The following is a 60,948-nucleotide window of genomic DNA, read 5'->3' as shown; positions in this document are numbered from 1 at the left end:
GTCGATGTGCAAAGTCAATGTACAAAGCACGTAAGAACCATGCTCGCTCAAAAAATACTACCCGTTATGATTAACCTTTTTCTAGAGAACGTAAGATAGTTGAGAAAATTTCTTTAATCTTCTAGAGCTTAGCATCTTCATCATAGTATAATATTGTAATCAAGTCCATGCAAAATGACACCGATCTCTTCAGACTATTTGCACCTTCTACAGATTTGCCTTTTACACAAGCCTCCAGACATGTACCATAGGATGCCAAGATCATATATATATATATATATATATATATATATATATATATATATATATATATATATATATATATATTGAAAGATAGCTCTGAAAACATGATCAATAAAGACTAAATTTTTATTCATATGAATCTTATATTTGTTAAACATAATTACGGCGATCATCACAATTTATTATACATAATAAATTGGTAATACTTTAACCGCTGAACAATTGTTTGAGGGCGTATAAAAAAGTAACGGAAACAATTTAAATATTTAGTATATTTTTCTTACAGAAATATGCACGTCCAAGATTTTTCTCATAAAATAAACTCTGGGATTTCCATCCTGTTTTTTTTTTTTTTTTCTTACTTGACTATCTTCAGTCCTTCTTTTTTTTGCAATCGAAAAATAAAAAGGATTAATTCGAATTCAAACCGGATATGACCATAACCTAGTATCTTTGATCATTTTAGGTCCCCTATATGTACCCTGAATTTTTCTATACCAATTTAATTAATGAAATTTAAAAAAATTGAAATAGTGCTCAACAACCCAAATTAAATATTTACTCTTTGTAGAGTTACCTTTTGGTTGTTATTTTTTAAAGTGAAATTCCATATACGTTTCAATCATGTTAATAAATTGGAAGGAAGTGTAACTATGTTTTTTGGGGGGCGGTTATTGTGTAGCAAAGTTGAACAAGAAATTTGAATGCCTTTAGAATGTAAGCGAACGAACTCCGTACTCAAATTCCAAGGTTATTATTCTATTTCTATCCAGCTAGAGGGATTCAGACAAACCAAAAACAACAATATTTCATTCAGTAAAGTTGAAGGCCACTTCTCTTTATCTTCAGAGATTGCCTGGCAGTTGGGCCTGATCAGCTTGTGCTTTTGTAATCTTTGTCTTTTATTTTAAATTCTTTATCATTTTAAAAAATGGGTAAGCCAAGCTGGGAAGAAAAGAAAAGGGGTAAGTTGGAACAGGTCACCAACAAATTGTTTAAGAATAATTTATTATCATTATATGTTTGGAAAGAGAGAAAAAGAGAGGTAATTGCCAATTGGGACTACCTACACTACACTAACTACAGCCTGGGTTTTTATTTTAATTATATATTTTATTTGTATTTTATTTTTTAACTTTCCTCATTCTTATTCATTAATTAAATTTTTTGGTTTTTCAGAGTTTTTGTTTGGTCCATAAAGGCAAAGGGTAAGGTAAGCCGTTTGACGCTTAAAGGCCTTAAACGAAGGGCAACCTCAGATAACATAAGAAGCGCACTCGCAACAGGGGAAGCAGAGCACTGCAGCCTCATCATTTCAGGGCCAAACAAAAGAGAAAGCAAAAGAGAAAAAGAGGAAGCAAAGAGAGAGAGAGAGAGAGAGAGAGGGCATAACAAAGAGAGGAATTCAAGGAAGAAGAAGAAAAAGGTTGGAACACGATGCAGACTGAGCAGCAAACTCAGCAGAACAACCAGTTGGTAGTGCAGAATTCGGGGAGCCTAAGCTTCAGTAGTCACTTGTCTAAGGAAGATGAAGAGATGTCAAGGTCTGCTCTATCAACCTTCAGAGCCAAAGAGGAAGAGATTGAAAGGAAGAAGATGGAGGTGAGAGAGAAGGTTCAGCTCCAGTTGGGTCGAGTCGAAGAAGAAACCAAGCGTCTTGCTACCATTCGTGAGGTATGTCACCCATGTCACATGCTACCTTTTCCAGATTTAACTATGATTTTTCCTTCAATTTTCAGTTTCGCTTAACTGGGAAACTCTATTTTTTTTAAAAAAAATAAAAATAAAAGTAAAATAAAATTATAAAGTCTTTGTATGCAACCAAGTTTGCTATATCATTAGGATTCACCCCAAGAATAACTGATCTGGACCTCTCATCTCCATCTTCCTCTTCCCTTATCTTTTTTTTTTTTTTGCTCTTATGTTTTAATAAACTAAATTTACCAAACAAAAGTACAAAAAAATTAATTGAGGATTAAAATCAAGGAAGTATGTGTGGTCTTTTAATCGGGTGAAAAAGGATTTGTTACGGCCTTGCATGGAAAATAGATTTTTTTTTTTTTGTTGGCTTAAGAAAATCATGCTCCTTTTTAATGTGAAGAGATAAATTTTAGGGATTTTAACAAAGCTGTGTTGGTTTGTGAAGGCAAGAAATTCTTGATCATAGTAACTTTGGCCTTCTCAATGTATTTTTCTTCTTCTTTATAAATCGGGTTATCTTGTAACAAGGAGAACACTAGAGAGGTTTGCAGAACATCTACTGCACTTGGATATACCCGATCTGTGGTTTTGTTCTCGAGACAGTGTATTTTCAGCCCAAAAACATTATCTTTTTCTTTCCGTTGTGTTTTTTGAGGAAAAGAATTCAAAATTTGAACTTTCTTGTTCCCTTGGATGTGTTCTTCTTCTCAGAAAGTAGTATCAGGCTATGAACCAAATAATTTATTAATTTGCTTTCTAGAATTTCTTTGTCCCCCAATTTTATTTTATTTTTTTCTTTGATGTTGGTAGAGAGCAATATATCAAGTATCGTATGAGAGGATGGAATTTGGGCTTTTAAGTTCTTAAATATTTTTTTGAATAAACAACTGACCATTATTTATGCTGAAAGGTGTTTTATACATTTAGTGTGCGTGTGTTTGCAATTTTTGTTATTAATACCTGTATTGATATATAATTGAGTAATTCCATACTTTTTTCTATTTGAGGAATACCAGGAGCTTGAAGCCCTGGCAGATCCAATGAGGAAGGAGGTTGGACTTGTCCGAAAAAAGATTGATTCCGTAAACAAAGAATTAAAGCCACTAGGTCATACCTGCCAGAAGAAGGTGAGGTTAAATTGAAATTCGTAGCAACTTTTAATACACGATGTATGCTGCTATATTATACAGACCCAGACATTCTATTAGGGACCCCATTGAAATTGGGTTTTCGATATGTTACAGGAGAAAGAATACAAAGAAGCCCTTGAAGCTTTTAACGAAAAGAACAGGGAAAAAGTCCAGCTAATCACCAGGTTAATGGAGGTTAGTCTCACATTCCACATCGTGCTTGTGAATAATTTGAATACATAACTTTCCTTATTCTGATATATGTGGGATATTTTCTTTTGTTGATATTGTTTCTGCTGCGGCTTACCTCTGAATGGTTAATATGATCAGCTTGTGAGCGAAAGTGAAAGAATGAGGATGAAGAAGCTGGAGGAGCTGAGTAAGAACATAGATTCCTTGCAATGATTTAGCCAACTGCTAATGACTCTGATTAGGGCTTGTGTGGTATATTAAAGATGACATAGTATATTTATAAGTATGGGTGTCTTGTGCTTGTGTAATTTTGTGGTGTTAATGTTTGTTTTACTAGCATTTGATGGGACATTAGCTAATTTAGGAGGGTTATACCCTGCAAACAGGCTTGTAACTAAATACTTGCATTTTGTTGTCTTTTTTTTTTCACCCCTTCAATTCACTTTTCTCGGCTTTGTTCTCCTTATTTAATTTATTGATGTAATTTGAATTTTGTTCCCACGAAGGATGGTTCCAAGTTCCAACAAAGCCCTGGTGTGTTTTGTTAGCATTTCAATGATCTATCAGTATTAATTGAGTGTAATATTATACACTTCCCACAGTGCTGTAAACTGCAGTTCAGTAGCTCCAGGAGCTTTCTAACCGAACTGCAGATGCCATGCTTTATTGCTTTCTGAATTAGACCCAATTATCTGTGCGATTTCGCATGGGAAACGCTTATTTAGTAGGAGAGTTTTAATTTTTTGCCACATGGGATTTAAAGAAGACAATGTTTGGTAGGAGTTTATAAAATTTTTGCATAGGCTTCTCATTTGCATAGGAATCTGATATAATGTGTAAAATTGCAAAATAGTGGTATTCTGATTTTGCCTGGAAAACCAAAAAGTGGATATGAAATTTTTTTTAACTTTTACCAATTTTTTCAGTAATATTTTAATCTACCAAATAATTTTTTTTTAAATTTTGTTATCAAATTCACTTTCTCACTATATTTTCAGTAATTGAGTTTGCAAGTAATTTTTTTTTCCTCTTAGTCAATTACACTTGAAAGGTTGTTTTCTGTGATCCATAGTTTTTTTCATTTTGATTTTCTTTTAAACCGTGGACAGTTAGTGATGCAAGCTAAACGTAATGCGATTGGGACAATAACTCCCAATCTGGTGCCTATAATTTGGCGCCCACAATTTTTGCATATATTGCGCAGTCAAGAAGCCATAGGTGAAGGCTTTTATACATTTTCTTTTGCTTTGGGGGGTTGGACAATTATTTACAAAAAAACACGAACTTACTTTTCTATTCCATAAAACATGATTTGGCGGAGGAAAAATGGGTACTAAATAATATAATTCATTATTGTCACTGTGTTTGTGTTTTTGGGAGGTCAATTTTTTTTTTTGGGGACTTGGGAGGTCAATTTTTGATATTCATGACCGCTTCATTGGGCTCCGGTGATTGGCAAAACATGTCCAAATTATTTATTTATTTATTTTTTTTTTTATAACAAAATTATTTTGTTTTGCCACACGCGAAGAAACCACGCGCACTGTCGCACTTGTAATGTACCTGCGTGCTTTTTTGTCTGTAAAAAGCATCCTAAAGGAAGACGTGCGTTACGGGGTATGGGAATTCGTACGAATCAACTTTCTATCCGTATTCCTCGATTAAGTAGTTGCCGAGCCTGACAGTATCTTTGATTATGGTAAACTATTAAATAATGTAACCACACTCGAGGAAGAGATCATAAGTATATTTGTTAAAATTTTGATTTATCATTATAATTTTATCAATGTTTCAAATTTTTTATGTTTTTATGATTTTTTATAAATTTTTTTACATTTTGATTGTATGTTTTATGATTTTTTAATCTTCTTTCAATTTTATTTAAAATTTCAATTTTATTTAAAATTTCAATTTTAACAACGTTAATTATAAGTACTTAAGTAGCACTACGATGGCAATAAAAAAAAAAGTAGTACTATATGACAAAGCAACGCCTTAGCCAAAAGAATAAATTGTCAAATCAAGAGGAACGGCCCCAAAAGTAACTGCGCCAACAAAAAAACTATGACTGAAAAAAGACATTAATACTTCGATTTTTATAAGACATACACATTATTATAATTTGTAATATATTTCTATTTTTGTAAGTACGTACTGTTTACATTAAGAAAACTTGAAATACATTTTGTGATTGAAATTAAATCGTGACTGTTCCAAAAAGAAAAAGTAGAACGAGCCAGTATGGCCATCCCATTTGCTACCCAATCACTGCACGAGCAAGAGATGTGGATTGGATTTTGTATTGTAATTAATGCGTTATTACATTATTGATTTCGAAAACATCAAGAAAACGTGAAATACATTTTGTGTTTGAAATTAAATCTTGACTGTTCCAAAAAGAAAAGTAGAACGAGCCAGTATGGCCATCCCACTTGCTGCCCAATCACTGCACGAGCAAGAGATATGGATTGGAGGTTGTATTGTAATTAATGCGATGTTAAATTATTGATTTTGAAATAATTGTATCATTAATGCGAAATATATTCTCTCATATTAAATATAATATAGCATGATTATGTGAGAAAATTACAATTATCCTAAAATAAATTAATGGTGATGACTTTGTAACAACATATTTCAATATTTTTTATCTCTCTTTTTTATCATGATCCATCTTTATATAATTATTATTTCTCTGCACGATCGTGTCATAGTTTTATTTAACGTTACAGAATCCATTTTCATCACTAATGTCCCATTACTTTTGTTAAGGTGTCGTTCTTGTCATTTCTTTTGAGGTAGAAAGTCTACCGAACTGATATTAAAACCTGCGAAACGTCAACGATCTTCGTTTTAGGACGACGTTTCCTGTATCATTCTCTGTAGAAATCTTGAAGAATGAACGTATAACTCTTTACGGATTTATCAGTGGGGAATAAGGATGGCCAAGTAAAAATATTCACTTAAAAGTACATTAACTAAGTAACATTACCAGTCAAGGTATGGTTATCCTTGTTTTAGGCCTCTTCGGGTCTAAGCCTATTTACTTTATTAGTTATTTTTTTAAGTTTATTTAGCTAAAAATATTAGGGTCCAGGTTCAGGGTAAAATTCTTTTTAAAGTTAAGGGAATACATATTCAGTTAAATATAAATAATCTATTATTATTATTATTATTATTATTATTATTCCTATGCTAATGGGTCCAATTTTTATAAAAGGGAACATCTTACATCCTTTCACTCTCACAAAGAGGTGAGACCTATATCTTTAAAACTTTTTTCTCCCACTCTCTCCCATGATTTATTTATTTCTCTCACTTAAAATGACACAACTTTATGTCTCTTAAAAATGATACACATTTTTCCCTTTATAAAATGGTCTAAAACCTCGAGACTTTATAACTAAGAAGTCCTCAATTCCAATTTATGTCAAAACTTTCACCAAAGACTTACCCGGTAGTAAATGGAAAACCTCCCTTGTGATTTCATATTACTTACATGTCTTCATATAAGTCATGTTCGGGACAAATTGCAGTATGCATTTACGAGTATGAGATACAAAAAAGAGGAGGTCTTTTAATTTTAAAAGCCCTCACTCCATTGTTATATATTTTTCGGCCCATTCCTTTGGGGTATGGTATGGGCTTTGGCTCTAGTGTGGCATGGACCAGGATTTGACACCATCAAGGTTGAATTTTAACATGCTCTTAGACCTAAATTGTAAATTTGCAATAAATTTTTTTCTTACAAAAAATTGATATTGCATAAATGGCTTTAGATATATATTTTTTATTATAAAATAAATAATAAATACAAATGAGAACACTCAAATTGAATAGAAAAGTCTTTATTTATAGATAAATCAAAGTTAGTACCTTTTCTATTATAAAAAGTACTTAGAAAAGTCTTTCTTTTTTTGGTAGAAACTCCGGGCTGAAAGCCCAAAACAAAACTAGAAAATCCAAGAGATCAGTACGGTGACCGCAACGCCAACAACATCCTTTCTAAGAACAGAACCCACACAGGAAGAAGGATCCATCAGCGTTGTCGTACCAAATCCTGAAAGTGAGCCTATCTAGCATTCTAGCAAGACAATAGGCAGTTAAATAATGAAATTAATTAACTTCCGTCTTTGTATATGTACAGTAAAATGATATTGATATAAATTAATATCAACATATTATTAAAAAATTAAAATACGTAAATTTCTTAATTTATTACCATTTATTTCCTAGGAAACACAGGTAATATTAAAAATAAAATAAAAATTATTTTAATTGTTACATATAGAATTTCATGTTAGTATCCGAATGCCTTGTTATATTTTAAATAAATAATAATAATAATTTTATCATAAATGTTAAATTAATACGGATTTAAAGTTTGAACTTATTTATTTAAATAATAAAGAAATTAAATTATTTTATTAACATGTCATTTGTCAAATTTTTGGTAAGGCATAAAGGTCACAAAATAGATGGGAGACTTGTAAAAAATGAAGTTTACATTTTATGTCATGGGCATACATATTTGTTTTGCTTAAAAAAATGAAGTTAACAAGTTGACTGTGAAATATCTTGTATCTTGTATCCACTGAATACTTACTAAAAAAAGGGGGAAATCAAATTGGATAATAATTAAAGAAAAACAAAACAATAATCCTACCTTTAAAATATAATCGGGCCCACCGGTACCGTTTAAAGAAAAGAGGATAGGAGCATCACTAGGTTAGTCTAGTGGTGTGGGGTGTGTGTGTTAGGAGTGTGTGTATGTAATGTAAGGTGTTGTGTTCAATTCCTTGTAACCTCCAAAAAAAAAAAAGGATAGGAGTACTTTTTTGGAGTTACCCAACCCTAATTATCTCTTTGAGACGAGTTGGCTCCCTCCGGTATCCCCACGAGCTTCGACTCTTTGAGCCGGCTATGGGACTAATCCGGAGTGCGGGGGAACAGTGATGGCTAAAGGTTCAGCCCCCTCCCCAAGAATGCATTCAGCGGGAATCGAACACATATCCAACCCCACTAACTCAACGCCAAGTTACCAACTGAGCTGCATCTATTGGGTGAGGATAGGATTACTGATACAAATCCGTTCAGCCATTTCATTATAAACTGAATATCGAATCACAGTAAAAAAAAAGAAACAATTTCATAGGTTTTTTTTTATAATTTTATATTATATTTTTCTAACACATCACTTCATATAAGAGTATTTTGGAGCTAGAGTATTTTAGAGCTTGAAATATGAATATTGTACAATTTTTTTTATTTTATATTTACTTAATTCCACAATCACTCCCCGAATTACATAGAGGAATTGAAATTAATAATACGACAGCAACAATATTATAAATTGAATTTATTATTGTTGAGAAGGATATTGCAATTAGGATTCTCCACGACTTTACTACCAAGATTCGAAACACAAAGACGAACATCGGATTCGATCACACACCAAATTATATATTTATCTTTTTGTCCAGAAAAAAATTACAATAAGGTATAATCACTACGTGAAGCCAAGGACGGGTTTGTTTTGTTTTTTATGCTTCGCAAATACGAACCAGCGACGGTGTTGCCGTATATAGTCATAGTTATGCATCCAGTTGCAGTATGGAGGAACATTCCTAAGCGACATGTCTCATTATTGGTCCCAATCCCATCCGTTACTCCATATGCTCAAGCTAGCTATCTAACAAGACTCAGTACATACATTCTGAATCAAATCACATATCAAATTGCGAGTTAATTAATAAAATAAAGAGAATCTATGCACCCCATTTCCATATCTTATGTTTGATTCATGGAAAAAAAAAAACCACACCAATTCCATGGCTACATAAAGAGAACCTCTAATTTGAATGAGAGGAGAGATTGATGTTGGGCGTCGTTTTCCACATTTAAGTTTATAAGAAGGTTTTGTAGTGCATCTTCGGTCTTCGTAAGAGATTTTAAAAAAGGTTGAAAAGATTTTCATGTCTGCTCTGGAAGGGACCTATGTCAATATTATAATTCGACTGTCTCATGCATCTTTTGTACTATTCCGAGTCCAAATATATGTTTAATATAGAGTTGAATTTGACCAAACCCTGAGAAAAAAAATAAAAATAAATAATAGTCGTCTCACGTCACCTTCTCCCAGGTCTCTTGCACCTTGCATTAATATTTAAGAATAAGTAAGCAAAATTTTTTACAAGTCCAGCACCAATCTTACTGTAAAATTTATAAGAGTCTAAAACGATGTGAGGAAAGATAAAGAATATTGAAGTGTGATTAGCTTCATTCAAAAGTAAAAACAACAAAACCCATCCTTTTCCATTCTGAGACGCGTGGTGCGCAGGAAATTATAACGATCGAAATAGAGAAATTGAGTTTGGCGCTAGCAGCTTTTGCTAAACAGTAAACAGCATGTCTATCTTTTTTTTACACAATTTTTCGTGTTTCTTCATAATATGTCTAATCCTTATACTTTATCTCTCTTTTTTTCTTCTATATAATGATACCAAACAAAGCCTACCGATCAATTTGTAAACTTATTCTGTGACATTTTATTTTTATGGAGTTTAATTAAAAAATAATATATCATAAAAAACTTATGGAATCTTGAGCTGCCACGTCAGGGTTAGGGGGACAAATATCAGACCGGGTCTGACACGTGGATGTGGCCCATCCGTTGAAGAAGATTGGGAAAATGGACTATCCGGACTGGTTGGCAGCATTATGTACTGCAAAGTATGACGGTGAATTACACTATCCTCTCTGTTTTGTCATTTTCTCAAACCTTCGTGGTTGAGTGTGGTCGTTTCGGATTAATTTTAGACATTTTCAACAACAATGCCAATTCTATGAGAACTTGGGCGTTTGGTACAGGAGAAATTTTCATTTGTCCCGGAATCTCAATTTTTAAAAATATAATTTTTGCATTCAGTTTACGATAATATCTGAAAATTTAAAATTTAGAAAAATTCAATTTCCCGGGAATCCCTCAAAATCCCGCGTACCAAACGCCCCCATATGTTTATACATGTCGATATACTAATACAACAAACAAAAGACAAATTATTTCGTGACATTAGTAAATCATTGTTGCATTCAAATTATCAAATGAAACTAAGAGCTCTTTTAGTGGACAAGATAAGATAAAAGTAGGATATGATATGAGGCTGATGAGAGTAAGATATGATATGGGGCTGATAAGCCTTATATCATGTCCTGTGTTTGATGAGCACCTGATTAGCAATCTGATAAGATTATGTAGGAAGAGATATGAGAAAGAAAAAACAAAATAAAATGTAATAAATACAAATATATTGGATAGCGTGGGGATATATTGGGTATCCAATATTGTTATCCTATCATGTTGAATCCTAACTCAGCTTCCCTCATAGGATAAGAAATCATGTATTAGATAGGATAAAATAAGACAATAAGATAAGCTAATCATATCCTATTGACCCACCAAACAAGAGATAAAAGTAGGATATGATAAATTATCCTATCCTATCTTCTTTATCAGGTGCTCCAAACAGGCCCTAAAAGTTACAATATATGGATGATCATTACAGCCGTTCATGAAAGTAATTATGAATTTCTCATGTGTTGGGTTGATGCCAATTCTTAAATTCACTGCGGAAATATGGAATGATCATAATAGTTTTCATAATGACAATTATGTCCCTTTGCTTTATATTTTACTCATTTCTATCTTCCTTTCTTTGCACTATATTTTATTTTATCATTAGGACAATATTCTAAAATTATCACTCGAAGATCTTGCATCACTGCAAGTATAATATTTTATCGATATAAATGACGTCATGTTTAAGACAATATTTATGTATAAATAAATTTAATATCTGCAGTCTTACCAACTTCAATAATAGTTGATAATTCTTTTAATTCCAACTTTAAAAATTTATTTGCAAGTGTCTCTTATGAAGTTATTTTTCTTCCAATACTCAAATAATCATTTTTTGGAACCAATGAAAGCATAATTCTTTAATTTATTTTAAAAAAAGTCATATATATCCATCTGAAGTTAAATCCAAACAATAATCCATAAAATTAATAAGCTTATCTTGTTTTGTTAGCTACATGAAAGTTTTGGAATGTGGTTGTCATCAATGATTTATAATAAACAATACGAAGAAATATAGATTATAGATGATTGCTTCTTCTGTTAAAAGTGGGATCAGACAAGTCCTTGTTGAGGAATCATGAATGATTGAGTGAAAAAGTCTCATATTGGTTAAGAATAGACTGAGTGATCGTCGTATAAGTAGAATGACTTATGTATCTAATGCCTTAAGATTTGTTTACAAAAAAAAAAAAAAAATACCTTAAAATTTTGAGTTTGATTGTGATGTTCTAAGCTCACTTAATGTCGTTGTTTACTTGCACATAGTTACCTGTCATTCCTTGTCATAAACTCTCCCAAGCCCAAGACTCTTGTTAAACAATCGTAAAAAGAGAATAAAGCAAAGAAGTGGACGTAGAAAAGTTCGTATACGATGCCATGTACCTACCGAAGTAATAAGGAAAAATGGACATTGAGAATATCGGCATAGCTAGATCCGTGCATATCCACAAAATAACCAGCAGGATAGGAATATATAATTAGCATTTTGTCATTGTATATCCGATAAACACTAAACTATATATCTTGTCACCCTCCGGTTCTGCGTTTGGCCTTAACATCCTCATTAGTCATTAGCTCATAGAAGTAATTACTTGATATTAATAGACACATTTCCGATTATTACATATATTAAAATGCAAAACAAGAATAACAAAATTGTCGCTTGCCTTCAAAATATAATAATTGTTGCAGTGTACAATGGGAAAACCTGTACTCTATGACTACGCTTCTAAAAAACAAGAACATGTTCTTGAGTGCTTTGTTATTTATTTTGCTAACCGTTATTTATGAGATCAACATAGTGGATGAAATCGAATGTTGAAAATTGAGTCATCATAACCATATTTCTAAATTCAATCTTAAGCAATTATTCGACCACTTTCCAGCACGAAAGCAGTGGAATATGAAGGCAGACAAAAGGATTCTTCACCCTTTCAATCCGGCTGAGGAAAAAGAAACAATGAAATGAGAATATGAAGAGAATCAATAAGCCAAATGATTGGTTTGATAAAGTATTAAACCACTTTGGCATGCGTTCACAGGTGGATGGATTATATTAGCCATTAAGTAGCAAATCATATTAGGACAACAAAGACAGACAGATGGCCCAAGATTCCCACAATGACCCGTCACCTTTTGTTGCCACATTTAGTTTCAACATTAGTTGAGAGGATAACGAAACGTGCTCAGGAAAAACCAGACTAATTAATCAATGTTAGTATTGTTGTAATTATACGTGCTGCGTGGATGGATTATTAAAATTGTGTTATACCCGACATATGGAAGTGAGTGTGAATTAAAGTAACAGGTCATAGAAAGACAATATGGGGTAGATTTGCATATCAGTGAAACAAACTAAGGATTAACTCGAACTCTGTAATTTTATATTTTTTTATTTGGGTTTATGAGCTTCTTCTGTCTTTTCAGTATTTTGGAGCCATGACCGAAAAATGGGCGTGCATAAGATTTGTTATTTCTTGGTTAATCTATGCCTTTGTATCTTTTGCTGGAACCTGCTCGTTTTGCTGCACGTTCGGGTTTATATTAAGATTAAAAATTTTCAGGAAAAAAATTGATTTAAAAAAAAAAAACTTACGTACTCGAAATCAAACATCCACATGCTGTCCAAAGGAAAAATAATACATTGTAATTATACGGGGTATTATAATTAAATATAGTAAAATGAAATAAAAAGGAGTAACATTATGATAATTTTTTTGAATTAATCTGTATTTTTTAATAAGGGCTTTATGAATCTGCAGCCACTACAGAGATAAATTTTCGACCACTTATCTATCGTTTTGAGTGCTATTTTTTTTTTTTTAAATATATGGATCTCATCTGATTTTTTTGTATCACTGGTGGTACATAATGACTCTGCCGTAATTGTAGAGTCATTTTTCCCTTCTAATAAATATAAAAATAAGTGTAACTATATATCATTTTACACATACATTGCCCCCATATGTATGTGCAATGCAGATGACAATCTACTTTTCATTAATCTTTATAAGCTGAGATATATATACTAGCAGCAGATAAATAACAATTTAATTCAGTTAATCAAAAAACAAGAACTTCATACAAGTGAGTCATGTTGAAACTAATGGTCAATTAATGTTAATTGATCACATGGCTACATCAATAGGTAATTTTGTTTTGTACTATTTGGATTTTGAATGGTCACACAGACGTACGTGCCATTTGTTTCCCTCCTTATTGTCCTCAACCTTCCCTTTCCTTCTTGCGATGAGAAAAAGAAATAAAAAGCTATGAAGAGAGACACCGATATAGTTACATACACATACTGCTGATATCTGCTGACTACTAATGCTGGACCCATATTTTGTGTGAAGCGTAATTTGACTTTGTTTGGATTTAGTGCAAGCGTGCGGTGAGACTCGTACGTCAAAACTCAAACACCCACCAGTGAGTTGTCTCTCAAAAAACAAAAGTGGAGTTTGAAAATGGAACTCTATACACTTTACACAAAAAGTGAGTAAAAAACCTGAAACCATCTAATCGAGTGGGTCACGCGTCACTCCACCCTAGGCGAGACATCCCCTTTGTAATTTTTTTTTTTTTTAAACAGTGCAAAAACATAGATATAAAAATGTGGTACACTTGACAAATCTAAGAAGTTCGGAGAATTTACCAACACTTGTGTATAATTATACCAACTGGGATATGTATTTTTGAAATTTAAATTAAAGGTGAAGTGAGTGGAAATGGAAAGGACCGGACGGGCTCAATTGAAAAAGGAAATAAGATAGTGCAAGGACTGCAGTACACTCTCAAAAGTTAACATCCAGGTCCAACCGTAGCGCGAGATCCGCTGCACACCCTCAAAGTTAACGATCCTGGTCTAGTTATGTTTAACGTAGAAGCTAATAAAAAGATTACGATATCAAATGTGGAAATATAGTATGAAAGAAAAAAAAAAAAAGGTGTACTCTGTCTGTGACTCTGAGAGTCAAGATCCGGTTCTTCGATCTGTAGAACTGTGTGTATGTGACTCAAAATACCACATGCACTTCCCTGGAGAAAAATTAAAAAATTACAATTTAAATAAAAAAAAAAAATACGAATTCAAAGCTATATATAAAATATTTACAAAATTAATACAATCTATTACGCATCAGTTTAGACACAACTGATTGCACATTAATTTAGGCACAATAGCAATATTAACTGTAATTCATCGGAATATGTCACATGATACTAAAAATACCTTAACAACTTTTAGTGTCACTTGATAAGTTCCGGTCAATTGCATTCAAATTGATACATATAACCGGTTGTAGCCAAAATATTACATTAGTATCAGTTTCATAAATACTTTAATAGCGCTTTAAATTTATATTTTTTTATTTAAACTATAATTTTTTTTTTTTTTTGGTGCACGTCCCTTCCCTCCATTTAGGGGTGTTCATCAACCGATTCAAATCGCGGTGACCGAACCGAAAAATCGAAAACCGATTAAAAATCGCAAATTTTAATTGGATTGGATCGGTTTTTGGATAAGTTGATAAAAACCGATCCAATCCAAACCGATCCAATATATTAATTTTCCTCTACCTACTTGGGTATTTCCCTAATCATAGCCTAAAAATTTTTAAACCCAAGACTCATTAACCCATCAACTGAACCCAAGAAAAAATCTAGTCATATCTCATCAACAAAATTTTATCTTTGTAGAGCTTCATATCTAATTGCCAAAATTAAAAAAATTATATTATAGTTTACTAATGCTTTTGTATTTCAATTTTTTTTTTACAAAGCCAATATATACAAAAGATGTTATTTGCACAATAATCATGAAATAAATTTAAGGATTTTCAAAAAATCGAAAACCGATCCAATTCAAACCGAAAAAAATTGGATTGGATCGAATCAGATTTGAAAAAAAATCAAAACCGAATATATGATTATATGATCAAACCGAAGGAATTGAATCGAGTGATTTTTACTTTCAAAACCGATCCAATCCAGACCGTGAACCCCCTCTCTCCATCCTCAACCCCTGTTTTTGTTGTTTTCTTCTGTGAATGTGTTTGAGCTCTACACACGTTGTCTCGTCTCCCAATTAATGTCTCATGTTGCGATATTTAATTACCACATAATAAATTGGGAAAAGTCTTGTGAGCTTTAAATTAGTGATTTTGCTATGTTTAGAAATAAAAAATAAAATAAAAATTAAACTTATTCCTTTTAATTTAAAATAATAATTTATTATTAATTTAAATTCCTTTTTAAGTATTTGCCAAAACAATTTAAATTATTTTGTAGCGTTGCTTAGCTATCTATCTCCATATTGATTCCACAGTCACATTATTGCGTGCCATTATGGCAGTTCAACTCGGAGGTCTTTATGCAGGAAAAAGGTAATCCGATAATTGGGTTAATCACGATTTCGGTTATTGGCAGCTTTATCGGTCAGAAGATATTCAATTATGTTGTGTTTTTCACAAGGGAAATTAATGTGATTACCGCTCTGAGTATGTTATGAAGATTTGAAATTGATTCTAAATCCTTTTAAAATATTCAGACTTCTGATGGATGAGACAATAATTTCATACCCACATTTTATTTTAGGATCTAATGTTTTTTATGTTTTCCCATACATATAAAATTATATGAAATTTGTATTTTCTTTCTTTCTCTTCTCTTAATATGAATCTCACATATTTTTATGTGTGAGTATAGAAAATGAATTTATCTCTTATAACATGAGAATTATTAAACCCTTTATTTTAATCTTAAAATTAAGTGGAAAAAAACTTTATCTTAAAACTAATTTCGGATTCTAATTTTGAAATGAATTAGAAATGTAAATTTTTTAATTATGTAATAAGAAACTTATAAACATTTTCCATGAATAAAATGTAAATGAAGATTAACGATATATTATATTTGAATCGTTTGTAATAATTATAAACTAAAAATCTGAATTTTGTAGTAGAAGTTCAACCTAACTCAGCTAAAGTCAAAAAAATTTTAACTGATGTCAAACAGTAAGACATGTAAGATTATTTAGCTACATTTAAAACATGACTAGTTTTTAAAAATAAGTTGGAGCCAAGGCACTCCCTCCACCCAAAGTTCTATAAATATTGAAAATTTGAATTGTTTGTTATAATGAAAATTTAGACTTTAGTAATTACAATAATTCATTTTGCAATACAAATGCTACAAAAAAAATATTATATTTGATAAAATTTTGGTGATCCAATAATTTAACAAATTAAAGTTACTGCGTGACAATTTTTTTTTCATTTATATATTTTATTGATTGTATTGACTTAGTGATTTTGGACTCCAAAAGTAATGTTGGATGTAACTTTTATTTATTTATTTTGTGTTGAGTTTATAACTTTACATATTATGGAATTCTTCGATAGATAATTTGAATAAAGTATTTTTAAATATAAAATGTAATTAAAAAACACATTTTACTCTATTAATAATGGAGATAAATTATTGCCAGGTAGCTCTCTTTGGTTCAAAAATTATATAATATTTCTTGTAAATTTTATTTGAAATTGAAAGTGGATTTGATAAAAATAAAATAAAATGGATAACATTTTAAAATATTTCATTAGTCATATGCATTAATTAAATGGTTCATTTTTTCTGCAGTTAATGCAGATAAGTTATCTGCATTTACTCCTAAAACGACGTTGTTTTGGGGCAGAAATCATGATAATTTTATAATTTTAATTTATTTCAGGGTTATTATAGTTTTTATAATTATAATTTTACAATGTTTCAACCCAAAACGATGTCGTTTTGAGAGTAAATGCAGATAAGTAACTATAAATATTTTTCTGTTAGTTAAATTGCCATAAAGTTTGTAAATTGTAAGTATGAGAAGCTATATATGAACCAGAATTTAAAATGAAGCCTTTTTTCTCACAATTTTACTCGGATAAAGAATACCTTTTGCAGTGAAGTAGACATAAATATTATATGCATGTAGCTGAAATATCTTGTTCTAATAGAGCGCGACGTCGATGCGTGAGTTTCATCATATATAGAGGGGATGGTTAGTAGGGGGAAAAGGGTAATAAGCTATGAAATTTTGTTTGAAAATAAGAGAAAATGAAAACAAAAATATTAATATAGACACCGCACATGTGTTCTGCAGTTAAGTTGTCACCACCAGTCAAATATGCAATGCTGATTAAACGCATAGACATACCAAAAATATCATAGCAATAACTATAGTAACATTTTGAACATGGTTGTAGTAAGCGCTTTCGGCTCAAATATCAGGAAATGGAAAACGAATCTGAGATGAATATTTATTTACCGAAAAATGACAATTGTTGGTCAGTTCAAACTTCAACCTAGGTAATTTATAATTACAAGGTCGAAATAAAAAAAGTAGCCAGTTGCAGTTTTCTCAATTATATATCGGGAAAGAAGTGTGAGAGCTATACGTGGAAACCTGCTGTTTGGTTTAGAGTTGGGACAAAAGATGCGGCACCAGGTCTCACTCAAGTACTGTGACTCAGACCCCATCCTGTTTCCCATAGCCATATCGTAATAATAAGTAACCACAGCTGTAACAAAAACAAAGAAGACTGTTATAAATATAATATTCGCATTGTGCATACGATCCACCAGTATTAGTATATTGTTACTATTGTACGTGTTGAGTGTATTGTGTACGTTGTGGTTGGGACGTGTCCTATAGTCCTACTGTGAGAGTCTCAGACTAGGACACAATACACCTACAATTTGCAGCCAAATTTTATTTCGATTTTTTATTTTATTTTGTTTCTCATTATTTAACAATAATTTGTTTATAACCATACCAGTTCACTCTCTTGCCTCGGTATTTTAACCCATCTAGATTTGAATCAGGAAGTCTCCTTATTCCTTCTCCTCTCTCTCTATTTCTTAGAATCCAAAGTCTCACACTTGAACAGAGTTGAAACCTCTTCAACCTGAGACATATCGAACACTCTAGTTTGTTTGGTTCTTCATCATAACATTTTTTCTTTCTTTTTTGGTTTTATACTCGTGATGATGGCTCAGAAGCACTTACACGAGCTACTGAAGGAGGATCAAGAACCATTCCTTTTAAACAAGTACATTTCTGATAGGCGTAGCCAAATGAAGAAAAATCCTTCCCCAAAGACAAGTTTGCAAGCGATGAAACGAAAACCAATCAATCAAAACTCAAACTTTTCAATGAATCTCTGCAAAAACGCTTGCCTTTTCTCCTTCCCAGAAACCCCAGACCTCAGAAAGTCTCCACTATTGGAATTCACATCACCAGCAAAAAGCCCCTGCAAGTCACCCAACGCCATTTTCCTTCATATCCCATCTCGAACAGCAACTCTTCTCCTCGAAGCCGCACTTAGGATCCATAAACAGTCATCAACCAGTTCCAAAACCAAAACCAAAGGATTTGGGCTATTCGGGTCCTTATTCAAGAGACTAACGCAAAGAAACCAGAACCGAAGAAGGGAAATAGAGGATGGTGGCGTGAAGGTTTCTGTGAAGGATATCTTAAAGTGGGATTCGTCTCTTGGGCGTAGAAAACTCTCCAATGACAAAGAGCAAGAAAAGATGACTTCTCAGAAAGTCAACAGCATGGTCAATGCAAATGCAAATGCGTGTGAGGTGGGGTTTCCATGTACTTACAATGGAAGGCCTAGCAGTGCTGTGTGGTCGGAGAGCAACGAAGATAAATCTCTGGACATGGAAACCTCGAGTAGTAGCCACTCTGCTGAAGGGAATCACTTTGTAATTAATCACAAAAATTGTTCTTGCTGCCACCATGCCTTCTGCGAAAGCCCTTTTCGTTTTGTTCTTCAAACGAGTCCTTCCTCCGACGGCCGCAAGACGCCGGAGCTACCGTCGCCAAGTCGTCACAGAACAGAGGTTTGTCATTTTCGTTAAAAAAATTTATTTTTATTTTTATTTTAATCTCCGAATTTCAGCTGTTAATTATGTTTTCAATTTTCAACCCGGTTCAACTCACTCCATGGACTGAGTTTATGAAGAAGAAGAAGAAAAGAAAAAAAACTCGGTCCTCAAGATGATAATGAACTGGGGATACACTGAGTCAACTCGCGAGTTAACCTGTTCGTTCGATGGTCTTTTTCTTTTAAATTTGTAGGAGATAGGATCTGGGTCTGCAAATTTGGCTGGAATGTTGATTTAGTTTTTTTATTATCAGAGCGTGACCCGTGAAATTTTTTAAGCATATAGCACCCTATCTTTCCGAAAATTGTTTTAAGTCTGTGAGGATCACATATGTCAATTTCATGGTTTTTGTTTACCCGAATTTCCATAATTGTACTTTTCGATCGTGTTTCTGCCATGCAAATCTTCTCTCTCTTACTCTTGTTTTTTATCAATTCTAGTGGATTGTTTGGTAAATTAATTTCTTAAAAGATGACAAATTATGCTTTTGTCTGTTCTCTTGTTTGCAGTCCTTAGATCCCCACATTGGATTCACTAGAAATTAGTTTTTCATTTGTATTTTTGTTTGAATTACTGAGAGGGTCCCGTAACAAAATCCCCAAGCAAAAAAAGGTGTCAAAAACAAAACCAATTATGATCACGTTGTTAAGTCTAACTCCATATTGCAATGAACGTTTTGTGGATTTTAATAGGACAAAGAAAGTAATGGAGCTGAGAGTGTCAACAAATTCGAGTCAGGGGAAGAAGAGAAGGAACAGTGCAGTCCAGTGTCTGTTTTAGACCCACCCTTCGAGGACGATGTCGAAGTGCATGGAAACGACGGTGAGGAGAATGGTTTTGATTTGGAGTGCAGCTATGCCATTGTACAGAGTATGTCACAATTTTATTTATTTATTTATTTTTGTACCATTCTTTGTTTGTTGTATGGTCGTTTTCTATTAACGCAGCGTCGTACACGCTTCTTCAAATTTGCTTGTCTGTTACAATTCACAGTAAGAGGGGCTAATTGCTGATGTGATTGTGCCGATATTAAACCGTGCTATCTGTGTGGGTTCCATCTAAAGATTACAGTTGCTCAACATCCCAATTGCATTTCCCATTGAATGTGGACTTGGCCTACTCTTCGTTTAGCACTAGATATAGCTCATTTTGTTATAAATTTGAACGTGACCCACAATTATTTTTCTGTGTGTGTGTGTGTGTGTGTGTTAGGAGATCTGTCTTAATTGGGACCCTTCCATTTATTATGTTGGATAACATGTGAGCAATCAAACTCGTATCAAGTTTAATAAAAAAAATTGTGGTACTTTTTAGTTGTTGAGAAAGCTTCATTACCAACAATGCTAGTCCCACACTTTCACATATATACATAATTTTACACTTGGTACAACTACTACACGATCAATTTAAGATATGCCACTAATAGCTTCTGTGACGTTTCATTCATCTTGTACTTATTGTCTTTAAAACGCTGTGATATTTGCAGTGTTTGAGTAACAATTATTAAACTCATCAAAACAAGAAATGTATTATTGGTTTTTATTTTATTTTATTCTGTATTAATTTTACAGGAGCTAAGCAGCAGCTATTGTACAAGCTTCGTAGATTTGAGAAACTAGCAGAGTTAGATCCAGTAGAACTTGAGAAAAGAATGCTGGATCAAGAAGAGAACGAGGATGAAGATGAAACATTTATGGAAGAGGATGAGGATAGCGAAGCATCATATAAAGAAAATGACTTTATAAAAGAACTAGTTTTCGAATCTCTCTGTCAGGCAAGGGTCCACGACAGACAGCATATCCCGGAAGAGTTAAAAAATTTGGTGTCTGATCTCATTGTTGAAGAAGAGAGAGAACTAAAGTCCTTAGAAGATAGGGACTTGGTGATAAGACGGATATGTAAGAGGCTGGAATTGTGGAAAGAAGTGGAGTCTAACACAATTGATATGATGGTAGAAGAGGACTTTTCAAGAGAGGATGGTGAGTGGAAGAAAAATGTAGAGCAGATGACAAAGATGGCTGGGGAGCTTGAGGTTGCTATTTTTGGCGTTCTGGTGGAGGAATTTTCAGAGGAACTAGTATGTTGTTAATGTGGGTAAATTTTGAAGCAGCTGAGGAACATAGTATGAATGGTTATCTTTTTTCTTTTTCTTTAAAAGAGTACAGTCTGACTTGCAACGTATTGGGATAGGCTAGTTAGAAAGAAAAAAAAAGGTAACCCAAGAAGATAATCTGGGTATGTACATGACTCGTCTTTGTAGCTGGCTGTGGGGATGCTGTAAAAGTCACCTTTCTTGATTAAATACTATAATTTTTTAACTTCTTGGTCCCATTCTTACAATGATATCTTCTAAATTTTAGTGTCGTAATGAAGTGGGGATGGGGAAGGGGAAGGGGAAGCAAATATAAAATCAAAGCATCCAATGTTTAGTCTCTTCTAATATTCACAACCATGTTATTAGATGATAAACGACCACATTTTTTCTTTTCTTTTCACTATCAATATTAGGATATGCTAGACTTCTCTTACTGAAGAAGTATTTATGTTTAGAAGAATACCAATCTGGTAGTTTATTCAATGTATGTTTCTCATACTATGAGAGTTAGGGCCAGTGGGGTTAAAAGGAGGAATTGCAGCTGTCGGCAGAGAGAATCATATAGCTTGAGGACCTTGTAAAGGAAGGAGCAATTTGACAACGACTAATCGGTCTAATCTCATGTTCTTTTCTTTTCCAAGGCCCTTTTAATATTTAATGGAAAACTACTTGTCAAATTCGCATCTTGGATTCCGGGTTTCCCTTTTTCCTTTTCCAATTTCTGTTAATCACTCTAGGTAGCTTCCCTGATTATGCTTTTTAGCTAGCAGTGATCCATCACTATCGTTTGCCACCCTTGAATTCGTTCTCCTGGACCAATTTTTCTTCTGGGAACGCTAGTTATATAGAATTGGGCCAATATCGATCAAGAATGATATAATGTAAATAGTTACAAACAAATTAAAAAAGGGTGAATATATTAACCGTAATTATACATACTTCCCTTGTTTATTGCATGATTTGTTACACTAACATTTATTTTTAATTAAAAAATTACACATAGGTTTTCTATTTTATATAGCAATTTTACGCCGTTACCTCTTGAAAATAATAATATAGAAAAATAGATGTAATATCCTTAAAAAGAAAAAAATATTAAACGAATCAATATTGATTCAGTGCCTGTTTGGATCCTCTCTTTTTTAAGTTAGAAGCTACTTATAAGCATAAGTTAGGCCAAACAGGTTTTGAGAAAAGTTCTTATAATGAAAAGTTCTTTTTTTTTATAATGAAGGAAAAAGCTGAAAACTAAAAGCTCCTCCTAAGCTCCTAGGAGGAGTTTTTTTTAAGTTCTTATATATTTTTCTTGAATTGTGTGTTCTTTTTTTAAATGAAGAGTGATAAAAGATAGAGAGAGATAATTTTCTTGAAATATGTGCTTTTAAGTAATTTTTAAGCTAAAACTTTAATGTAATTTCTAAACAGCTGTTAGCTTCTTTTTTTTAAGCTCTTTTTTTAGCTTTAGCTTATAAGTAGCTTCTAGCTTAAAAATAAGAGGATCCAAATAGGCTCTCAATTGATAAGAAATTTGTTCCTTTTAACCGAGTCTGGATTCAAGCATTGGGAATGAAAAAAAAATAGTCCTGCAAGAACCCCCTGTATGAGTTCGGTAAAATTTAAACCGAATTAATAGTATAGTTAATGAATATATAAAAAAAATTGTTAGTATGATTAGCACTCATTAAGAAAAGTCGATATGATATGATTACCCAATTACAACACACAGCCAAATTTGAATACATTCTTCCCTCATGAGATACACTTTTTGGGCTACCCAGTACAATTAAGGGTAAAAAAACAATTCAACATGGACCATTCTGCTTTGGGTCCACGGCTTGAACTAATAGAAGCCCATTGAAATATTATGAATGTCCTGCTGATTAATTGACCAGTACGAATAAGGACAAGCATAATGGCAGCGCCTTCCTTGCACCTACCAAGTTAAAGACCCTTGATGGTCCTAGAAAAATAGCTGTTGATTTGCCTTACAATTACGTCAATGACAATAATCAATTAACCGACTATTTGGTCAGTGGGTAAAAGCTTGATAAATTATTGATGATATATTTAGACTGTGCAAAAAATAAAGTAAAATTGTGAGGTACCTAGAAAAAAAATGTGGGTATGCAACTTTAATCGCCAATTGAATGTCCTCTCCGTCGTCCCTCACCCACCATGGCCATGGGACTAGATCTCATGAGCAGAGTGTAACCCGATCTTGAATCATTTTAGGGGTTGTAAGTCCAAGCAAACGGCGCAGCCAATTTTTCCATGAAGGCCTCGCACCATCACACAGGGAAAGACCAATTTTTTTTCTTATCCTCTTTTGACACATAAACTAATTGCCCGTAGCCGTAGGACCGAAGAAGTTGAAATTTCAAACATGCCGACTACTCTGGACGAAGATATGACTAAATTGACGGATGCCACATTGCCAGGTGCAGGTGGTTATGAAGAGGTGTTAAGTTTATTAACGTGGTTTGTCCCTTAGTTGATAGATACTGTTTGCGCACTAAAATTTTCATATTCTTTATACCTTAAGATTTAATGAATGGAAAAACTTTTAACATTTTAAACTATATAATTTTATATTATTTTGCCTAAAATGATACAAAGTTATGTCTTTAAAACCACAAATCCTTTTCCCTTTTAATGAATATTGTATAACTAATTTATATATCATTGGCCTTGGCCACATAAAAATGGAGGGAAAATTGTGTTACAAATTAGTCATTTTCCATTGAGAAAAATATCTAAATGTACGCTGAAGTCAGAGACGTTGGAAGGGAGAAGAAGGCACCTCTCCCATCTATTCAATTAATACACCCTGCCTCTCCTAATTCTTTTCCCTATCCTCTAATCAGCAAGAGGCACCACATACACGAACACAACCACCCTCTCTAAAGTCCACAGAATTCGAGAAATAAACAAGTTTTAAGATGGGAAGCAATAGCAGAGAGGAAGAAGACAATCACCATGTAATAGATATCTGGAAGGTAGACAGCGAGAGGTTGGCTTCCATGCAGCTCAAGATTTCCGAGAACCCAAAATTGCTAAGCAAAGTTGCTGGCAAGAGATCTTGTTGCATCTTCAGGGTGCCACAGAGCCTAATTGAGGTCAATGGAAAAGCCTACCAACCTCGTATTGTATCCATAGGGCCTTACCACCGTGGTCAACCTCGTCTCAACATGATTGAGGAGCATAAGTGGCGTTATCTTGGTTCCCTTCTCTCTAGAACAACACAGACCAAAGGGTTGGGCTTGGAGGACTTGTTGAAAGCCATTGCCATGTTAGAATCGGAAGCCAGAGAGTGTTACTCCGAAACCATCCAGCTTGACTCTCACGAATTCATTGAGATGATGGTCCTTGATGGGTGTTTCATCGTTGAGTTGTTTCGAAAAGTTTCCAAATTGGTACCCTTCGAAGTCGATGATCCACTTGTCACCATGTCCTGGATATTACCATTCTTTTACAGAGATTTTCTCAAGCTTGAAAATCAGATCCCTTTCTTCATTCTCCAGCGCTTATTTGAACTGTCAAAACTTCCATCAGAAAAGTCAACGCCGACTTTGTCAACTCTTGCCTTGGAATTCTTCAACAACTCGATGCTAAGGCCAGACGAAGTCATAGCCAAGCAGAGTGACATGAAAGGGAAGCATTTGCTTGACTTGGTTCGTTCAAGCTTTATTCCAAGCGATCAAGAAACAGAGCCCAAAAGGGTCATCACACCAACACACGTGATCCACTGTGTCTCTAAGCTTCGCCGCGCTGGGATTAAGATCACTCCGGCCAAGGACAGCGAGAGCTTCTTGCACTTGACGTTCAGGCACGGCGTGATAGAAATGCCAACCATCACAGTGGACGATTTTATGAGCTCTTTCTTGCTCAACTGCGTTGCATTTGAGCAATGCTACAGCGGTTGTTCTATGCAGTTCACAACCTACGTGACCCTATTGGACTGTCTCATAAACACATATAGGGATGTTGAGTACCTATGTGACCGAAACATAATTGAGAACCACTTTGGGAAAGAGGGGGAAGTTGCCCAATTCATCAACAACGCAGGAAAAGATGTCGCAGTTGATTTGGATACGAGTTATTTGTCTGAGTTGTTCAACCAGGTTCACCAATATTACCACAGTAGTTGGCATGTGCAGTGGGCTAGCTTCAAGTACACATACTTTGATACGCCATGGTCCTTTATCTCTGCTCTGGCTGCATTCATATTGTTGGTTCTAACTGTAGGACAGACCTATTTTGCCGCTTACCAGTATTTTGATTCCCTGAAATCTTGATCAAGAGTCATAGGCTTGAGTAGCACTGGTGCAAAAATAGTTTTGTATCATGCAACCAGAATTGTTTGTGCAGAGATTAAATTCCGTTGTCAGGATGAGTGCGCTTTTTTTTCAGTAATTCAAATTCAGTTTTTGACATCTTTTTTCTATTGATCAGTCATGGCACGAGTCTTACCACTGAGAAGTGAGAACTGATATGGATTGGGAGTTCTTGATTTGATATTGTCTATACAAATTTTTATTGATTGACAAATATGATTCCGGTTATCAATATGGTAAGAAATTTTCTTCCTTTAGAAATCCTAATGTAACTTGACCATGTGTTCAAATCAAATGGTTCAGTGTTAATGAAAAATTAACAGAAATGTAAATTGAAGTTCAAATGCTAGAAATAATAAAAAAGTTTATGCTGAAATCAGATTTTATGGCAAAGTAAGCATAGAGTAATCATGTTTGAATTCTGTTTTCAAAAATAATTTTTTTATTTTCAGAAAAAAAAAAATTATTTGTTAAGGACTATTTTATAAAAATAGTTTTAAAAATTATAATTACTTTTTAGTTCTTAGAATCAAATTTAGAGAACATATCTCATTTGTTTTTTGTTTTTTTTTTTTACTTTTTACTTTTTACTTTTAAAATAAAAAAATAACACAGAAAATACCTATTTTGTTAACTATTATTTTTTTAAAAAAATAAACACAATCAAATAAGACCTTAATTGCTTGAAATGTGAAATAAGAAAATAGCAAACGAAAGCAAAAATGGCAACAAATAAATGATAAAGAATGGTAAATTGCACAGATGACAATAAAAGGTAAATTGCACGAAGTAAATTGACAGTCAAAAATAAATTCTAAAGTTGATGAGGACCTATTAATAATATTTTAAAACTTCGCCCCACCCTAGGGTTGACTTATTAGGTCATTGACTCCCTCTCTGAGAATTTGGATTAGTAGTTAGACCCTACTTGTACGTTGACCCCTTTAATCCCAATACTCCTCGGTTGAATCCGTGACTCCCGGGTCAGAGAGGTCACTACATTTTCTAAAAAAAAAAAATTATACAAGAAAAGACGTCGTTTGATGTGTAAAAAAAATAAACAAAACAAAAATTTGTTGCTGCTTAGAGAACTAGATCTGAAATCTGAATCGTTATTTTTCTTTTCTTCCAAACTTCTCTCCCAGACTCAGTCTCCTTGTTCTGGTGATCTCCTCCACCATGCTGGTTCTTCTCTCTCCACCGTTAATTTGTCATGTTGCCACCTCTCCTTCGCTATTCTCTATTGGGTAAAGGATTTCTTTATACATACTGTTGTAGGTGCATGAGAAGGACAAAAAGGGCATAAGTTTGATGATATAAATTTTCATTAACTTTATTGGAATATGTGTTTTATACTTTGATTAGCTTATGAATATTGACTTGTGGATATAATTGATTGAATTATGTTAAGTATATTTTGAATCTTTAATGATTGGTGGTTTGAATTTTTCATATAGAGTATATCTTTATATTTTTTTAATGTATAAATTTGGGTCAGCGAAGTAACCCCGTGACCCATCGGTTGAACCCGTGACCCCATAACCCCTGACCTTGGCTGAGTTGATGGTCGGGCCAGATTTTTAAACACTGTATTATACATTGGTTAGAGGCCCGATAAAGCCCAATTCACTCTAGCGAAATAACCTGTAAAGGGTATTGTATCTCGTCTATGTAATTAACTTGTAAGGAATCATCATTACTAGGACCAGTAGTTCAGCCAATTTGGCCACCATCAGAGAGAGACTAGTGAAAGGAGGGCAGCTCTTACTTGCTGATATGACTACCAAAACTACTCTGAACATAGACTTACCATTACGGAATAGTCTGAGAGAGGCCACCCCTCTCCACCAATCAATAAGAAAACCGTCTCATAAAGGACGGTAGTAAACACGACTAAGGCACTACAAATATAAAGGTCATTGGAGCAAATATGATCTCGCTTTTAATATTTGAATCTCCTTGCATACAAAAATTGACTTGAGCGTCAGAATGTCATTGTAGGTACCCCTGTCTCTCTAAACCCAAAGAGGCTAAAATACTGCTCATACATCACGCAACACACTACCCACCATCTCGCCAAGACCACCAGCATCCCGACAAACAACATAATATCTTTAGATTTCTTCATCAACATTATCTACCTTCAACCGTGTGTGGTTATGTCCAACCCAACTGGTGTTGATTTGATCAATCGTTTTCATATGAAGTAGAGGTTTTCATCAACCGATTCAAACCATAGTGACCGAACCGAAAAATCGATAATCGAATTAACCGAAAATCCAAAAAAAAACCCATATATTTTAATTAGATTGAATCGGTTTTGGATTTTGTTCTGTCCTTGGGACAGAGATGTCTAGCCCAGTTAGGCTAGTACGTTGGTATCGGATCTGATATCCTCTCCAAGGTATCTATGAGAGAGATACCCTTGAGTCAGGAAGATCACTGTGCACAAGATACAATGAGGGCGTTTAGCCAATAGGGTGTGTGTGTGCACAGTGACAGCATAACCATTAGAGAGAGAGAATGTGTGTACCTTTTAGGGTTTGCCCTGGTATTTATAGAGGTTACCTGTAGATAGTAGATAGCTATGCTGACACATCAAGTGGGTTGCTATGCTGGCACATCAAGTAGATAGTTGTGCTGACTCATCAGCTCTTTGGATTGCCCCTTGTTGGGCTTGTTACTTAATGGGCCCATTGTATGGGTCCATAACAGATTTGGTTGGTGTAGAGGTGTTCATCGGCAGATCCAAACCGATTCAAACCGCGGTGACCGAACCGAAAAATCGATAACCAAAAATAAAAAATCGAAAAACCAAAAAAAAAAAAAGTGCATATTTTTATTGGATTAGATTAGTTTTCGGTTTGATTGTTCAAAACTGATTCAATCCAAACTGATCCAATGTATTACATATTTATTATTTTTAAATGATGGTCACTTGAAATCTTGTTGTTTTGTAGAATTGGAATCTTGAATATTATTGATAGCAAACTATCTTATTTTAGTTTTTATTGTCTATTAATCTATTATAACTCTTTATGAGTTTTAAGACTTATTTACTTTGGGGACTTGAATTTTCCGGTGGTTTATAGTGATTTGTGTGACTGAAATTTTAGAGTCTTCAAACAATCAAAAATCGATTCAATCAAAACAGAATAAAATTGGATTGGATCAGATTTAAAATAAAATTCAAATTGAATGGATGATTAAATAATCAAACTAAAGGGATTGGATCAGATGATTTTTTGTTTCAAAATCAATCCATTCCAGACCGCGAACACCCCTAGGTTGGTGAAAACCGATCCAAGGTATTATGTATTTATTATTTTCGAAAGATGATGACTTGAAATCTTATTTTTTCGTAGACTTGGATTCTGGGATGTTATTGTTGGGTTTACTCTTTTACTAAAGCCCAAATGGGTTATTAGTATGAGAAGAGCCCAAGGAACCTAGAGCCCAATGAGTTAGGGTTTCTTGGAACCCATATAAATAGTACCTCTTAAGTCATCAGCCTCCAAGGTCCTTTTTGTGAGAAAGAGGCAAGCTCAGAATCTAATCAGTGCCCACACACTTCCCCTTCCTCCTCGAGAGATAGTTTGGAAGATCTACCACAGTCCAGCTTCAAGGAGGTTGTTCGTGCTGCGGCGCTGAGGTGAGCTGGTCGTGAAGAGGAATCCTACAAGGGAAGATTCTACACGAGACCTGCGCACCGAGAGGTAATTGTGAAACAAGGATGATTCGGTAAGCATACCAATGTACTAGGTCCTAAACCGCTTCCGCATAAATCTAAGATTTTCTACAATTGGTATCAGAGCCTTGGCTGTACATTGGTATGTGAATCTAGTTTCACTATTCATGTAATTAGTTTTGCTTCTTGAAATGTGGCATCTAGGGTTCTAGGATTATAGTATGAATCTAGCATGTGTATTTTATAATTCATTTTCATAAAAGTTTAAATTTTAATCGGTAAAAATGCTTTAATCCATGGTTAGGGTCTCTCGTGTATTTCTCGATTTGTAACAAGGAGTCTAATCCCATATGATTAGGTTTACTCCTTGCTGTTTTTGTTTATTTTTAGAATTTCTGTGTATTTTTTCAATATTTTGTAAAAGTTCAAGATCGAGAAATCGCGAGGAAGATGCGCAGTCAGCACTGTCGGAGACTTTTCGAGAACTTACCGATCTCGGAATGGGGCGATATATATATGGTTGGAAAGAGGACAGAAAGACTAACGCAAAGGTGGGTGGATCGCCGCCATAGGAGCCTCCATGCTCCTCCACGCGCCTCCACAAGTGGCGGCGAGTGGCCGCCACTCTCCGGCAAAGAATGGGAGAGTGAGGGAGCGTCCGGCCACCTTTTTGGGTGGTTCCGGCGGCGGTGCACTCGTCTCTATCTGGCGGTCCTTCCCCTGGAGTTTCGGCCTGAGTTGAGTTCGGGTGACGGCGCGGCAGACCTGACGGCTAGGGTTCCTCTTTCGCGTCCTAGGGTTTCTCGCCAAAGGATTGGGTCTTTGGGCTTTTGGGCCCATGGAAACCCTAAAGGGGCTTGAGACAGATACTATGGGCTAGGCGAAAGTCGGATTCCAAAGTTGTATTATTTAATTTAATTTAATTTAATTTTCTTTAAAATAGGAAGGCCATGGATTAAAGTAATTATGATTTATTATTTAATTCTTTTATTGATTGGTATAAATTATATGATTGATAACATGCTTTATTGCGATAACATGCCATATAGAATAAGTGGTGCCATATTGTTGCATAACTTGTATGATTGCATGAGCATAATAGCTATTATGTCTTCAGCGACTAGTATGATAGTTATTATGGGATTATTTTGATTTTAAATTATCCTAAGAAATTAATTAATAATTATTATGATTTTTATTAAAAATCTAGATTAATAATTGAATTAATTAATTTTGGATAATTAACATCAAGACAAATAATCGTTATGGAAATTATTTTGATTTCAAATTATCCTTATAAATGATAATTATTATGATTGTTGCAATCTAGATTAATAATTAAGTCAGCTATTTGGATGATTTAAATCTAGAAAAATAATTAGAGAAAATTTTCTAAGAGAATTCTTTTCTTTTGCGAGTAATTTGTGGGTTTTTCTGAAATGGTCATGGAATAACACACGCTGCATACAACATTCATGTATCATGATTGTTTGGAGCACACGCTGACGTAAAGGGACCGGATTTCAGGACCTTAATGCTTTCAAAATTATGTTAAGCTTAGTGCACGTTTATCGGCACTCTTACTTATATAGCTTTTGAAATCGAACAAAGGATACTCTCAATTAAATAATTCTTGGAAATTAGAAAATGTTGCTTATGTTGAATGGAAGGAGATTTAAATTAAGAGATTAATTTAATCTTCAAGCGCATTATAGGACCATTAATAAAATAATCATGTGAAGTCCCATCGAATAAGCATGATTGGATTTTATTAGATTGGACTTAAATATCTATGGGAGGAGATTTAAATGAAGAAATTAATTTAACCTCCAGGCGCATTGTGGGCCTATCAATAAAATAATCATGTGAGGCCCCAACGGATAAGCATGATTGGATTTTATTGGGCCTTAATAATTTCAAAATTTTAATAAAGTATTGTACGGCCCATCGTCGATAATACTAAGTTATTAAAGATAATTTTGAAATTAAACAATGAATTCGACAGGGCTTATGAAAATTCTCAAACAAAAATGTTGAATGGGTGAAGGTTTTAAAAAATTAAATAATTTTAAAACCTGCGGGCTCCATTTGTGGGTTTATTAGTGAAATGGTTATTGCTGAAGCCCCATCGGATAAGGATAATCAGATTTCACTAGATTAAATCTTAATAATTTCAAAATTTTAGTAAAGTATTGTACGGCCCATCGTCGGCAATCTTTAGACACTAAGGATAATTTTGAAATTAAACAATGGTTAATTACATTCAACTTTGGTAAAATTGTTAACCCTCCCATCGAGGCTCTGGCAATGGCACTGAAGGCCCAAATAACAATTTTGGTTTTTACAAGTGACTTGCCCATCGTAAGCCTTGTAAAGAGTAGTTATGAGGATCTACTTGCACTTCGTTTGTTTATTGCATTATTTGTTTGTAATTGTGTGCTTTATATGTTTTTCAGAAAATATCTTAGAAATGATTTTGAGTCGAAAACCTCTAGATGGTACCAACTATGAATAAGTGAAAAGCAAATTTTTTGATATTGTTCTAAAACATGGAAGCTAAAATTTGTCCTGACAATGCGAGGGCCATAGCAACCTGCAGAGGATGCGTCTAAGGAAACTAAGATGCATTTCTCAGATTAGGAAATGGCAAATATGGTAGTTCGCTGCTATATTATTGTCAGTCTTTCCAAATACTTGCAGAAGCAAGTGTACATGATTAAGAGTGGAGTAGAAATGCTTCAGACTCTTAATGACATGTTTGCTACGTCTAGCAGCTCTGCTAGACAGAATGCAGTCGGTGCAGGTTTTGCTAAGAGTCTTGTTAAATCCAAAGGGAAACCCAATGGTCGTAACAAGAACAAAATGACTTGGCTATCAGTTGTCAAACCAGTTGCTATGAAGAAGCCGCAAGGCAAGTTCTTCAAGTGCAGACTAAAGGGACACTGAAAGAAAAATTGCCCAGAGGTGATGAAAAGAACCAGACATGGGCATATCAAGGCCTGATCAATGAATGAATTATTGATTCAGGAATCACTGATTATGTTTGTTACTCTTTGTAGTAGTTCAAACATGGCATACCTGTCAGCAATGGACATAGATATTTTAAGCTTGAAAATGGAAACTTGTGTCTGCATTTGCAGTAAGACAAGTTATTTATACGACTATGGTTTTGAGTGACTGTTTATTTGTTCCGGATTTCAAGAGGAATTCAATTTTTGTTAGTTGTTTTGGTTAAAACATGGTTTGACAATGCAATTGATTCCTCAGTTACATTTCGAAGTTCATCTTCGTCTTGTTTTGTTCTGGTACATTGTTTAAATAGTCTTTATTACCTATGTCCTATACCCTTTTTAAATTTGTTATGTTGAATGGAAAGGATGATGAACAAGAACGTTCACCAAAGAAATAAAAGTTTCAAATGAAACATAACTTTGGCCTTTGTGATTGAGTCACATTATCTCAAGTAGAGAATATGTTTTAGTTAAAAGAGAGACTGAAAGTTCAAGAATCTTTTAACTAACAGCTACATGTTAGTTTTATTTGGAAGGTAAAGTGGCCAAGCAATCCTACAAGGGCCAAAAAGGTTTGCGCAACTATTCAACTGGAACTGGTACATACTAATGTATGTGGACCAATTAGCGTTCAGACCAGAAGAGGTGATGAGTACTTCATTATATGAATGTTTACTCTGGATTTGGACAGATGAACCAAGTGCGCCATAAGTCTAAAGCTTTTGGAAATTCCAAGAGGTTTATTCTGAGGCAGAAAAGCATGTAGGTGTTCAAATCAAAAACACTTTGGTCTGACTAAAGTGTTGGCTACCTGTCTGGTAAGTTCAGGTCTTACCTGATTTAAGAGGGGATAGTTTTTGTAACTGTCAACTCTAAGAACGCGTTAGTTGAATGAAGTTGCAGTATGCAAAAATCAAACATTTCTAGACTTGGTGCAGATCATGTTCAGCTATTCATCTTTGTCAATGTTGTTCAAGGGAGATGCCTAAGAGAAGGAAATGTACCTTCTTAACTTGATTCCGTCAAAGTTTGTTGTAAAGACACCTAGAGAATTATGGAAAGGGTGCAAGCCCAGATCAAACCATATTCGGATTTAGGGTGCTACAGCACACGTCCTACAACAGCAGTCACATGAGATGGAATCTTTATGGAAGAGTGCATATCTTTTGGCTACCCTAAGAGAACTAGGGATGATTTCTTATTTAGTCTTAAGGACAAGATAATCTAAGTGAGCACTCACATGATTTTCTTAAAGGAGGACTAGATAAGAAATTATAAGCTCTTAAGTTAGGTTATTCTTGATGAGATTTATCTCAGATCAAGAATTTCCAGAATCTCTAGAAGCTTCATCCATTGTTCCCTTGATTGTTCAAGAGGGGATAGATATATCTCTAAGTGAACAAACAAGAGAACCATGATTGGAAATTCAACATGATAATATATAAGTGAAACTAGTAGAAATATTAGTATCACATGTAAAGGAACAATATCAAGGATAAGCGGATCCTCAAGAAATTGAAGATCCATCATTTGACCCACTCTTTGTTTTACTTATAAATACACAAGGTCTAGTGCAGTACATTCGTAGTGGGAGAGAACCTTGTTAACTCTCAAGTTGTTTCTTGTTGAGTGACATTGATCCTACTAGTTACGATAATGCACTAGAAGATGTTGTTGATCAAGTGTTGCTCAGGCTATGAACAATAAGATGAAATACTTGTATTTCAACTCCGTTCGGTCCTAGTAAAGACACCAAGAGGGGTAAAACCCACAAGGTGCATGTGGACATAAAAGGCAAAGAGAGGGTGGACAGAAAGGTGAAAACCTTCAAAGCTAGCTTGGAGGCATTTTTTGCCAGACGCCATGCTTGAGTCTATCCAGATTCTCTTAGTTGCTATAAGTCTCAATTATGAGATTTCATTTTGGGAGTTGGATGTCAGGATATCTACATACAACAACCAAAAGGGTTTATAGCAAATGAGTAGGAACACACGGTATGCAAGTTGTGAAAGTCTATTTCATAGACTTAAGCAAGCATCCAGGTATTGAAACATCAGTTTTGATCAGGTTATCAAAATTTTGATTTTGAGAGAACCTTGATGAATGATGTGTATTTGTATGTAAAGGATACAACAGAAGACAGTAGCTTTTCTGGTACTTTATGTAGATGATATGCTCCTTATTAGAAACAATGTGGAGGTAATATCAAGCATAAAGAGTTGGCTAAGTTTGTGTTTTGGTATGGAAGTACCGGGGAAGCCAATTATATTCTTGGTATAAAACTCTTATGAGACCGGAAGAATAAGTTGTTGGCATCACCTCAGGCTACTTACATTGACAAAACCCAAAATTCAACATGAGAATTCTAAGAAAAGAATTATAATTCTCAGATGTGGAATTCATCTTCCTAAGGAGTGACCAAAGACTTCTAAGAAGGATGAATGCATGAGCAAGATATCTTATGCTTTGGCAAAGGTAGACTCACGCATATCATGTTGGGCGTTAAACCAGACATCTGTCACGTAGTGGGAGTAGTGAGATAGTACCATTTTGAACCTAGAGGAATACTATATTATTCTTAAGCATGTACTCAAGTATCTTTGGAGAACGAGAGATATTATATGCTGGTATATTCTAGTGGGAGTCTTGAAAAGCTGAGTTTTCAAATATTCAGTTATTTCAAGTCAATATTGACTCAAGAAAATCAACCTCGAGCTATGAGTTTTTCACTAAACTCAGATAGCATTAGAGGTGGATCTTGCAGACCCAGTTACTAAGAGTTTTCCTGAACTTGTGTTCGAGAGGCATGTTACTTCTTTGGGTCTTAGGAGGATCCCAGACTTGCATTAAGCAAGTGGGAGTTATTGGTTTTATTGTGCTCTTGGAATAAGACGATGAAACAATAAAATTATTTTCTGAATTTCATAAATAAGGTTTTATTTATTTATTTTGCGCACAATTTACAAACATAAAGGTCCGGATCAAATTGTGAAGTATATGATCATATGGATACGTCCATGGAGGACATGATCATAGGTTCTCACAATTGATGAATGGAGTCACGGCCGTTAAATAAAGTTGGGCACTTTATTCAGGCTGCAATATTTTATGAAATGATTTTGTCCGAATCATTGTAAAATATTGGTGTGAATTAACATTCACATTGAAAGGATCAAGGAGAGATTTGATTAAGGTTGTTTTTCTGTCATAAGGTATCAAATCTCTAGTTAACTATAGTTATGTGATTGCTCTTAATCCTGAGTTTATTATAAATAGGTAATCAAATAGTTTTCATTCTTTGATTTACCAACGGGTGAGGTTCGATCTATTGACGGCCAATAACTCGGTATTTTGGGAGTGAGATTATTTGATTATCGGTATTTATGAGATAAACAACATGGAATTTGTAGGATATGTCCCCTTGATATGTTTCGGTACTTGGATATTAAAGACACTGGCCAGTGCATGTAATCCATTAAAGAAACTATTATAGTCAAGGGAATAAATAATTGATTGAGTTACAGAAAACTTGTCAATCAATTATAGACATTCTACAAAGGGGCGATGCATATTCATGTTATAAGTGTTGTTAATCTTGGAGTTCAAGTTCGGGCTTTTAGTGGAGTAGCACCGAATTAGATAATTATTCGTTGATTATCAGGAGCCTTGATTAATAACAGATGGTAGATCCCCAAGCTAGCTTGAGACAAGGGATGAGGTATTTTTCAGATAGATGATGACTTATGGGTTACATGATCTTGGATTTTACGACTCAAGTTTGTATCCAAAAGAGCAAGTGGGAGATTGTTGGGTTTACTCTTTTACTAAAGCCCAAATGGGTTATTAGTATGAGAAGAGCCCAAGGAACCTAGAGCCCAATGAGTTAGGGTTTCTTGGAACCCATATAAATAGTACCTCTTAAGTCATCAGCCTCCAAGGTCCTTTTTGTGAGAAAGAGGCAAGCTCAGAATCTAATCAGTGCCCACACACTTCCCCTTCCTCCTCGAGAGATAGTTTGGAAGATCTACCACAGTCCAGCTTCAAGGAGGTTGTTCGTGCTGCGGCGCTGAGGTGAGCTGTTCGTGAAGAGGATTCCTACAAGGGAAGATTCTACACGAGACCTGCGCACCGAGAGGTAATTGTGAAACAAGGATGATTCGGCAAGCATACCAATGTACTAGGTCCTAAACCGCTTCCGCATAAATCTAAGATTTTCTACAGTTATTGATAGAAAACTATTTTGTTTTAGCTTTTTATCGTCTATTAATCTATTTTAACTCTTCGTGAGTTTTAAGACTTGTTTTAGTTTGAAAACTTGAATTTTTCAGTGGTTTATAACTTTGAATGTCTTTATTTTGGTATAGCTAATGATTTGTATGACTGAAATTTTAGGCTTTTTGAAAAATCAAAAATCGATCTTATCCAAACTGAATAAAATTGGATCGGATTAGATCGAATTTTAAAAAAAAATTAAAACCGAATAGTTGATTAATTGATCAAACCAAAGGAGTTGGATCCAATCCGGATCGCAAAAAACCTTACTATTGAGAAATCCAATCGGGCCAAGAATGGTGACAGCAGCCTAAAATCCAGACAATGAGAAAAGTAAAATTGCCTAATGATTTGAATAGTTCTTGATATATAGTGAAATTCAACACGCGCACACTCATCCCAGCCGCAGGGGAAAACTTTCCATTTGAATGAACTGACAAATTTTGCATCATTTTATACTGATAATTTTTTAATAACATATTAATAACAAATAAAAATAATAATCATATCAATCCTCAAAAAAAATTAAATTTATCAATGTTTCACTTCTTATAATATGTTTATCAATTTTTTTGTCATCCCATGCGCTGCGCAGATGATAATCTAGTTAATTAGGTAAAGAAAGGAAAAACTTTCATTACTCTGCCGTGTGGTGTTTGAGTTTGAGGATTCAAACTCGAACCATCGATGATCTGAGTCGTGTCAAATACTCGTTATTGAGTTTAACAAGTTTTTGAGAATCTCCCTTATCATCAACATCCATCTTATTGGCCTAAATGTCATCTCTGCAAGACGTGGTCCACCCTGACTGTTTGACCATTAACTTTGACATTTGAATTGTCAAGTAATTAGCGACATTCCTAGAAAGTCGGAGAATCCAAAACTCTCTTATATATACATTGGAAGACCAATGCAAAAGTGTTAATTAACTTGCCTCATCGTCCATAACAGAACCAACCAAATTAACAGGTTTCCCTAGTTTGATCCTGTCTCAGACATCCCCTTTGCTACAAGGTATACAAAGTTCCACAATGCCCATGACTGTGGCAAGTGAAAACATGGTCGTAAATCAACTTCCTCAACCCACTAGACCCCCGAACAGTTATGACATGAGCTTTGAAACACCCTCCACAGCTTATCCACGGGATCTTCAGAACTCAAAACCTTCAAATGTTCCACAAAGTAAAGAAAATATTATTGGACATTCGCAGCAATCGATTGATCAACGTTACACCCATGTGGTGCCACCAACAATGACAAAAGAAGAGGGAGGAGAAAGGAAGGTTGTGCTTGTTGATAAGCTCGTTAATCGCGTTTTGAACGAGTATGAGAAACTTTCGGCGTGTTTAGGAGATCAAATAAATCAGGAAGAAGTGTTGGCAAAAGAAAGAAACAAACAAGTTAAAACCCAAAGTACCACATCGCGTGGTCTTCAGCGGCCAGGTGAGGTAGGGCTACCAGAGAAGCTTGAGCGCTTCAAGATTCGAACTGTTGTTGCGGAAGAGGTCGTTAAAGAGGACGAGAAGAAATGAGACTTGATTTCACTTTGTTGTACTCATTGAAATTTGACATGTATATTATTTTTACGAGAAAATAAATACAATTCTTTAATTATGTTCAAAAAAAACCATTGTGAATATTCTCTACCTTGCTTTATTGTCATCCGAAACTTTTTGTTAAGGGCGACTCATATGGTTTATAGCTCATGACCCACCAATTGGGCCTTTTATGTAACCCCATCTCATCTGCCCCTTAGAATATATATAGGAATTTTTTATCCTATTTCCCAAATCTAAAAAGATTATACGGATTAGAGCTGAGCCCAATCATGGATCAGTCCATTATCAAATTTATCAACTCCAATTTTGTTTTCTCTTCCTATACAAATGCACTCACCAGCAATATTTTTCTTTCTTTTTTACTACTTTTTCTCGGGCAACCAAACACTTGAACACGTTCTACTGAGAACAGATAGTTTTCGATGTCTCCACTCTCCAATGCAATTCTGATGTGTAGCACGCTTCAAAGGTTGTAGCAAAATCTCGATTGTTAAAAAAAAGATTAAAAATAAAATAGCTAGCAGGCACTAGTGTTATTGTTTGGATATTTATTCAGCAACAGCAAAGCTTCTATATCTATTGGGCATGATATGGATTGTGACTAGGCAAGTGGGGATCCGCTACTCAGAAGTGTTCATGGAAAACAATCGTTTGGGATAAGGTAACAAGGCTACCCTTTTTATTGTGGAATCTGATGATGATCGATGTAAATTTGCCACAGTTGAGAAAGATTTATGTGGCTCTATATTTTGCCTGGATTATTTCGTTGGCACTTCGCACTAGTTATTGTGATAGGTACCGAGCAAATCTTTGTTGAAATGTCTGACAGATTTTCCTATTAACGACAGTGACAATCCTAATGATGTGAATTTTGAAAATATCATCTATGGGCATTAAAAATCTGTTGAGGATATATATTTGCAAGCAATATAATATTTAGATAAAAAAACTAGTGACTGCAATTATTTTTAGGACCAGCAATTATTTTTATTAGCCTTTAACTAATAAAAAATTACCATCTTGTTCTCGTGTATAAATTATTTTAAAAATTTAATATTCTCAATAAACATAACACTAATTTATTTTTATTTGACTATTGACCACCCTGTTACCTGGGTAGACCACCCGGTTACCTGGGTAGAAAATTATTTATCTGATTATCCTGGTACATATCTTTATTTATCCTGGTACACACCCGATTATCCTGGTACATATCCTTATTTTCCAAGCCCAACCGTGAATCCAACTCAAAAGATAAACAATAAACTATAAAGTAATAATAGGAACCTAGTAGAACCAAAAGAAAAAAAACATGTAAAACATTTAATGTACAATCCAGGCCATCTCACGTAACCAAATTACAAAAAAAGCTGTGTTAACCCCATCACTTTAAAAATTTTAAAAATTATATTTTATATTTTAACCAGTTAATATCAAAGCTTTTAATTGTCATAAAAATTTCATCTTACTTCACATTAATTTTGAAATATATACATAATTTCACTCTTATTCACAAAAAATTATGGATATGCAGTAATGTCTATAAGTCTTTATGTCTTATAGACGAGGGACTCAATGTACATACCTCACTAACACTCGCTCTAGCTAAATGGGATGTTTTCTTGACAAATTTTCCATACAAATTACAAACACATTTAACCACATTTTCCTCATTGATGGATTTGAGTTGGATTCACGGTTGGGGTTGAAAAATAAGGATATGTATCAGAGTAACTGGGTGTGTACCAGGATAAATAAAGATATGTACCAGGGTAATCGAGAGTGTACCAGCGTAATCGGGTATGTACCAGGCTAAATAAGAATATGTACTAGGGTAACCGGGTGTGTACTCGGATAAATAATTTTCTACCCGGGTAACTGGGTGGTTACCGGTCAAACAGAGATAGATTGACATTATGTTTGTTGAGAAGGTTAAATTTTTAAAATAGTTTATAAACGAGGGCAAGATGGTAATTTTTTATTAGTTAAATGCTACAATGGTCAAAAAGCCAGCAATTAAGAGTTATATGCAATGTTATTTTATTGAGTCGGTTGAGGTATTGAGTCATTGAATCACTGGTTCAATCAATGGGTCATTGGTTCAACTGCTTGATCCAGTAAGTATATGCAAATCTATAATTTATATTATAAAAACTATAAATATACTTAAATAACTATAAAAAAATAATACCAATTTCAAATATTTTAATATGGAAAATAATAAATTACATATCATTGTCCAATAAAAGATCAATCAAACATATATTACTTATGATACTGGTGTTTCAGGTTCAGTAGACAATATCTCTAACTATAAATCAAATCAAAATTTCTTGCATTTTACATAATCAATATAACATTAATATTGTAGGTACATAATCTATGTAAATTAATAAGCTATAAATTACTCAAATATTTCAAAAGAAAACAAATCATTTGTGTGTCAGAGTGAAAAAAGAAAAGTATCAATTGATGAGAACAAATCATATTTTTTTTTATGAACCAGGCTGAGTCATCGGTTTTTATAAAATTTGATCTAGTCGCACCGGGTGACACCGATTCTAATATGCAAACCGAACAAATTACATCACCGATCCATTGACTTCCGGGCCAATCCAATTTTTATAACATTGGTTATATGTGCAGAAAATTTTTATTAATGGACCTTTACCGAAAAAATATATTAATGATCAATAATATTTGTTCAAGTTTCAACATCTATATTCAAACAACTACTCAAATTTCAAAGCATGCATGACATGTGTACTGAAAATATTACTGTATACGATTCATAGAAGCTGTAAAAGGCCTATCTTAGTCAAATAAATCAATTTATAATATTTTTTATACCGATTCTAATTACTTCTTAGAGATGAATTGATTCTCAAGTATTTTTATAAGTTTCGATTCTTTGAACTAGCTATGGATCTAATCTCGAGTCGAGACTCAGTCACAATTAGGGGTGTTAAATGAACCAGGGACCTTTGACCCGGCTCGTGAAGGCATGGACTTACATGTGTAAAATTGGTTGTTGAAATTAGACTTGGTCTTATATAAAAGCTCATTTAATAAAAAGGCCTTAAGCTCCAATTCAAAAGCTCAGCCTTAGATCCTCTCAGGCTGGTCTAATATACTAACTTTCATTTTCATTTTATATCTTTTATATTACTTATAAGAGCATTCTCTCTCCCCTCGACCTATTTCATCCCATTTTATTGGTTAAACAGATCTTTTATATTTTTGTTGTCTTATTATTTTTTAACAAGCTAACATGCTAAACCAGTAGTTTTTTATTTTTGTAAAGATAGGTCACAAGCTGATAATTATATTAATAACAGGTAACAGGCTAGGTCATCCTGATATATTTAAACACAGGTTTAACTTTTTAAGATCAAAGTCTACCTCGGCTCGGCCCGTTAACTCTCCTAATCACGGTTAAAGCTTTTTATCTCTCTCCAAATATATATTTAATAGGAATCAAATCCAATAATTTTTATCACCTACCCAACTTGTATTATCAAGTGAGCTACACCTATTAGATCCTATGCATACATATATCCTCCTAAGTCAGTTATATTATATGTTTGGCAGCAAGAAAGAGTCACGCAAAATGTTGAAGCCTAATCAGTTACATGTAGCATTGTTGAACCCGTCCTTGCAAAATGTTGAAGCAAAATGTAGGAAATCACGACTGCACGCATAGATCTGCAAAGTTTTCAAAGTCCACATCGAATTGTTGCCTAATTAAATTAAGACCAAGTCAAGTAAACAACGTCAAAGGGCGTTTTTACCAGTCAAACGCTTGATTAATTCGTTATCTTTGATTTGGTTGGTCAAACTATAACCGTGCTATATATATATAGCACGGCAACGCACAAACCATCTCATCAACACTCAACAACTCCATTGGCTTCAGCAGTACCAGCAACAACTCCAACTCCAACTTCAACTCCATCTGCTTAATTTTCATTCCGTAACCAAGGCATCGATCACTACCAACTACCAAGGTTTGGTTTAACACAATTTTCAATCTTGAGAACATGAAGACATTGCAAAGTGATAGCAGAGCAACTGAATTAAACATGGGACAGCTCCCTGATCAACCAGCAGCATCTTCTTCAACTTCTTACAGTGTCAGCTCCAATATTCCTTATTTGTCTGAACGTTATAGCGCACCATATCCGACCACAAAGAAACGGGTGCTTAGACTTAAAAGAGTTTATACGACCAGAACTCGTGGTCGTTCTGGTGCCCTACAGTCGCTGGCTCGGAAACTTGGTCGATTCAAGGTCCGATTAGTAGTTGTAGAAGAAACTGCAAGCGAGGAACACAATCAAAGAGGATGATTTCTTTTTTTCTTTTCTTTTTTCTTTTTTTTGGCTGACAAGAGGATGATTTCTTTATTATTTTAACATCATCCTTTTCATTCATGAACATATAACTTGTGGCGAAATTTCTTTGAAATCTACTGTGTTTATATCTAAAGTTGTAGTTTGCAATAACGAAGACCTGATAACATTAAAGAGTTAATAAGCCTTTATCGTTTCATTACTCAGCCTCAATTGAATTACACTGGTGCAAATTATACTTTTAATATTAGGAGTTGATCACTTTCGTAGAATTGTTCATGACTTGTAAACTAGAGTTGTTAGTTTCAATCAGAACCAATAATTAATAAAATTGACCGTAAAATTTGTTATTTTTACACCATCATAAGTTGATCTACCCCAAGTAAAGGGGAGGATTATCTTAACCCGATAAAATTACACTTTCAATCTTAGTAGTGATCAATTTTACTTGCATCTAATAATTCACATGATTATTAAATTAGAGTTATTAGATGCAAATAGAAATAACAGTTAAAATTTGGTACAAAATTTGTTATTCTTCCACTTATGTAAATTGATCATATGTCAGTCAAGTGAAAGTTACAATTTCAATCTTAGTCATTGATCCAACTTACATCTAACCATTCACGTGACAATTAAATTAGAGTTGTCGATGCAATTGAAATCATGGTTAAAATTAAGTGTAAAACTTATTAATTTTACGTTATGTTACAATTTATTGTTTATTGTATCATCTACTTTCTCTTTTTAAATAAAAATTTTATTTTGCAACAAGTCACTCGATAACATTTGGTTGAGAGTAAAAGCTATAAAAAGTAACATTACATTAACGAATTTCACTCTCAAATTATTTACATAATTTAATTTTTTTTGTAGTGCATTTATTCTTCCTATCATTTCTTAATACCTTTAGAATGACCTCATTTTTTTATTAAAATATTTAAACTTCATAAAGGTAGAAAACTACATTGTCTTTTTTTTTTTTGTGAATATGCCAATTCATCATTGAAATGAATACAATGTCTCTGAATTATTTATCTGGGATAAATATATAATTTGATCTTCAAAATATATCATTTATGATATTTGATCATTTAAAAATTTCTGTTTACATAAATTAATTTCTAAAATCATTAACGGCTAATAAAATATAAATAGGATCAATGAATGTTAATTTTTTTTATACTTATGCTAATATTATGTTGATCCTTCCTCAATTTTTTTAATCAACTCTAATCACAATGTTAGGTTTCAGATCATAATAGGATAAAAAAGTTTAACTCAACAATCTCCTATTAAGACCTTCAATTATAAGGTCCTCGTTATACACTGTACCAAACTCAACCTCAAACCCATGAAATCTAATGGTATATATTAACCAACAATTGCATCTCAACTAATATGGGGGGAAAGTTTGCGTGTATCTAGGAACACTCACATAATACAAATGTTAAACTAGCCCATCTTCTCACAGCCCAATGATAGAAACACGGACATTACATCTTCTCACAGCCTAATTTCAAAGACAAGTGGGGATCACTTGGTTGTATACCCCAAAGAGAATTAAAATACTTGTACTAAAACCATGACTTCAAACCTCGAAACTGAAAAAAATAATACTGGAACGATTATACTTATCATCAAGTAAACTTATCATCTTTACAACCAATTTTCTAATCGTTAGATTAGAATTAAATCTAACGGTCCACAATTATTCCTTATAATCCTAATTTTTTCTCTCTCATCCCCTCTCTGTCTCTCTCTAGGTTTGAAAATCAACTTTCTCATCCTCTCTTTATCATCCTATTTCTTTTATATGATCTTTAGATAGACATATCTTTTCACCAGAGCAGATGCATGATTCACAGAGCTGTGAATCAACGTACATATATTATTAAATTGTTTATATATAATGAATTGCTATAAAGGAATGAATTTTTAATAATGAATGAATTATTAAAGTAATGAAAGAATTCCATGGCTGTATACGGTGTTGATTTGTGTTGATTTAATGGAATATGTGATTAGAAAACTAATAAAGGAGGATGATAGCGAGTTTCTGAAGCCTATCGCAATCGCGCATCCATGGCTGTTTACAGTATCTCAAATTCGAACAGAATGAATCAACTAGCATATAAAGATTGTGACCGATTTAGTTTACAATCTAAATCAATAGGAGGAAAAACATGAAATGAAAAAACCAGGATGAGAGAGTTGATTCCCAAATCTAAAGAGAGAGAGGTGTGCAGATCCCAAACTAGAGAGAGACATAGAGGGGATCAGAGAGAAAAAAATTAGGATTATAAGGAGTAATTATGCGCCGTTAGATTTAATTCTAATCTAATGATTAAGAGATTTGTTGTAAGGGTGATAAATTTATCTAGTGGTAAGTATAACCGTCCCCTATTAATAATAATTAGTTATTTTCCTTTATATAACTTATATAAGAAAACTAATAACCGTTGACGATTCATGATCTTTGCCACGAGTATAAAATCAGCTGGAACATGTGAAAAGAGAAATGTTATTTCACATTCAATTAATATTTCATTTAACTGGTTGGATGTTTGAAAAGAAAAAATTATTTTTTAACTAATTCATCGATTTGTCCATGTTGAAAATATTCAAGTGAGTAATAATAAAAGTTCCACATTGATTAGAAATAAACAGCGTGAGAATCATATAAGTGCAAAAAAAACTCATGAACCCACAATCGTAAAATTTTGGATTGAGATGTGCTATCCACTTATTTGTTGTGGTTTGTCATTTGACCCATTAATGAATATACCCCTTATAAAGCTTTTGGGCCTCCTAGCACTATTGATGTTTCAAGTCTTCTGTTTTCGATTAGAAATGATTAGAGTGAAGATTATATAAGTGCAAAAAACTCACTTAAGTTTTTGGCCTCCTAGTACCATTCTCAACACATTTTTCTTGGCAAATTAATTAAGGTTTTATTTAAAGAATTAGTATTTTTCATGTTGTAAGAGATAATTTTATCTCCTATACACACATAAAAATTATGGAACCCATATTTTCTTGTTCTCTCTCCTCTTTTTATAGGAGCCTCACCTATTTTCATGTGCATATAGAACATAAAATTATTTCTTATAAAATAAGAAACATTAATCTCTTTATTCAATTTTGTAGGTCTTGTTCTAAATTTCTTGACCCAATCCAGAAAAGGCCAAGACAAAGGTGTGCTGGGCCACAATCGACAACTCTTGTGCCATTCAAAGATTAGATTTGGACAAAATTCATTGTACCATATAGCTTTAGCACTAATTCAATGGTTTTTGATAAGACAGCTGTAAATTTGTTGTACAAATATGGCATATCTCAATGGTATATGATGCAAGAATTTTTGCAACTATTTTTTAATTATGTATTTTTAAGAATGGATAATTATAATATTAAAATTATTTTTATAATTATATATTTCAGAAAATATATATTTAAAAAATTATTGTTAATTTTTTTAATTATGTATTTTCAAAAATATATAATTAAAAAATAATTGCAAAAAATTCTGCGACATGATAAAATTATTTGCCTATCTCAATTAAGCGGCGGGAAGTGTTATCTGTTGCCATGAACAGAAAAAAGAACACAAAACTACAACAGTCAGTAATGGTGATAATTAAGCCTTTCGTGGTGCTTAAACCATTGCTTATTACCTATTAATAATCACACCTCTTGACTGTGTCCATTAACGTAAATTTTCTTCTGCCCATGGACCAATAAAAAAATATATAAAGATAAGATAATTATATGAGTGTAATTTTTAGAGAATTATTATTTGGACATTATTTTAATCTTATTATTTTTAAGCAATAAAATAATAGAATCATACATTCTAATATATTTTAATTTTAAAAAAGTATGAAAATTTTTGTTAAGGCGTTAATTTTTATTTTTCGTTAGTGTAAAACCATCTTAAACTTTTTTAAATTTTATTCTGATATATCATAAAAAAAATATTTCTTTAAGAGATTGTTATGCCACATTCAAATTTTTTCAATAATTAATATGATAACAACATTGACGGATAAATAAATTAAAATGCTTTTACTTATATATTAAAATAAAATCCTAATTATATTCCTATATCACTTTACATTACGGCACTTTTATATTTTTCCTAAACCACTATACAGTGGGAAAAAACCAAAATATATAATAATTTATGCTTATTTTACTAAATATTTCATATATGTTGATAAAATTGAAATGTGTAATTTACTTATATATATATAAATATATATATATATATAGGGGTTTGCATTCATCATGCAACATAACCAGAAAAAGTTTTCTACACGCACAACATTTTGTGGGATCTACATTTTTTGAAGCAAAAAAAAAAAAAAATTACGGCACACAAAACGAATCTCTATAACATAACACAAACACTTTTCCTACAACATAATTTTTATAAAATCCATATATATATATATATATATATATATATATATATTGATAGGGAAGTGTGGAAGGAGGCACATATATATATTGATAGGGAAGTGTGGGAGGAGGCACTTAATACCTTTGAGATTGAAATCATCATATTTTCAAATGAGACATTGCTGTAGCTTTACTAAGCCACTTGCAATATTGTTGATAATAATATATTTTCATCTCTTTTCTTGATACTACTTATTAATATACCGTGCTTTTCCAAATACCCACACACGTATAATCGGACCAATCCCTTCAAATTAAAGTAGGGGAAATGTAAAGATAACAGAATTGACGTGAACCTTTCAAAATCAACTGATGGTGCTTTTGAAATATTTGCACCAGCCTGTGTTTTAAATACTCATACAGTATCTTATTACAAACTTTTGCACTTTTAATTTTAAGTCTTGCTGCGTGTTTCTTTAGAAACTACCTTAAATTAGTGTGCTTGAAAGACATGCACATGAATATATATAGTCAAACATTATATAAGGTATACATACGTATGACATTTAAACACTCTTGCATGACATAGGAGACCGATACTATCAAAAGAAGGTAAAGTGTCAGTGTCCATAAATATGTTCAATGGCATCGTTTTTCCATGTTGGGATGCCATGTTTGAAAACTCCAACTTCTATAGAGAATGACGACACGTCAACTTTTATCGTCCAAAGCCCGCAAGAAGTTAGTTGATGCTACATTCTTGTATAATCGATAGAATAGTAGGTTGGAGGTTGGAACATGATTAAGAAACCAGCACCATTAATTCCAATTCCGAATGATTAAGCCTTCACACCACTTGCCCCCTTTTCTTTACCAAACTACGATGGTTTTATTCTCTTTTATCCGCTAAACCAATGCCCCGTGGTGTGGCTCACTTGGTTAGCGAAGTGTGCTTAAAGATCTGGTCTCATGTTCGTCCGATTTAATTAAAAAAATAAAAATAAAAACCGAAGTGAGGGATTATAACTTGGTCCATGGAATGAATTTAAACTTTACACTAATTGTTTTGACTAGTTGGATTGGCTATCTTTCAGGCTTAACTAACATGTAAGGAATTAAGAAATACTTCAAGGGAGGCAAACCTTTATAACTACGGTTTGAAAACAAATCTAACATGACCAGGTGCAAATTGTGTGTCCAAGTTTGTTTGCAAGATTCTGAAATTAATGTTAAAGATTAATTCTAGAAGGACTGCCAGCAAATCTACAAGCTGAGAAGATATAATTAATTAAAAACCTAAGAGATTATTTAACACATTATAACATGACAATATAAACATTACATATTTAAGGTTCAGCAGCTGCAAACCTGAATATATATATATATAGAAGACACTGTACATTGGGAATAAAAGAACCCGAAAGAAAGAAAGACGCACTTCCATGCATACACACATTACATTACCTCATGTCTAAGCAAAGCCTTGATGTGAGAGTTCTCCCATAATTTATTACAGCTTACCTTATCTTATTTTTTTTTTATTTTTTTTTTCAACATCATGCATTGTAATATCTTATTTAAGTTTAATAATGAAAAGGTTTATCTTATGGGAAATAAGGGAAACTCCACAGGTTTGGGTCTTCACCCAAGTTTTCTGGGGTAGCATACTCGCTAGCAATGTCAAATCGAGGAGGGCTAAGAAGCATTCCTTCAGCCATATTAACCAGAACATTTGGCATATCAAAGATCAAGTCCTCATCAACAAACTCATTCCCCGTTGCCATATCTTGTGCCACTGAAACATTCCCTCCTCGGTTTCCTTCAATAGCCATTAATGCATCCTTGGCAGCTCCAAGAGCAGATGCAGCACTAGCAGCAGCCATCTTAATATCACGGGCAGAGGAAGAAGCAGGAACAGGCAACGAAGAAGCCGAGTTAGGGAAGTTGAGTTCAGCATCCTTACCCTTAAGAGCAAGCGCAGCAACATCATAAGCAATAGCTGCCATTTCTGGTGTAGGAAATGTTCCTAACCAAATCCTATCTGGCTTCTTTGGCTCCCGAATTTCAGAAACCCATTTCCCACTACTCCGACGCCTCACTCCCCGGTACACCGGGTGACGGCCAGTTGTTTCAGAAGAGGCTTTGCTGTTGCTGTTGCTGCTGCTGCCACTGGCGTTGCTTGATGCACAACTGTCACCGTTACTGGAACGCATGTTGTTGTTGCTGTTGTTGTTTTTGTTTGAGTGAAGAAATTTGATGGCAGTTGACAGTTGAGGGAAGCCATTTTATTGGGGTATGGAATTGAAGGGAAAATATGATCGCTGGAGAAGGAGTTCTGAGATGAAAGTGCAAACCAGTTGTTGCTGAACTGCTTCGTGTGAAGGATTGGGTTGTAAGCCAGCTTTGTGTTGGAGATATCTGGGTTGGAGAGCGTGTTCTGTAACCAAAAAAAAAAATAAAAAAGGAAAGGAAAGCTACTTCCCTTAAACAACGTCAAAACTATCAACAGTGATATTGCACTTAATTTGTCTATCGATATATACATCACCAATTCACCACTAATCCCATTTTCTTTTCCTTTTTTCAACATAGGTTTTGATATATTGGCCACAACATTGATTTCATCTTATTGTTGAGGAAAATATATATCAGAAATTGCTGACGTGGAGTTTTTTCAATGGCTAAGTTTTAGTGGACGAGGTTTTTTCCATTTGTTTTTTTCTTCATTTGTGTGATCCCACTAATTTCGTAGCTAGGGTTTGTGCGTAGTTTTAATTCGTCAGCACTGGGAATTTTTGCCTTTTACTAGATTGCAAGTCTGCTTGTTGGTATCTAAAACTTGCAGAGATATCAATGGTTGTCACTTGACTGAACATGTGCGATTATATCTAAATTCTTCAACTGGAATGGTAGAAGCGCTTCCGAGTATTAACAGTTTCTACTAGCCAAAGGGGACTGTGTTATTATCTAAGTACTGAATAATTAGGTATTCCGGTATTGTATTGCTTTTTTTTATATATAATGTATTTTCGGGGGCAAACGTTGGGGTAGAGGAGACTTTTCGGCTTCAGCTCCCAATGGAACAGGGGCAAGAACAAAAGCCATTTATTTTTTATAATTTGATGACTTAAACTAAGCCATCTATCTTAAATATATAAATATAAATTGGTCTTCTCCAAACACTAATCTCATCATTTGTGCTTTCAACGATTTGTTGCTTGAAGGAGTTTATAAGCGATTTATACAACTTTATTTTCTATAATGTATGCTATCCAAATATAAGGTGAGTAATTATTTTTTGGGTGTTAGTATGCTCGGCAAAAGCACCATACTTAGAACATTTTCTGAAAGATTTGCCCAGTCAAGGAATGTTTGATATGTTTTGTCACGGTAATGTAATCATAGGTTGCAGGTACGTGATCAGTCCCGTAACGAATCCATACAAGAATAATGTCCATGTCAGCTTGGTTCATGAAGTCCCGTCACCCAAAACATATGGTTTCAGTGCGGGACTAGTCTCGTAACTGATCCATACGGGAGTAGTCATGTATCCTTCAAGTACTAGACTAGTCCTGCCCAAACACCTTACGTGATCAATACATCTTGCTTAAATCCTAACCGTCCATCGTACCTAACCAGCCCCAAACCCTGTATATATATACCCCCACCGCTAGGAAAATGGATTGCTCAATGTCATATTCTCACCTTCATGCTTTTACTGGGCAAATCTTTCAGCAAATATTCTTACTATGGTGCTTTTGCCTAGTATACTCCATTTTGGGGTTTATAAAAATTTAGGAAAACCATTTTGGATGGTATTTCTTAGGCATTTAAAAATTGGGGTTTGCATTTCTCTCACACAATAAACTTTCCTACACACACAACATTTGTTGGGGCCCACACTTTTTGAAGAAAAAATAAAATAAAATTACGGCACGCAAAACGAATCTCTATAACATTACACAATCACTTTTCCTACAACATAACTCTTAAAAAATCCTTAAAAATTTATTAGCTGGAAAAAAAAAATTATCTCACGTATTTTAAATTCAATTTACTCTATCCTTCTATTTCAGCATATTAATTTGCCTCTTGATGTACTTTAACGTAATGTTTCAGCCATTCATATCTTCTTTCCCTATTAGCTTTTCAACTATTCTCAAAATTGTAAATTTCAGATAGAATCAATTCATTCCTCTTAATGTACAAAAATAAAACACAAAGAAACTCTCCTCCTCTTAATTCTTTTTACTTGTATATGTGTGTATAAAGCAACAGAGCTCTCTATAGTATATGCATGTCAATTTATACATTCGTTTCAAACTAATGTTTCACACAAATCTTCATAGATAGAACGCAAAATAAAAAATTATTATATACTTGAATGGATAATAATTAGTCTCAAAGTTTCATAATACATAATATGTTACAATCCTACTTCAAGAAGATATGAGACTCGGAGTCCCACATCGAATATATAAAGGTCTGATGTAGGATTTATATTAATTATGGATTCTCTTACCGTATAGACTAGTTTTGCGGTAAAACTCTCCTAAGATTCATATCAATTGCTATCAGAGCTTTTTATTATGTATCTCCTTCACTCTTAGTCCTTATGTCTAGGATGACTCTTTTGCGCCACTATAAAAAATGGAATCACTACCCTCTGCCTGAGTCTCATAGCCAGGGGAGAGTCATTTACAATAGTCAACAGTGGAAACATAGCAATGAGGTTTAACTGTTTAAGTGCATGCACTTAAAAAAATAGAATCAGCATTATCACTTCCTTGACCAATCATACAGAGTGTAAAGGTAACCACTTGTTACCAACTAACCAATAGTATATTCAATAAATAAGATTTTACGTAAATAGAAAGTTGCAAATTCATTTATGCTTTCTAATTCTGGAGACTGTAATTGGGATTTTTGACGGCTTTTTTTTTTATTATTATTATGCATAAGTTAGTGAGTTAGAAGAGTTATATTTTATGTGGCTTTTTTATAAATAAATAAAAACAACTTTTATGGATAGACCATAGATACATGGAGTTCCTTATATTCTAGTCTAAACATAATTTAAAAAACAGCTATATATTAAACTTCTGCTAATAACTTGACATCAATATTAGCGCATGGATACCTGAGAGGATTTTACGAATCTGACTTATTCAATAATTGTTTTTAATTTTGATAAATGCTGATTGAATTCTTTGAAAAAAAAAAAAAACTGGATAGCGTTTTCCAAATTTTCAAGTGAGAATAAATCTCTCGTGTTATTTAATATAATAACACCATATAAAGCAAAGTATCAACTGTTTATAACTAAATAAAGTCCCTCTCTTATCTTTAATCACCGTAAATTTGAATATAAATAATTAAGATTATCTCAAACGTGTATTCATTGCCAAACAGTTTTTCTTTAAAAAAGTGGTCAAAGGACACCAAGATAATAGAGAGAGAGAGAGAGAGAGAGAGAGAGAATAATCTGGACGCGGTTGAAATTGTACGCAAATTAACCACAAGGTGCAGCTCATCGATCCATGAATCGAATTTTATGTCGGCCCAGTTTGTTTGTTTTTTTGGTAAATTGTATCGGCCCACTTTATTTGGACATGGAATTAGGTTTCAATTTAAATTAAATCTTTTATCTTATATTACGTGTATATCATAATTGAAATTCTAATTATTGAGTCTAATTTTATAAATTTTTAAAAAATATTTATATTATATTATAAATATGCTATATTTTGTCATTGTTTTAACTGTTTACATATTTCAAAAATCATTCCCTTTAACGTTACAGGTGTTAAAATAGGAGTTCAACCGGTCAGCCTAAATAATTCTATAAAATGTATGGGTTGGGTAAGAAATAAATAAATATAAAAATTAGTCCGGTTTGGTCTTATCAAGACGTGGATTGGTTCAAGTCCAAAATTATTATAATTAATTACTATAATTATATTTTCTTAAATTTATCTAAATATTATTCTGATATAATTATTTAATTTTTAAAGTAATAATCAATTTTAAGTCTTTAAATGTAAATTAATTTAATATTTAAATAAAATATATTAATAAGTTATTGCAGTTAATTTTTTTAAACTTTTAATTATATAAAATAATTATAAAAATCATGTTAGCTCGAATAACTTGCAACTGTGTATAGGGACATTCAGACCAATAATTTATTAATTTGAATTATAATTATTAATTAACATGTTATAATGGCCTAACCCGGCCCAAATTGACACTCGTAATTGGCATATTTTACCAACCACGGTTAATGTTGGCTGTCAATTAAGAAATAACGTTCTAAAAAAATAAAAATAACCGACCCAACTACCTTTTGAATGTCGGTAAGCTAAGATTACAAAGAAAAAAGAAACAAGAAGAAGAATTTGTTCAATTCTGATACGATGGAAAAATCATAAACCATCTAAGCCGAATTTCAAAGTCAATTTTAGGATACAGCTATAGCAATTCTTCTTCCACAGTCTGCAAATGGAGCAGTAAATTTGTCGACGAAATTTGCCCTTCTTTTCCTTATGTTCATGATCGAGATTTTGAAACATAAATAATTATCCACGTGTCCATATCAACGTAAAACTCGCACCCATTATGCATCTCACTTTGGAAATGAATATCTCACGCGGAAAAATATTATATAATATGAAAAAATTACAATTATGTAAAAGTGAATTAATAATTATAATTTTGTAATTATTTATTTTAATATTTTTTTCTTTTTTTATTATTATTAATCCACCTTTATATGATTATTATTCTTTTTATGATTATATCATTTTTTTTAATACGAGAGTTTCTCTAACTTTAGTTTTCAATTCTTTTAGTTTTTTTTTTTTAAAGCAGTTTTCAATTCTGAATCCAGTACTTGATTTTATGATTACCTATTAACTATTATTGTCATAGGGATCCGAAGGTGATCTATGGCGATATCGCCTATACTTTAGGCACAAGCTCACAGAATATTCCGATACATGTTGATACCACATTTTTTGGTACATACCATGTTCATTATTAAACACTTAAATTATTTTAAAATTAATCCAACGAACATCTGAAATAAATTTAATTTCCATTTTATATATAAATTACTGTTCAACTGGTCGAGTGTGATATACACAACATGTGTATTAAAAATTTCCCAGTTGACGCGCTTTGACGCTTTCCTTGGGTTTTACTTCCCTCAGTTCAAAATGAGTATTAAATTCTCAAGAAAAATAAAAAAGACTACTAATATGCATTTGTTACATGAGGTTGAGAAAAAGCCAGGAATATCACTTATTTTAATTACTTTGACGTTAGGGAAGCTCTGAATGATGAACTTGATGTTGTTTTGGTACTTTATATATTTTAAAGACGAGATTTATACTTGTGATGTTATATGATATGAGCCTTCTTATGTCATAGAGATAAAAAATAGAGAATAGATCCTCTCATGTGAAATAGTGGTAATGTTATTTGATCATAATCACTCATTTAAAAATTATACATTTTTCTCTTTCTTATCTCATCACCAATGAGTGGTTGTGATCAAATAACATGATCACATGACCACTTTTTCACATAAGAGGATTCACTCCCTAAAAAATATATGGGATTCATATATTAAAAAAAGTCATGGATGAAAATTCATATTAGCATGAAAATCGAAAGATCTGTAGAAAATTTTTCTTAACATTAGAAGTATAAATCCCTTTAAAGACATGACTAACATTTATAAACACGGGCGTTTTTCTATCAAATTTTTAATTATTTACAAAAAAACTATTTTCAGAGTACATTAAATGCTTTATATGTCATTTATTAATACTCTTTTATTCGTTAACCAATGCTTTAAGAACACTGATTCTTACACTACTTTTTTCATTGCAATCAAGTTCTTTTTTTCTAATCAAGTAGGTATATAAAAAATGTGAAAAAAAAGTAGGCAGTAAGAAACATTTTTTACATTTTAAATCGAAAGCTCTTTTTTTTAAGTCATGGTTTGTTTATGGGCTGGGTAAATGTTGCTGCTACTGCGGAGCTTGCTCATCTTATAATGGGCATAGTTTGGAAGCCATCAGAGAAGGTTCTGTAGATGTCTTGCAGATTGGCTTAGAGACTTACCCGTCAAGGAAAAAAAGGGCCATCTGAGAATTGAATGAGAAAAATAGAACCTAAGCCCAGAATTGTATCCGTCAATTAAATTGAACTGGGGCATTAGTTGCTAGTGATGCCATGGTTCTTTATCACTCGAGTTATTATTAAACGATGGTTGTTAAGTTGACATATGGAAATTGAGTAGGTGGAGAATAAGAGTATGTATTCGATTTTTTCCAGTAATATTTTTTGAAGAATTTAAAGCCTTAATCCTGAATTTGTTCTGAGTAGTATAAAGAGAACCTATGAAATTATTGAAGCTGATCTAAAAAAAAGTTAACAAATCAATATATGCTGTATAGCCAAATAATATTGACCACTTCTTGTGCGTACCGTTTTTATCTTGGGAATAGAAATTTAACTCTCTCACATACGATGCCAATATTCTGTGTAAAAGATCGAGGTACATAATTGATAACGGCGTTAGCTAATATGATGACATTAATAGCATAATAATAAAAGAAAGAATAGATTATATATGTAAAATTTATCTCCTGTTTATAGAATTTATTTGTGGATATAATAATTTTGAGCCCGATATTTTATTATATTGGTCTTTATTACGCTCTCAAATACATGGACTTTATATAGGTCGGTAATATATGCTAATTAATTTGTTACCAATTACGATCATGCAGCATGACAAGTAATGCGTCAATCATGTCAATATGAGAAAATCGACGAAGAATGAAGTCATAGGAAACTTTATCGGGTAAACAAATAATCAATTTAAGTTTTGTATGCAAACCATTGTTCAAAAATAATAATGAGAAAGAAGCCTCCTGTTATACACCATCGATTAAAATATCTAACTTGTTTATGTGCTACCTGTCATATTTGTAAAACAATTCATTTACATTCTTTATTCTTTTGGCTTTCTAAATTTTTAATACTCCAAAATATATATATATATATATGTGAAGTAAGATTTTTTGACACCAGTGTCAAAGTTTAATTTTGACACCTCATCTGAGAGTCGTTAGATAAAAAAAATCAACGACTCTATATATATATATATATATATATATATATGCAGTAGGATTCTTTGACACCAGTGTCAAAATCAACGACTCTATATATATATATATATATATATATATATATATATATATATATATGCAGTAGGATTCTTTGACACCAGTGTCAAAGTTTAATTTTGACACCTCTTCTGAGAGCCGTTAGATCAAAAAAAATCAACGACTCTGATTTGCAAGCCACTATATATATATATATAGTGGGTAATTGTCTCGTGCTGTTGCTTCTATAAACTATTGAACATTGTTTCTTGCAATGAACCAGTATAATAGGCCTTTCTATTGGGCGTACGGTTCAGGCCAAAATATTTTCCAGATAAGAAATTCTTTATAAAAGAAAATTTTCACCTCACAGGTACGCATATAAAAATTAAAGTTTCCTTGTTATTACTATGTACGCGCTATTGAACAACCCATTTATATATTATTTTACTCGCTAAGCCATAGCAAGTGTGTTTATAATACACAAATATGATTTTCAATGGCTGAACTCAAGCATCGAACATTGGCTGCCTTTTCTGTACGATGATGGAGAAATGAGGAAAATATTTAATATGTTCCAGGATCACTAATAATTTTGTGCTCCTTCTCATAATACACAATTTTTTTTTTCTTTTTACCTCTGCTATTTTTCTTCTTTTTCAATTTTACCCTTCTATTTATACTAAAGGATTACCTAAAAAATGATGGTCCCGGACCACAATAAATTCTCTCATAAATGAGAAGCAAAAATTGACCTAAGGACTATATATATGCATGACACCTGTGGATGGGATTGATGCAATGATTTAACAAAGATACTTTTGGTTCTTGAAAGGTATGCCCTTTAATTACTAATGCTTAAAATCAATGACCTCTTACTTTCCTACTTCTCATCATTAAGCTTTTTTTTATCCTTTTGACAACTCACTCCCATAATAAACACAACACAACCCCAGATCACACAATTCCTTTATAAAAAAAAATTATTGATACGCAATTTTTAAATATAACAAACACTTTAAATGCTGTATTTAGATCTTTTCCTTTCCATTTCCGCTATCATCGATCTGCCGGATGTTTTCCAGCACTAATATATTCCCTTTTTTGTGCCACCAGCACACAACTTATGTTTTTATATACTTTCTCTATTTTTCAATAATAATTATTTGGAAGAACAAAGTTTATTTTTTTTTAATTTGTCATTTTAAAAAATTAATAGAACAATAATTACATTTTAATTCTATATCCTTATTCGGTATTTATATTAATTAGAATGAGAAAAAACAATTGATTTAGAGAGTTATTTAACTAAATAATGTAGTTGATATATATTTTTTAAATGGAAGGTAATAATTTACATAACTTTGAAAAAAAATTAAACATTAATAGTAGTATATAAGAAATTAAGAGGAAATACATATTTGCACACCTTCATATGAAGATTAACACTCTGTATATTTTTTTTTTTTCAAGGTATCCTCCTGCCGACAGTCGAAGACTAATTCTTTCAAGGCGGGAGATCACATTAAGTGGGTAAATCTCTCCCAACAAAATATTTTTCATACGCACGGCCAGAAATCGAACCCCTGTCAGCATGCTTAAGGAACCCAGCTATCTACCAACTGTACTGAGCTTTGTTGGTTCTGTATACTTTTTTTAGATTAAACGGATTTATTTTTTTAGATTTTCCTACAATATTTAAAGGGACTATTTGATTAAATAACTACTAAATCATTAGCTCTCTCTCAATAACTACTTGTGTCTACAATTTTTATCATATGATTTAACCAATGATTTAAAATAATATAAAATTACATGTCATTTATTGTAGGTGCATGAATTTTTATAATAAGTTTTTTCTTAAAAAAAAGAAAAAAAGTGTATCATTAATTATATATGTGTGTGTGAATTAACGAAACCCCGATAGACAACTGGGGTTTCTTTTTCATGGAAATGGGGTCCAGACGCCATCATGACAAAGGCCCACACTTGATATCGATGAATCACTTATATTTTTCTTATGGTGACAACCATATCCATAAGCAGCAATTTTGAATTTTAGGGCTGCACTTTATTGGACAGCCAAAGCTTTTTCGTTGATATTGTATCTCAGGTGACCCCATATAATGATCGGATCGAATCAATGGATAACACCCCCTCCATTGCAGACCTTAAACTTGGCAATGTCAATCTTACAATGTACGCTGTGTAACTTGACATTATATTCGTGTGCCTATCAAACTAAATGTTGCTATCAATTAGGGGCCAATAGCTATTAATTGTAAACTAATACCATATTAAATCTTGTCATACTATATATATCACAATGAAAAACCAACCATAAGAGACTTATTAAACTGTGTATATTGATTTTATCATGCATATACAATATATATATATACAAGGACATTTTTAATATTTATGTGTTAATTTATATCTGTGATCATGTAGCATCACTCTTTGATGTCCGTTTATATTAAAACACAAATAGCACTACAAAAAAGCATTGAGACTTTTGCCTTGGTTTTGCTTCACACAAAGCAAAAGAATTTGGGCTCTGATTGTTTTCTGTTTTGCAAAATAGTTTTTTAGTTTTCAGAACAAAAAAATTAAAAGACTCGTTTAGTAAGACCTGTTTTGTAAAAAATGTTTTGAAAACTATAACTGTTTTTTTGTTTTTAAAATCAAATTTAGAGAACATGTCTGAGTTGTTTTTATTTTTTGTTTTGATTTTTAACTTTCAAAAAGAAAAAAAATATAGAAAACAACTGTTTTCATAACTATTTTACAAAACAGTTTTAAAAACAAAAAACAAGAACACACTCAAACATGCTCTTATCTCCTTTTTTTTTTTTTTTTTTCCTTCAAATTTGTTTATACTATATGCTGCTTTATTTAATTTGTACCAAACTCTAAACGGAAAAGAGGGATGAAAAAGCCAATTAAAATTGACTATGGTCTCATGTTAGTTGTCCTGCTTGCTTTTGAGATTACGCTTTACAAAATTGTGTGATCCGATGCTTCAGGCTTCAAAGAATCGACAAAAGTTGAGGATGATGCACCTTTGCATTTTTTCTCTCTCTGATGTCAACTTCTCATGCATCATCAGTCCAATCCTACCCGTCCATCATAGAATTGTATGAAACGACGGACGTGATGGCCAGCTAGATATATAAAGGTAGGACCCACTTTATTGTTAAAAAAAAAGAAAAGGTAGGACCCACTTTCACATTTGCTGTCCCGACAGGAGCCTCGGTCTTCGGCCTCACGAAACCCAGGCCAGGACTGACTGCCCTATCACTAGTCACCCCAGCTGCAACCTGTTCATCATCTGAATCTGAAATTCTCACCTTCAATACGTTTCATATCAATACTTCTCAGTTACATTTGCCTTTAATTTTGACAACTATATATTTTTTTTAAATGATTTCGTTATTTAAATCTATAGAATAATAAATAAATAAAAACTGGAACGGTTGCAATCTTGTCTACAAATTTTGTCTTTGATACGTGTAGGTGTAGGTGTAGCCCATAAAATCAAGAGAATTGATTATTAAATAAAACTAATAATGAAATAAAAAAATCTAATAAACCGATATAAAATTGAAAAAAAAAAACATGTGATTTATTAATTCGAACATTTTTTTAATTTAATAAGAGAAAACATTTTCTCAGTCAAATAAAAATTTAATATAACGTTACAAAGGCTTGCCTATAAATAACAAACGAAATGATTTATCTTCATCTTGATTTGTGTATATGTTTGTATATTTAAATATATTATATAAATTTTGGTAAATAAAACCCCTCAATATATGGGGGAAAAAATAATTTAATGCATTTTAATAAAATAATAACGCATTTATTACAGATTTGAAAATAATTACAAATTTATTGTACAATGTGATGTCCCTTTTGGGCGTCACATGTGACGCCCCCTTGAGGCATCTCACCCTAAGAGAGACGCCTCAATGGGGCGTCTCTCATCAGGTGTCGACACGTGTCATTTTTTTTCTTAAAATTTTTTTTTAATTTAATCATAAAACTTCTGAAGGCCATAACTTTTGACTCGGATATCCAAATCAGGTAATTCTTTTTTTGATTCCACATAACTTTCGAGATCTACGCAATGACATCTCATTTGACATATTGCATTTGATATTTGTTGAATAATTATTTTAGTCTCTTTTATATTTATATTTTAAAATTTTGTAGCTTTATTAAAAATTTATCTAGATTATTTTTTTTAATTTTATATTAATTTATTACTCATATATGTTATGTAATATAACAAAGTATATATTGAATTATTATCTGTTCGACAAGAATTCAACCACGGTTAAATTAATAAATCATAAATCATAAATCGGTACATACATTATTGATTTAATGACCAGTTTAATTTTAAAGACATTGTCCAAATCTACTCAAACATTGATTTTACACAAAATTCTATTCATCTAACTCAAAAATATAATATTTCTTCAATTAAAAAATATAATCTTATATATTAACTTGAATAAAATTTATGGTATTATGTCGTCATAATAAAAAGCTCATGCTTATTAGTTAAATTATATAAAGAATTAATATTTCTCATGTAGTAAGAGATAATTTTATTTCCTACAAATTCATAAAAGTATGTAGTCTCATGCGGGGCCATGTGAAGAAAAGATAATGAAAAAAGGGTCTCACGTACTTTTATGTATTATA

At 32.9% G+C, this 60,948-nt stretch overlaps 4 protein-coding genes across 5 annotated transcripts; 3 read left to right on the top strand and 1 right to left on the bottom strand.

Moving 5' to 3' along the window:
• Positions 1-1,454: 1,454 nt before the first annotated feature.
• Positions 1,455-3,816, top strand: LOC133286786 (uncharacterized). Of its 2 annotated transcripts, none has more exons than XM_061484236.1 (4): positions 1,455-1,917; positions 2,952-3,071; positions 3,189-3,269; positions 3,405-3,816. In XM_061484236.1, the coding sequence occupies exons 1-4, from the start codon at positions 1,681-1,683 to the stop codon at positions 3,477-3,479; spliced, it is 513 nt and encodes a 170-aa protein (XP_061340220.1). In that variant the 5' UTR covers positions 1,455-1,680; the 3' UTR covers positions 3,480-3,816. The 2 variants fall into 2 exon arrangements, with proteins under 2 accessions (XP_061340220.1, XP_061340221.1); XM_061484237.1 differs by having other exon boundaries at positions 1,461-1,917; positions 2,961-3,071.
• A 14,416-nt stretch (positions 3,817-18,232) lies between these two features.
• Positions 18,233-21,612, top strand: LOC133286827 (uncharacterized). Its single transcript, XM_061484315.1, has 3 exons — positions 18,233-19,299; positions 20,037-20,214; positions 20,916-21,612. Exons 1-3 carry the CDS (start codon positions 18,436-18,438, stop codon positions 21,431-21,433), a joined length of 1,560 nt encoding a protein of 519 aa, XP_061340299.1. The 5' UTR covers positions 18,233-18,435; the 3' UTR covers positions 21,434-21,612.
• Positions 21,613-24,253: 2,641 nt separating this feature from the next.
• LOC133286819 (UPF0481 protein At3g47200) lies at positions 24,254-26,008 on the top strand. Its single transcript, XM_061484292.1, has one exon. It carries the CDS (start codon positions 24,379-24,381, stop codon positions 25,732-25,734), a length of 1,356 nt encoding a protein of 451 aa, XP_061340276.1. The 5' UTR covers positions 24,254-24,378; the 3' UTR covers positions 25,735-26,008.
• Positions 26,009-48,660: 22,652 nt separating this feature from the next.
• On the bottom strand, positions 48,661-49,269 carry LOC133286797 (ethylene-responsive transcription factor ERF024-like). Its single transcript, XM_061484248.1, has one exon. It carries the CDS (start codon positions 49,267-49,269, stop codon positions 48,661-48,663), a length of 609 nt encoding a protein of 202 aa, XP_061340232.1.
• Between the last annotated feature and the right edge of the window lie 11,679 nt (positions 49,270-60,948).

Source organism: Gastrolobium bilobum, unplaced genomic scaffold (assembly GCF_033153095.1).
Source record: "Gastrolobium bilobum isolate Gb01-03AN ecotype WA unplaced genomic scaffold, APGP_CSIRO_Gbil_v1 utg8265, whole genome shotgun sequence".
NCBI classification, from domain to species: Eukaryota; Viridiplantae; Streptophyta; class Magnoliopsida; order Fabales; family Fabaceae; genus Gastrolobium; species Gastrolobium bilobum.
This window is presented reverse-complemented; position numbering and strand designations above follow the sequence as displayed.

Excerpts from the sequence above, each read along its gene's own strand:
- LOC133286786 (XM_061484236.1), top strand. The coding sequence starts at position 1,681 with ATGCAGACTGAGCAGCAAACTCAGCAGAACAACCAGTTGGTAGTGCAG. Across the intron at positions 3,072-3,188 it reads GTCATACCTGCCAGAAGAAG|GAGAAAGAATACAAAGAAGC; the intron begins GTGAGGTTAAAT and ends GATATGTTACAG. Across the intron at positions 3,270-3,404 it reads TAATCACCAGGTTAATGGAG|CTTGTGAGCGAAAGTGAAAG; the intron begins GTTAGTCTCACA and ends TAATATGATCAG.
- LOC133286827 (XM_061484315.1), top strand. The coding sequence starts at position 18,436 with ATGATGGCTCAGAAGCACTTACACGAGCTACTGAAGGAGGATCAAGAA. Across the intron at positions 19,300-20,036 it reads CAAGTCGTCACAGAACAGAG|GACAAAGAAAGTAATGGAGC; the intron begins GTTTGTCATTTT and ends GGATTTTAATAG. Across the intron at positions 20,215-20,915 it reads CAGCTATGCCATTGTACAGA|GAGCTAAGCAGCAGCTATTG; the intron begins GTATGTCACAAT and ends TTAATTTTACAG.
- LOC133286819 (XM_061484292.1), top strand. The coding sequence starts at position 24,379 with ATGGGAAGCAATAGCAGAGAGGAAGAAGACAATCACCATGTAATAGAT.
- LOC133286797 (XM_061484248.1), bottom strand. The coding sequence starts at position 49,269 with ATGCGTTCCAGTAACGGTGACAGTTGTGCATCAAGCAACGCCAGTGGC.